This window comes from Halictus rubicundus, unplaced genomic scaffold (genome assembly GCF_050948215.1).
Source record: "Halictus rubicundus isolate RS-2024b unplaced genomic scaffold, iyHalRubi1_principal scaffold0061, whole genome shotgun sequence".
Taxonomy (NCBI): domain Eukaryota; kingdom Metazoa; phylum Arthropoda; class Insecta; order Hymenoptera; family Halictidae; genus Halictus; species Halictus rubicundus.
In genome coordinates, this window is record NW_027488602.1 from 303,280 (window position 1) to 375,368 (window position 72,089).

Consider the following 72,089-nt stretch of genomic DNA (forward strand, 5'->3'; position numbering starts at 1 on the left):
GAGGATACGATAGGATAGAGGATAGGATAGGATAGAGAATAGGATAGGATAGATGATATTATAGGAAAGGGAATAGGATATGATAGAGGATACGATATTATAGAGGATAGGATAGGATAGAGGATCGGTTAGGATAGAGGATAGGATAGGATAGAGGATAGGATAGGATAGAGGATAGGATAGGATATAGGATAGGATAGGATAGAGGATAGGATAGGATATAGGATACTATATAGGATTGGATAGGATAGAGAATAGGATACGATAGAGGATAGGATAGGATTGGATAGAGAATAGGATGCGATACAGGATAGGATAGGATAGAGTATAGGATAGGATAGAGAATAAGATAGGATACATGATATGATAGGAAAGAGGATAGGATATGATAGAGGATACGATATTATAGAGGATAGGATAGGATAGAGGATCGGATAGGATACAGGATAGGTTAGGATAGAGGATAGGATAGCATAGAGGATACGATATAGGATTGGATAGGATAGAGAATAGGATACGATTGAGGATAGGATAGGATTGGATAGAGAATAGGATGGGATAGAGGATAGGATAGTATAGAGGAAAGGATAGGATAGAGGATACAATAGGATAGAGGATAGGATAGGATAGAGGATAGGATAGGATAGAGGATAGGATAGGATAGAGGATAGGATAGGATAGAGGATAGGATAGGATAGAGGATAGGATAGGATAAGAGGATCGGATAGGATAGAGGATAGGATAGGATAGCGGAAAGGATAGGATAGAGGATAGGATAGGATAGAGGATAGGATAGGATAAAGGGTAGGATAGGATAGAGGATAGGATAGGATAGAGGATAGGATAGGATACAGGATAGGATAGGATAGAGAATACGATAGGATAGAGGATAGTATAGGGTTGGATAGAGAATAGGATCGGATAGAGGACAGGATAGGATAGGATAGGATAGAGGATAGGATAGGATACAGGATAGGATAGGATTGGATAGAGAATAGGGTGGGATAGAGGATAGGATATGATATAGGATACGATATTATAGAGGATAGGATAGGATAGAGGATCGGTTAGGATACAGGATAGGATAGGATAGAGGATAGGATAGGATAGAGGATAGGATAGGATATAGGATAGGATAGGATAGAGGATAGGATAGGATAGAGGATACTATATAGGATTGGATAGGATAGAGGATCGGATAGGATACAGGATAGGTTAGGATAGAGGATAGGATAGCATAGAGGATACGATAGAGGATAGGATAGGATTGGATAGAGAATAGGATGGGATATAGGATTGGATAGGATAGAGAATAGGATACGATAGAGGATAGGATAGGATTGGATAGAGAATAGGATGGGATAGAGGATAGGATAGGGTAGAGGATAGGATAGGATAGGATAGATAATGGGATAGGATAGACGATATTATAGGAAAGAGAATAGGATATGATAGAGGATACGATATTATAGAGGATAGGATAGGATAGAGGATCGGCTAGGATAGAGGATAGGATAGGGTAGAGGATATGATAGGATAGAGGATAGGATAGGATAGAGGATAGGATAGGATAGAGTATAGGTTATAGGATTGGATAGGGTAGAGGATAGGATACGACAGAGGGTAGGGTAGGATTGAGGATAGGATAGGAATGAGGATAGGATAGGATAGAGGATAGGATAGGATAGAGGATAGGATAGGTTAGGGGATAGGATAGGATAGAGGATAGGATAGGATAGAGGATAGGAAAGGATAAGAGGATAGGATATACGATTGGATAGGATAGCGAATAGGATACGATAGAGAATAGGATACGATAGAGGATAGGATAGGATTGGATAGAGAATAGGATGCGATACAGGATAGGACAGGATAGAGTATAGGATAGGATAGAGAATAGGATAGGATAGATGATATTATAGGAAAGAGGATAGGATATGTTAGAGGATACGATATTATAGAGGATAGGATAGGATAGAGGATCGGATAGGATACAGGATAGGATACGATAGAGGGTACTATATAGGGTTGGATAGGATAGAGAATAGGATACGATAGAGGATAGGATAGGATTGGATAGAGAATAGGATGCGATACAGGATAGGATAGGATAGAGGATAGGATAGGATAGAGGATACGATATACGATTGGATAGGATAGAGAATAGGATACGATAGAGGATAGTATAGGGTTGGATAGAGAATAGGATGGGATAGAGGATACGATAGGATAGAGGATAGGATAGGATAGAGAATAGGATAGGATAGATGATATTATAGGAAAGAGAATAGGATATGATAGAGGATACGATATTATAGAGGATAGGATAGGATAGAGGATCGGTTAGGATAGAGGATAGGATAGGATAGAGGATAGGATAGGATATAGGATAGGATAGGATAGAGGATAGGATAGGATAGAGGATACTATATAGGATTGGATAGGATAGAGAATAGGATACGATAGAGGATAGGATAGGATTGGATAGAGAATAGGATGCGATACAGGATAGGATAGGATAGAGTATAGGATAGGATAGAGAATAGGATAGGATACATGATATTATAGGAAAGAGGATAGGATATGATAGAGGATACGATATTATAGAGGATAGGATAGGATAGAGGATCGGATAGGATACAGGATAGGTTAGGATAGAGGATAGGATAGCATAGAGGATACGATATAGGATTGGATAGGATAGAGAATAGGATACGATAGAGGATAGGATAGGATTGGATAGAGAATAGGATGGGATATAGGATTGGATAGGATAGAGAATAGGATACGATAGAGGATAGGATAGGATTGGATAGAGAATAGGATGGGATAGAGGATAGGATAGGGTAGAGGATAGGATAGGATAGGATAGAGAATGGGATAGGATAGATGATATTATAGGAAAGAGAATAGGATATGATAGAGGATACGATATTATAGAGGATAGGATAGGATAGAGGATCGGATAGGATAGAGGATAGGATAGGGTACAGGATAGGATAGGATAGAGGATAGGATAGGATAGAGGATAGGATAGGATAGAGTATAGGTTATAGGATTGGATAGGGTAGAGGATAGGATACGACAGAGGATAGGGTAGGATTGAGGATAGGATAGGAAAGAGGATAGGATAGGATAGAGGATAGGATAGGATAGAGGATAGTATAGGTTAGGGGATAGGATAGGATAGAGGATAGGATAGGATAGAGGATAGGATAGGATAAGAGGATCGGATAGGATAGAGGATAGGATAGGATAGCGGAAAGGATAGGATAGAGGATAGGATAGGATAGAGGATAGGATAGGATAAAGGGTAGGATAGGATAGAGGATAGGATAGGATAGAGGATAGGATAGGATACAAGATAGGATAGGATAGAGGATAGGATAGGATAGAGGATACGATATACGATTGGATAGGATAGAGAATAGGATACGATAGAGGATAGTATAGGGTTGGATAGAGAATAGGATCGGATAGAGGATAGGATAGGATAGAGGATAGGATAGGATAGAGGATAGGATAGGATAGGATAGAATAGAGGATAGGATAGGATACAGGATAGGATAGGATTGGATAGAGAATAGGATGGGATAGAGCAGAGGATAGGATAGAGGATAGGATAGGATAGAGAATAGGATAGGATAGATGATATTATAGGAAAGAGGATAGGATATGATAGAGGATACGATATTATAGAGGATAGGATAGGATAGAGGATCGGTTAGGATAGAGGATAGGATAGGATAGAGGATAGGATAGGATAGAGGATAGGATAGGATAGAGGATCGGATAGGATAGAAGATACGATATAGGATTGGATAGGATAGAGAATAGGATACGATAGAGGATAGGATAGGATTGGATAGAGAATAGGATGGGATAGAGGATAGGATAGGGTAGAGGATAGGATAGGATAGAGGATAGGATACGATAGATGATAGGATAGGATATATGATATTATAGGATAGAGCAAGGATAGGACAGAGGATACGATATTATAGATGATAGGATAGGATAGAGGATCGGATAGGATACAGGATAGGATAGGATAGAGGATAGGATAGCATAGAGGATACGATATAGGATTGGATAGGATAGAGAATCGGATACGATAGAGGATAGGATAGGATTGGATAGAGAATAGGATGGGATAGAGGATAGGATAGTATGGAGGAAAGGATAGGATAGAGGATAGGATAGGATAGGATAGAGGATAGGATAGGATAGAGGATAGGATAGGATAGAGGATAGGATAGGATAGAGGATAGGATACGATAGATGATAGGATAGGATATATGATATTATAGGATAGAGCAAGGATAGGACAGAGGATACGATATTATAGATGATAGGATAGGATAGAGGATCGGATAGGATACAGGATAGGATAGGATAGAGGATAGGATAGCATAGAGGATACGATATAGGATTGGATAGGATAGAGAATAGGATACGATAGAGGATAGGATAGGATAGGATAGAGTATAGAATAGGATAGAGGATAGGATAGTATAGAGGAAAGGATAGGATAGAGGATAGGATAGGATAGGATAGAGGATAGGATACGATAGAGGATAGGATAGGATAGAGGATCGGATAGGATACAGGATAGGATAGGATAGAGGATAGGATAGCATATAGGATACGATATAGGATTGGATAGGATAGAGGATCGGATAGGATAGAGGATAGGATAGGATAGAGGATAGGATAGGATAAGAGGATAGGATAGGATAGGGGATAGGATAGGATATAGGATAGGATCGGATAGAGGATAGGATAGGATAGAGGATAGGATATTATATAGGATAGGATAGGATACAGGAGGGGAAAGGATAGAGGATACGATATAGGATTGGATAGGATAGAGAATAGGATACGATAGTGGATAGGATAGGATTGGATAGAGAATAGGATGGGATAGAGGATAGCATAGGATAGAGTATAGGATAGGATAGAGAATAGGATAGGATAGATGATATTATAGGAAAGAGGATAGGATATGATAGAGGATACGATATTATAGATGATAGGATAGGATAGAGGATCGGATAGGATACAGGATAGGATAGGATAGAGGATAGGATAGCATAGAGGATACGATATAGGATTGGATAGGATAGAGAATAGGATACGATAGAGGATAGGATAGGGTAGGATAGACTATAGAATAGGATAGAGGATAGGATAGTATAGAGGAAAGGATAGGATAGAGGATAGGATAGGATAGAGGATAGGATAGGATAGAGGATAGGATAGGATAGAGGATCGGATAGGATATAGGATAGGATAGGATAGAGGATAGGATAGCATATAGGATACGATATAGGATTGGATAGGATAGAAGATCGGATAGGATAGAGGATAGGATAGGATAGAGGATAGGATAGGATAGAGCATAGGATAGGATAAGAGGATAGGATAGGATAGAGGATAGGATAGGATATAGGATAGGATCGGATAGAGGATAGGATAGGATAGAGGATAGGATATGATACAGGATAGGATAGGATACAGGATAGGATAGGATAGAGGATACGATATAGGATTGGATAGGATAGAGAATAGGATACGATAGTGGATAGGATAGGATTGGATAGAGAATAGGATGGGATAGAGGATAGCATAGGATAGAGTATAGGATAGGATAGAGAATAGGATAGGATAGATGATATTATAGGAAAGAGGATAGGATATGATAGAGGATACGATATTATAGAGGATCGGATAGGATAGAGGATCGGATAGGATAGAGGATAGGATAGGATAGAGGATAGGATAGGATAGAGGATAGGATAGGATAAGAGGATAGGATAGGATAGAGGATAGGATAGGATATAGGATAGGATCGGATAGAGGATAGGATAGGATAGAGGATAGGATAGGATAGCGGAAAGGATAGGATAGAGGATAGGATAGGATAGAGAATAGGATAGGATAGAGGATAGGATAGGATAGAGGATAGGATAGGATAGAGGATAGGATAGGATAGGGGATAGGCTAGGATAGAGGATAGGATAGCATATAGGATACGATATAGGATTGGATAGGATAGAAGATCGGATAGGATAGAGGATAGGATAGGATAGAGGATAGGATAGGATAGAGGATAGGATAGGATAGAGGATAGGATAGGATAGAGGATAGGCTAGAATAGAGGATAGGATAGGATAGAGGATAGGATAGGATAGAGGATAGGATAGGATAGAGGATAGGATAGGATAGAGGATAGGATAGGATATAGGATACGATATAGGATTGGATAGGATAGAGAATAGGATACGATAGAGAATAGGATAGGATTGGATAGAGAATAGGATGGGATAGAGGATAGGATAGGATAGAGGATAGGATAGGATAGAGGATGGGATAGGATAGAGGATAGGATAGGATAGAGGATAGGATAGGATAAAGGATAGGATAGGATAGAGGATAGGATAGGATAGAGGATAGGATAGGATACAGGATAGGATAGGATAGGATAGAGGATAGGCTAGGATAGATGATAGGATAGGATAGAGGATAGGATAGAGGATAGGATAGGGGATTGGATAGGATAGAAGATAGGAGACGATAGTGGATAGGATAGGATAGAGGATAGGACAGGATAGAGAATAGGATAGAGTATAGGTTATAGGATTGGATAGGGTAGAGGATAGGATACGACAGAGGATAGGGTAGGATTGAGGATAGGATAGGAAAGAGGATAGGATAGGATAGAGGATAGGATAGGATAGAGGATAGGATAGGTTAGGGGAAAGGATAGGATAGAGGACAGGATAGGATAGCGGAAAGGATAGGATAGAGGATAGGATAGGATAGAGGATAGGATAGGATAGAGGATAGGATAGGATAGAGGATCGGATAGGATAGAAGATACGATATAGGATTGGATAGGATAGAGAATAGGATACGATAGAGGATAGGATAGGATTGGATAGAGAATAGGATGGGATAGAGAATAGGATAGGGTAGAGGATAGGATAGGATAGAGAATGGTATAGGATAGATGATATTATAGAAAAGAGAATAGGATATGATAGAGGATACGATATTATAGAGGATAGGATAGGATAGAGGATCGGATAGGATAGAGGATAGGATAGGATAGAGGATAGGATAAGATACACGATAGGATAGGATAGAGGATAGGATAGGATAGAGGATACGATATAGGATTGGATAGGATAGAGAATACGATACGATAGAGGATAGTATAGGATTGGATAGACAGTAGGATCGGATAGAGGATAGGATAGGATAGAGGATAGGATAGGATAGAGGATAGGATAGGATAGAGGATAGGATAGGATAGAGGATAGGATAGGATAAGAGGATCGGATAGGATAGAGGATAGGATAGGATAGCGGAAAGGATAGGATAGAGGATAGGATAGGATAGAGGATAGGATAGGATAAAGGGTAGGATAGGATAGAGGATAGGATAGGATAGGATACAGGATAGGATAGGATAGAGGATAGGATAGGGGATTGGATAGGATAGAAGATAGGAGACGATAGTGGATAGGATAAGATAGAGGATAGGATAGAATAGAGAATAGGATAGGATAGAGTATAGGTTATAGGATTGGATAGGGTAGAGGATAGGATACGACAGAGGATAGGGTAGGATTGTGGATAGGATAGGAAAGAGGATAGGATAGGATAGAGGATAGGATAGGATAGAGGATAGGATAGGTTAGGGGATAGGATAGGATAGAGGATAGGATAGGATAGAGGATAGGATAGGATAAGAGGATCGGATAAGATAGAGGATAGGATAGGATAGCGGAAAGGATAGGATAGAGGATAGGATAGGATAGAGGATAGGATAGGATAAAGGGTAGGATAGGATAGAGGATAGGATAGGATAGGATACAGGATAGGATAGGATAGAGGATAGGATAGGATAGAGGATACGATATACGATTGGATAGGATAGAGAATAGGATACGATAGAGGATAGTATAGGGTTGGATAGAGAATAGGATCGGATAGAGGATAGGATAGGATAGGATAGGATAGAGGATAGGATAGGATACAGGATAGGATAGGATTGGATAGAGAATAGGGTGGGATAGAGGATAGGATATGATAGAGGATACGATATTATAGAGGATAGGATAGGATAGAGGATCGGTTAGGATACAGGATAGGATAGGATAGAGGATAGGATAGGATAGAGGATAGGATAGGATATAGGATAGGATAGGATAGAGGATACTATATAGGATTGGTTAGGATAGAGAATAGGATACGATAGAGAATAGGATACGATAGAGGATAGGATAGGATTGGATAGAGAATAGGATGCGATACAGGATAGGATAGGATAGAGTACAGAATAGGATAGAGAATAGGATAGGATAGATGATATTATAGGAAAGAGGATAGGATATGTTAGAGGATACGATATTATAGAGGATAGGATAGGATAGAGGATCGGATAGGATACAGGATAGGATAGGATAGAGGATACTATATAGGATTGGATAGGATAGAGAATAGGATACGATAGAGGATAGGATAGGATTGGATAGAGAATAGGATGCGATACAGGATAGGATAGGATAGAGGATATGATAGGATAGAGGATACGATATACGATTGGATAGGATAGAGAATAGGATACGATAGAGGATAGTATAGGTTTGGATAGAGAATAGGATGGGATAGAGGATACGATAGGATAGAGGATAGGATAGGATAGAGAATAGCATAGGATAGATGATATTATAGGAAAGAGAATAGGATATGATAGAGGATACGATATTATAGAGGATAGGATAGGATAGAGGATCGGTTAGGATAGAGGATAGGATAGGATAGAGGATAGGATAGGATAGAGGATAGGATAGGATATAGGATAGGATAGGATAGAGGATAGGATATTATAGAGGATACTATATAGGATTGGATAGGATAGAGAATAGGATACGATAGAGGATAGGATAGGATTGGATAGAGAATAGGATGCGATACAGGATAGGATAGGATAGAGTATAGGATAGGATAGAGAATAGGATAGGATACATGATATTATAGGAAAGAGGATAGGATATGATAGAGGATACGATATTATAGAGGATAGGATAGGATAGAGGATCGGATAGGATACAGGATAGGTTAGGATAGAGGATAGGATAGCATAGAGGATACGATATAGGATTGGATAGGATAGAGAATAGGATACGGTAGAGGATAGGATAGGATTGGATAGAGAATAGGATGGGATAGAGGATAGGATAGGATAGAGGTTAGGATAGGATAAGAGGATAGGATAGGATAGAGGATAGGATAGGGTAGAGGATAGGATAGGATAGAGGATCGGATAGGATAGAAGATACGATATAGGATTGGATAGGATAGAGAATAGGATACGATAGAGGATAGGATAGGATTGGATAGAGAATAGGATGGGATAGAGGATAGGATAGTGTAGAGGATAGGATAGGATAGAGAATGGGATAGGATAGATGATATTATAGGAAAGAGAATAGGATATGATAGAGGATACGATATTATAGAGGATAGGATAGGATAGAGGATCGGATAGGATAGAGGATAGGATAGGGTAGAGGATAGGATAGGATAGAGGATAGGATAGGATAGAGGATAGGATAGGTTAGGGGATAGGATAGGATAGAGGATAGGATAGGATAGAGGATAGGATAGGATAAGAGGATAGGATATACGATTGGATAGGATAGAGAATAGGATACGATAGAGGATAGTATAGGGTTGGATAGAGAATAGGATGGGATAGAGGATACGATAGGATAGAGGATAGGATAGGATAGAGAATAGGATAGGATAGATGATATTATAGGAAAGAGAATAGGATATGATAGAGGATACGATATTATAGAGGATAGGATAGGATAGAGGATCGGTTAGGATAGAGGATAGGATAGGATAGAGGATAGGATAGGATAGAGGATAGGATAGGATATAGGATAGGATAGGATAGAGGATAGGATAGCATAGAGGATACTATATAGGATTGGATAAGATAGAGAATAGGATAGGATAGAGGATAGGATAGGATAGAGGATAGGATAGGATAGCGGATAGGATAGGATAGAGGAGAGGATAGGATAGAGTATAGGATAGGATAAAGGATAGGATAGGATAGAGGATAGGATAGGATAGAGGATAGGATAGGATAGAGGATAGGATAGGATATAGGATAGGATAGGATAGAGGATAGGATAGCATAGAGGATACTATATAGGATTGGATAAGATAGAGAATAGGATAGGATAGAGGATAGGATAGGATAGAGGATAGGATAGGATAGCGGATAGGATAGGATAGGGGAGAGGATAGGATAGAGTATAGGATAGGATAAAGGATAGGATAGGATAGAGGATAGGATAGGATAGAGGTTTGGATAGGATACAGTATAGGATAGGATAGAGGATAGGATAGAGGATAGGATAGGATAGAGGATACGATATACGATTGGATAGGATAGAGAATAGGATACGATAGAGGATAGTATAGGGTTGGATAGAGAATAGGATGGGATAGAGGATACGATAGGATAGAGGATAGGATAGGATAGAGAATAGGATAGGATAGATGATATTATAGGAAAGAGAATAGGATATGATAGAGGATACGATATTATAGAGGATAGGATAGGATAGAGGATCGGATAGGATAGAGGATAGGATAGGATAGAGGATAGGATAGGATAGAGGATAGGATAGGGTAGAGGACAGGATAGAGGATAGGATAGGGGATTGGATAGGATAGAAGATAGGAGACGATAGTGGATAGGATAGGATAGAGGATAGGATAGGATAGAGAATAGGATAGGATAGAGTATAGGTTATAGGATTGGATAGGGTAGAGGATAGGATACGACAGAGGATAGGGTAGGATTGAGGATAGGATAGGAAAGAGGATAGGATAGGATAGAGGATAGGATAGGATAGAGGATAGGATAGGATAGAGGATACGATATAGGATTGGATAGGATAGAGAATAGGATACGATAGAGGATAGTATAGGATTGGATAGACAATAGGATCGGATAGAGGATAGGATAGGATAGCGGAGAGGATAGGATAGAGGATAGGATAGGATAGGATAGGATGGAGGAGAGGACAGGATAGAGTATAGGATAGGATAAAGGATAGGATAGGATAGAGGATAGGATAGGATAGAGGATTGGATAGGATACAGGATAGGATAGGATAGGATAGAGGATAGGATAGGATAGAGGATACGATATACGATTGGATAGGATAGAGAATAGGATACGATAGAGGATAGTATAGGGTTGGATAGAGAATAGGATGGGATAGAGGATAGGATAGGATAGAGGATAGGATAGGATAGAGAATAGGATAGGATAGATGATATTATAGGAAAGAGAATAGGATATGATAGAGGATACGATATTATAGAGGATAGGATAGGATAGAGGATCGGATAGGATAGAGGATAGGATAGGATAGAGGATAGGATAGGATAGAGGATAGGATAGGGTAGAGGACAGGATAGAGGATAGGATAGGGGATTGGATAGGATAGAAGATAGGAGACGATAGAGGATAGGATAGGATAGAGGATAGGATAGGATAGGTGATATTATAGGAAAGAGGATAGGATATGATAGAGGATACGATATTATAGAGGATAGGATAGGATAGAGGATCGGATAGGATACAGGATAGGATAGAGGATCGGATAGGATAGAGGATAGGATAGGATAGAGGATAGGATAGGATAGAGGATAGGATAGGGTAGAGGACAGGATAGAGGATAGGATAGGGGATTGGATAGGATAGAAGATAGGAGACGATAGTGGATAGGATAGGATAGAGGATAGGATAGGATAGAGAATAGGATAGGATAGAGTATAGGTTATAGGATTGGATAGGATAGAGGATAGGATAGGATAGAGGATCGGATAGGATAGAGGATAGGATAGGATAGAGGATAGGATAGGATAGAGGAGTGGATATTATAGAGGATAGGATAGGATAGAGTATAGGATAGGGGATTGGATTGTATTGAAGATAGCAGACGATAGAGGATAGGATAGGATACAGGATAGGATAGGATAGAGGATAGGATAGGATAGAGGATACGATATAGGATTGGATAGGATAGAGAATAGGATACGATAGAGGATAGTATAGGATTGGATAGACAATAGGATCGGATAGAGGATAGGATAGGATAGGATAGGATAGAGGATAGGATAGAGGATAGGATAGGATAGAGGATAGGATAGGAGATAGGATAGGATAGGATAGAGGATAGGATAGGATAGAGGATAGGATAGGATAGAGGTATAGGATAGGATACAGGATAGGATAGGATAGAGGATAGGATAGGATAGAGGATAGGATAGGATAGAGGAGTGGATAGGATAGAGGATAGGATAGGATAGAGGATAGGATAGGATAGAGGATAGGATAGGATAGAGAATAGGATAGGGTAAATTATATTATAGGTTAGGGGATACGATATTATAGAGGATAGGATAGGATAGAGGATCGGATAGGATAGAGGATAGGATAGGATAGAGGATAGGATAGGATAGAGGAAAGGATAGGATAGAGGAGAGGATAGGATAGAGTATAGGATAGGATAAAGGATAGGATAGGATAGAGGATAGGATAGGATAGAGGATTGGATAGGATACAGGATAGGATAGGATAGAGGATAGGATAGGATAGAGGATACGATATACGATTGGATAGGATAGAGAATAGGATACGATAGAGGATAATATAGTGTTGGATAGAGAATAGGATGGGATAGAGGATAGGATAGGATAGAGGATAGGATAGGATAGAGAATAGGATAGGATAGATGATATTATAGGAAAGAGAATAGGATATGATAGAGGATACGATATTATAGAGGATAGGATAGGATAGAGGATCGGATAGGATAGAGGATAGGATAGGATAGAGGATAGGATAGGATAGAGGATAGGATAGGGTAGAGGACAGGATAGAGGATAGGATAGGGGATTGGATAGGATAGAGGATAGGATAGGATAGAGGATAGGATAGGATAAGAGGATCGGATAGGATAGAGGATAGGATAGGATAGCGGAAAGGATAGGATAGAGGATAGGATAGGATAGAGGATAGGATAGTATAAAGGGTAGGATAGGATAGAGGATAGGATAGGATAGAGGATAGGATAGGATACAGGATAGGATAGGATAGAGGATAGGATAGGATAGAGGATACGATATACGATTGGATAGGATAGAGAATAGGATACGATAGAGGATAGTATAGGGTTGGATAGAGAATAGGATCGGATAGAGGATAGGATAGGATAGAGGATAGGATAGGATAGGATAGGATAGAGGATAGGATAGGATACAGGATAGGATAGGATTGGATAGAGAATAGGATGGGATAGAGGAGAGGATAGGATAGAGGATAGGATAGGATAGAGAATAGGATAGGATAGATGATATTATAGGAAAGAGGATAGGATATGATAGAGGATACGATATTATAGAGGATAGGATAGGATAGAGGATCGGTTAGGATAGAGGATAGGATAGGATAGAGGATAGGATAGGATAGAGGATAGGATAGGATAGAGGATAGGATAGGATAGAGGATCGGATAGGATAGAAGATACGATATAGGATTGGATAGGATAGAGAATAGGATACGATAGAGGATAGGATAGGATTGGATAGAGAATAGGATGGGATAGAGGATAGGATAGGGTAGAGGATAGGATAGGATAGAGAATGGGATAGGATAGATGATATTATAGAAAAGAGAATAGGATATGATAGAGGATACGATATTATAGAGGATAGGATAGGAAAGAGGATCGGTTAGGATAGAGGATAGGATAGGATAGAGGATAGGATAGGATAGAGGATAGGATAGGATAGAGGATAGGATAGGATAGAGGATAGGATAGGATAGAGTATAGGTTATAGGATTGGATAGGGTAGGATTGAGGATAGGATAGGAAAGAGGATAGGATAGGATAGAGGATAGGATAGGATAGAGGATAGGATAGGTTAGGGGATAGGATAGGATAGAGGATAGGATAGGATAGAGGATAGGATAGGATAAGAGGATAGGTTAGGATAGAGGATAGGATAGGATAGCGGAAAGGATAGGATAGAGGATAGGATAGGATAGAGGATAGGATAGGATAAAGGATAGGATAGGATAGAGGATAGGATAGGATACAGGATAGGATAGGATAGAGGATAGGATAGGATAGAGGATAGGATAGGATAGAGGATAGGATAGGATAGAGGATAGGATAGGATAGAGGATAGGATAGGATAGAGGATAGGATAGGATAGAGGATAGGATAGGATAGAGGATACGATATAGGATTGGATAGGATAGAGAATAGGATACGATAGAGGATAGTATAGGATTGGATAGACAATAGGATCGGATAGAGGATAGGATGGGATAGCGGAGAGGATAGGATAGAGGATAGGATAGGATAGGATAGGATGGAGGAGAGGACAGGATAGAGTATAGGATAGGATAAAGGATAGGATAGGATAGAGGATAGGATAGGATAGAGGATTGGATAGGATACAGGATAGGATAGGATAGGATAGAGGATAGGATAGGATAGAGGATACGATATACGATTGGATAGGATAGAGAATAGGATACGATAGAGGATAGTATAGGGTTGGATAGAGAATAGGATGGGATAGAGGATAGGATAGGATAGAGGATAGGATAGGATAGAGAATAGGATAGGATAGATGATATTATAGGAAAGAGAATAGGATATGATAGAGGATACGATATTATAGAGGATAGGATAGGATAGAGGATCGGATAGGATAGAGGATAGGATAGGATAGAGGATAGGATAGGATAGAGGATAGGATAGGGTAGAGGACAGGATAGAGGATAGGATAGGGGATTGGATAGGATAGAAGATAGGAGACGATAGAGGATAGGATAGGATAGAGGATAGGATAGGATAGATGATATTATAGGAAAGAGGATAGGATATGATAGAGGATACGATATTATAGAGGATAGGATAGGATAGAGGATCGGATAGGATACAGGATAGGATAGAGGATCGGATAGGATAGAGGATAGGATAGGATAGAGGATAGGATAGGATAGAGGATAGGATAGGGTAGAGGACAGGATAGAGGATAGGATAGGGGATTGGATAGGATAGAAGATAGGAGACGATAGTGGATAGGATAGGATAGAGGATAGGATAGGATAGAGAATAGGATAGGATAGAGTATAGGTTATAGGATTGGATAGGATAGAGGATAGGATAGGATAGAGGATCGGATAGGATAGAGGATAGGATAGGATAGAGGATAGGATAGGATAGAGGAGTGGATATTATAGAGGATAGGATAGGATAGAGTATAGGATAGGGGATTGGATTGTATTGAAGATAGCAGACGATAGAGGATAGGATAGGATACAGGATAGGATAGGATACAGGATAGGATAGGATACAGGATAGGATAGGATAGAGGATAGGATAGGATAGAGGATACGATATAGGATTGGATAGGATAGAGAATAGGATACGATAGAGGATAGTATAGGATTGGATAGACAATAGGATCGGATAGAGGATAGGATAGGATAGGATAGGATAGAGGATAGGATAGAGGATAGGATAGGATAGGATAGGATAGAGGATAGGAGAGGATAGAGGATAGGATCGGATAGAGGATAGGATAGGATAGAGGATAGGATAGGATAGAGGAGTGGATATTATAGAGGATAGGATATTATAGAGGATAGGATAGGGGATTGGATTGTATTGAAGATAGCAGACGATAGAGGATAGGATAGGATAGAGGATAGGATAGGATAGAGGATAGGATAGGATAGGATAGGATAGAGGATAGGATAGGACAGAGGATAGGATAGGATAGAGGATAGGATAGGATAGAGGATAGGATAGGATAGAGGATAGGATAAGATACAGGATAGGATAGGATAGAGGATAGGATAGGATAGAGGATACGATATAGGATTGGATAGGATATAGAATAGGATACGATAGAGGATAGTATAGGATTGGATAGACAATAGGATCGGATAGAGGATAGGATAGGATAGAGGATAGGATAGGATAGAGGATAGGATAGGATATAGGATAGGATAGGATAGAGGATAGGATAGGATAGAGGATAGGATAGGATAGATGTATAGGATAGGATACAGGATAGGATAGGATAGAGGATAGGATAGGATAGAGGATAGGATAGGATAGAGGAGTGGATAGGATAGAGGATAGGATAGGATAGAGGATAGGATAGGATAGAGGATAGGATAGGATAGAGAATAGGATAGGGTAAATTATATTATAGGTTAGGGGATACGATATTATAGAGGATAGGATAGGATAGAGGATCGGATAGGATAGAGGATAGGATAGGATAGAGGATAGGATAGGATAGAGGAAAGGATAGGATAGAGGAGAGGATAGGATAGAGTATAGGATAGGATAAAGGATAGGATAGGATAAAGGATAGGATAGGATAGAGGATTGGATAGGATACAGGATAGGATAGGATAGAGGATAGGATAGGATAGAGGATACGATATACGATTGGGTAGGATAGAGAATAGGATACGATAGAGGATAATATAGTGTTGGATAGAGAATAGGATGGGATAGAGGATAGGATAGGATAGAGGATAGGATAGGATAGAGAATAGGATAGGATAGATGATATTATAATAAAGAGAATAGGATATGATAGAGGATACGATATTATAGAGGATAGGATAGGATAGAGGATCGGATAGGATAGAGGATAGGATAGGATAGAGGATAGGATAGGATAGAGGATAGGATAGGGTAGAGGACAGGATAGAGGATAGGATAGGGGATTGGATAGGATAGAAGATAGGAGACGATAGTGGATAGGATAGGATAGAGGATAGGATAGGATAGAGAATGGGATAGGATAGAGTATAGGTTATAGGATTGGATAGGGTAGAGGATAGGATACGACAGAGGATAGGGTAGGATTGAGGATAGGATAGGAAAGAGGATAGGATAGGATAGAGGATAGGATAGGATAGAGGATAGGATAGGTTAGGGGATAGGATAGGATAGAGGATAGGATAGGATAGAGGATAGGATAGGATAAGAGGATCGGATAGGATAGAGGATAGGATAGGATAGCGGAAAGGATAGGATAGAGGATAGGATAGGATAGAGGATAGGATAGGATAAAGGGTAGGATAGGATAGAGGATAGGATAGGATAGAGGATAGGATAGGATACAGGATAGGATAGGATAGAGGATAGGATAGGATAGAGGATACGATATACGATTGGATAGGATAGAGAATAGGATACGATAGAGGATAGTATAGGGTTGGATAGAGAATAGGATCGGATAGAGGATAGGATAGGATAGAGGATAGGATAGGATAGAGGATAGGATAGGATAGGATAGGATAGAGGATAGGATAGGATACAGGATAGGATAGGATTGGATAGAGAATAGGATGGGATAGAGGAGAGGATAGGATAGAGGATAGGATAGGATAGAGAATAGGATAGGATAGATGATATTATAGGAAAGAGGATAGGATATGATAGAGGATGCGATATTATAGAGGATAGGATAGGATAGAGGATCGGTTAGGATAGAGGATAGGATAGGATAGAGGATAGGATAGGATAGAGGATAGGATAGGATAGAGGATCGGATAGGATAGAAGATACGATATAGGATTGGATAGGATAGAGAATAGGATACGATAGAGGATAGGATAGGATTGGATAGAGAATAGGTTGGGATAGAGGATAGGATAGGGTAGAGGATAGGATAGGATAGAGAATGGGATAGGATAGATGATATTATAGAAAAGAGAATAGGATATGATAGAGGATACGATATTATAGAGGATAGGATAGGAAAGAGGATCGGATAGGATAGAGGATAGGATAGGATAGAGGATAGGATAGGATAGAGGATAGGATAGGATAGAGGATAGGATAGGATAGAGGATAGGATAGGATACAGGATAGGATAGGATAAAGGATACGATATTATAGAGGATAGGATAGGATAGAGGATAGGATAGGGTAGAGGACAGGATAGAGGATAGGATAGGGGATTGGATAGGATAGAAGATAGGAAACGATAGTGGATAGGATAGGATAGAGGATAGGATAGGATAGAGAATAGGATAGGATAAAGTATAGGTTATAGGATTGGATAGGGTAGAGGATAGGATACGACAGAGGATAGGGTAGGATTGAGGATAGGATAGGAAAGAGGATAGGATAGGATAGAGGATAGGATAGGATAGAGGATAGGATAGGTTAGGGGATAGGATAGGATAGAGGATAGGATAGGATAGAGGATAGGATAGGATAAGAGGATCGGATAGGATAGAGGATAGGATAGGATAGCGGAAAGGATGGGATAGAGGATAGGATAGGATAGAGTATAGGATAGGATAAAGGATAGGATAGGATAGAGGATAGGATAGGATAGAGGATTGGATAGGATACAGGATAGGATAGGATAGAGGATAGGATAGGATAGAGGATACGATATACGATTGGATAGGATAGAGAATAGGATACGATAGAGGATAATATAGTGTTGGATAGAGAATAGGATGGGATAGAGGATAGGATAGGATAGAGGATAGGATAGGATAGAGAATAGGATAGGATAGATGATATTATAGGAAAGAGAATAGGATATGATAGAGGATACGATATTATACAGGATAGGATAGGATAGAGGATCGGATAGGATAGAGGATAGGATAGGATAGAGGATAGGATAGGATAGAGGATAGGATAGGGTAGAGGACAGGATAGAGGATAGGATAGGGGATTGGATAGGATAGAAGATAGGAGACGATAGTGGATAGGATAGGATAGAGGATAGGATAGGATAGAGAATAGGATAGGATAGATGATATTATAGGAAAGAGAATAGGATATGATAGAGGATACGATATTATAGAGGATAGGATAGGATAGAGGATAGGATAGGGTAGAGGACAGGATAGAGGATAGGATAGGGGATTGGATAGGATAGAAGATAGGAAACGATAGTGGATAGGATAGGATAGAGGATAGGATAGGATAGAGAATAGGATAGGATAGAGTATAGGTTATAGGATTGGATAGGGTAGAGGATAGGATACGACAGAGGATAGGGTAGGATTGAGGATAGGATAGGAAAGAGGATAGGATAGGATAGAGGATAGGATAGGATAGAGGATAGGATAGGTTAGGGGATAGGATAGGATAGAGGATAGGATAGGATAGAGGATAGGATAGGATAAGAGGATCGGATAGGATAGAGGATAGGATAGGATAGCGGAAAGGATGGGATAGAGGATAGGATAGGATAGAGTATAGGATAGGATAAAGGATAGGATAGGATAGAGGATAGGATAGGATAGAGGATTGGATAGGATACAGGATAGGATAGGATAGAGGATAGGATAGGATAGAGGATACGATATACGATTGGATAGGATAGAGAATAGGATACGATAGAGGATAATATAGTGTTGGATAGAGAACAAGATGGGATAGAGGATAGGATAGGATAGAGGATAGGATAGGATAGAGAATAGGATAGGATAGATGATATTATAGGAAAGAGAATAGGATATGATAGAGGATACGATATTATACAGGATAGGATAGGATAGAGGATCGGATAGGATAGAGGATAGGATAGGATAGAGGATAGGATAGGATAGAGGATAGGATAGGGTAGAGGATAGAATAGGATAGAGGATAGGATAGGATAAGAGGATCGGATAGGATAGAGGATAGGATAGGATAGAGGATAGGATAGGATAGAGGAGAGGATAGGATAGAGTATAGGATAGGATAAAGGATAGGATAGGATAGAGGATAGGATAGGATAGAGGATTGGATAGGATACAGGATAGGATAGGATAGAGGATAGGATAGGATAGAGGATGCGATATACGATTGGATAGGATAGAGAATAGGATACGATAGAGGATAGTATAGGGTTGGATAGAGAATAGGATGGGATAGAGGATAGGATAGGATAGAGGATAGGATAGGATAGAGAATAGGATAGGATAGATGATATTATAGGAAAGAGAATAGGATATGATAGAGGATACGATATTATAGAGGATAGGATAGGATAGAGGATCGGATAGGATAGAGGATAGGATAGGATAGAGGATAGGATAGGATAGAGGATAGGATAGGGTAGAGGACAGGATAGAGGATATGATAGGGGATTGGATAGGATAGAAGATAGGAGACGATAGTGGATAGGATAGGATAGAGGATAGGATAGGATAGAGGATAGGATAGGATAGAGGATAGGATAGGATAGAGGATAGGATAGGATAGAGAATAGGATAGGATAGATGATATTATAGGAAAGAGAATAGGATATGATAGAGGATACGATATTATACAGGATAGGATAGGATAGAGGATCGGATAGGATAGAGGATAGGATAGGATAGAGGATAGGAGAGGATAGAGGATAGGATAGGGTAGAGGATAGAATAGGATAGAGGATAGGATAGGATAAGAGGATCGGATAGGATAGAGGATAGGATAGGATAGAGGATAGGATAGGATAGAGGAGAGGATAGGATAGAGTATAGGATAGGATAAAGGATAGGATAGGATAGAGGATAGGATAGGATAGAGGATTGGATAGGATACAGGATAGGATAGGATAGAGGATAGGATAGGATACAGGATAGGATAGGATAGAGGATAGGATAGGATAGAGGATGCGATATACGATTGGATAGGATAGAGAATAGGATACGATAGAGGATAGTATAGGGTTGGATAGAGAATAGGATGGGATAGAGGATAGGATAGGATAGAGGATAGGATAGGATAGAGAATAGGATAGGATAGATGATATTGTAGGAAAGAGAATAGGATATGATAGAGGATACGATATTATAGAGGATAGGATAGGATAGAGGATCGGATAGGATAGAGGATAGGATAGGATAGAGGATAGGATAGGATAGAGGATAGGATAGGGTAGAGGACAGGATAGAGGATATGATAGGGGATTGGATAGGATAGAAGATAGGAGACGATAGTGGATAGGATAGGATAGAGGATAGGATAGGATAGAGGATAGGATAGGATAGAGGATAGGATAGGATAGAGGATAGGATAGGATAGAGGATAGGATAGGATAGAGTATAGGTTATAGGATTGTATAGGGTAGGATTGAGGATAGGATAGGAAAGAGGATAGGATAGGATAGAGGATAGGATAGGATAGAGGATAGGATAGGTTAGGGGATAGGATAGGATAGAGGATAGGATAGGATAGAGGATACGATAGGATAAGAGGATAGGTTAGGATAGAGGATAGGATAGGATACAGGATAGGATAGGATAGAGGATAGGATAGGATAGAGGATAGGATAGCATAGAGGATAGGATAGGATAGAGGAGAGGATAGGATAGAGTATAGGATAGGATAATGGATAGGATAGGATAGAGGATAGGATAGGATAGAGGATTGGATAGGATACAGGATAGGATAGGATAGAGGATAGGATAGGATAGAGGATATAATAGGATAGAGGATAGGATAGGGTAGAGGACAGGATAGAGGATATGATAGGGGATTGGATAGGATAGAAGATAGGAGACGATAGTGGATATGATAGGATAGAGGATAGGATAGGATAGAGGATAGGATAGGATAGAGGATAGGATAGGATAGAGGATAGGATAGGATAGAGGATAGGATAGGATAGAGTATAGGTTATAGGATTGTATAGGGTAGGATTGAGGATAGGATAGGAAAGAGGATAGGATAGGATAGAGGATAGGATAGGATAGAGGATAGGATAGGTTAGGGGATAGGATAGGATAGAGGATAGGATAGGATAGAGGATACGATAGGATAAGAGGATAGGTTAGGATAGAGGATAGGATAGGATACAGGATAGGATAGGATAGAGGATAGGATAGGATAGAGGATAGGATAGGATAGAGGATAGGATAGGATAGAGGAGAGGATAGGATAGAGGATAGGATAGGATATAGGATAGGATAGGATAGAGGATAGGATAGGATAGAGGATACTATATAGGATTGGATAGGATAGAGGATCCGATAGGATACAGGATAGGTTAGGATAGAGGATAGGATAGCATAGAGGATACGATAGAGGATAGGATAGGATTGGATAGAGAATAGGATGGGATATAGGATTGGATAGGATAGAGAATAGGATACGATAGAGGATAGGATAGGATTGGATAGAGAATAGGATGGGATAGAGGATAGGATAGGGTAGAGGATAGGATAGGATAGGATAGATAATGGGATAGGATAGACGATATTATAGGAAAGAGAATAGGATATGATAGAGGATACGATATTATAGAGGATAGGATAGGATAGAGGATCGGCTAGGATAGAGGATAGGATAGGGTAGAGGATATGATAGGATAGAGGATAGGATAGGATAGAGGATAGGATAGGATAGAGTATAGGTTATAGGATTGGATAGGGTAGAGGATAGGATACGACAGAGGATAGGGTAGGATTGAGGATAGGATAGGAAAGAGGATAGGATAGGATAGAGGATAGGATAGGATAGAGGATAGGATAGGTTAGGGGATAGGATAGGATAGAGGATAGGATAGGATAGAGGATAGGAAAGGATAAGAGGATAGGATATACGATTGGATAGGATAGCGAATAGGATACGATAGAGAATAGGATACGATAGAGGATAGGATAGGATTGGATAGAGAATAGGATGCGATACAGGATAGGATAGGATAGAGTATAGGATAGGATAGAGAATAGGATAGGATAGATGATATTATAGGAAAGAGGATAGGATATGTTAGAGGATACGATATTATAGAGGATAGGATAGGATAGAGGATCGGATAGGATACAGGATATGATACGATAGAGGGTACTATATAGGGTTGGATAGGATAGAGAATAGGATACGATAGAGGATAGGATAGGATTGGATAGAGAATAGGATGCGATACAGGATAGGATAGGATAGAGGATAGGATAGGATAGAGGATACGATATACGATTGGATAGGATAGAGAATAGGATACGATAGAGGATAGTATAGGGTTGGATAGAGAATAGGATGGGATAGAGGATACGATAGGATAGAGGATAGGATAGGATAGAGAATAGGATAGGATAGATGATATTATAGGAAAGAGAATAGGATATGATAGAGGATACGATATTATAGAGGATAGGATAGGATAGAGGATCGGTTAGGATAGAGGATAGGATAGGATAGAGGATAGGATAGGATATAGGATAGGATAGGATAGAGGATAGGATAGGATAGAGGATACTATATAGGATTGGATAGGATAGAGAATAGGATACGATAGAGGATAGGATAGGATTGGATAGAGAATAGGATGCGATACAGGATAGGATAGGATAGAGTATAGGATAGGATAGAGAATAGGATAGGATACATGATATTATAGGAAAGAGGATAGGATATGATAGAGGATACGATATTATAGAGGATAGGATAGGATAGAGGATCGGATAGGATACAGGATAGGTTAGGATAGAGGATAGGATAGCATAGAGGATACGATATAGGATTGGATAGGATAGAGAATAGGATACGATAGAGGATAGGATAGGATTGGATAGAGAATAGGATGGGATATAGGATTGGATAGGATAGAGAATAGGATACGATAGAGGATAGGATAGGATTGGATAGAGAATAGGATGGGATAGAGGATAGGATAGGGTAGAGGATAGGATAGGATAGGATAGAGAATGGGATAGGATAGATGATATTATAGGAAAGAGAATAGGATATGATAGAGGATACGATATTATAGAGGATAGGATAGGATAGAGGATCGGATAGGATAGAGGATAGGATAGGGTACAGGATAGGATAGGATAGAGGATAGGATAGGATAGAGGATAGGATAGGATAGAGTATAGGTTATAGGATTGGATAGGGTAGAGGATAGGATACGACAGAGGATAGGGTAGGATTGAGGATAGGATAGGAAAGAGGATAGGATAGGATAGAGGATAGGATAGGATAGAGGATAGTATAGGTTAGGGGATAGGATAGGATAGAGGATAGGATAGGATAGAGGATAGGATAGGATAAGAGGATCGGATAGGATAGAGGATAGGATAGGATAGCGGAAAGGATAGGATAGAGGATAGGATAGGATAGAGGATAGGATAGGATAAAGGGTAGGATAGGATAGAGGATAGGATAGGATAGAGGATAGGATAGGATACAAGATAGGATAGGATAGAGGATAGGATAGGATAGAGGATACGATATACGATTGGATAGGATAGAGAATAGGATACGATAGAGGATAGTATAGGGTTGGATAGAGAATAGGATCGGATAGAGGATAGGATAGGATAGAGGATAGGATAGGATAGAGGATAGGATAGGATAGGATAGAATAGAGGATAGGATAGGATACAGGATAGGATAGGATAGCGGAAAGGATGGGATAGAGGATAGGATAGGATAGAGTATAGGATAGGATAAAGGATAGGATAGGATAGAGGATAGGATAGGATAGAGGATTGGATAGGATACAGGATAGGATAGGATAGAGGATAGGATAGGATAGAGGATACGATATACGATTGGATAGGATAGAGAATAGGATACGATAGAGGATAATATAGTGTTGGATAGAGAACAAGATGGGATAGAGGATAGGATAGGATAGAGGATAGGATAGGATAGAGAATAGGATAGGATAGATGATATTATAGGAAAGAGAATAGGATATGATAGAGGATACGATATTATACAGGATAGGATAGGATAGAGGATCGGATAGGATAGAGGATAGGATAGGATAGAGGATAGGATAGGATAGAGGATAGGATAGGGTAGAGGATAGAATAGGATAGAGGATAGGATAGGATAAGAGGATCGGATAGGATAGAGGATAGGATAGGATAGAGGATAGGATAGGATAGAGGAGAGGATAGGATAGAGTATAGGATAGGATAAAGGATAGGATAGGATAGAGGATAGGATAGGATAGAGGATTGGATAGGATACAGGATAGGATAGGATAGAGGATAGGATAGGATAGAGGATGCGATATACGATTGGATAGGATAGAGAATAGGATACGATAGAGGATAGTATAGGGTTGGATAGAGAATAGGATGGGATAGAGGATAGGATAGGATAGAGGATAGGATAGGATAGAGAATAGGATAGGATAGATGATATTATAGGAAAGAGAATAGGATATGATAGAGGATACGATATTATAGAGGATAGGATAGGATAGAGGATCGGATAGGATAGAGGATAGGATAGGATAGAGGATAGGATAGGATAGAGGATAGGATAGGGTAGAGGACAGGATAGAGGATATGATAGGGGATTGGATAGGATAGAAGATAGGAGACGATAGTGGATAGGATAGGATAGAGGATAGGATAGGATAGAGGATAGGATAGGATAGAGGATAGGATAGGATAGAGGATAGGATAGGATAGAGAATAGGATAGGATAGATGATATTATAGGAAAGAGAATAGGATATGATAGAGGATACGATATTATACAGGATAGGATAGGATAGAGGATCGGATAGGATAGAGGATAGGATAGGATAGAGGATAGGAGAGGATAGAGGATAGGATAGGGTAGAGGATAGAATAGGATAGAGGATAGGATAGGATAAGAGGATCGGATAGGATAGAGGATAGGATAGGATAGAGGATAGGATAGGATAGAGGAGAGGATAGGATAGAGTATAGGATAGGATAAAGGATAGGATAGGATAGAGGATAGGATAGGATAGAGGATTGGATAGGATACAGGATAGGATAGGATAGAGGATAGGATAGGATACAGGATAGGATAGGATAGAGGATAGGATAGGATAGAGGATGCGATATACGATTGGATAGGATAGAGAATAGGATACGATAGAGGATAGTATAGGGTTGGATAGAGAATAGGATGGGATAGAGGATAGGATAGGATAGAGGATAGGATAGGATAGAGAATAGGATAGGATAGATGATATTGTAGGAAAGAGAATAGGATATGATAGAGGATACGATATTATAGAGGATAGGATAGGATAGAGGATCGGATAGGATAGAGGATAGGATAGGATAGAGGATAGGATAGGATAGAGGATAGGATAGGGTAGAGGACAGGATAGAGGATATGATAGGGGATTGGATAGGATAGAAGATAGGAGACGATAGTGGATAGGATAGGATAGAGGATAGGATAGGATAGAGGATAGGATAGGATAGAGGATAGGATAGGATAGAGGATAGGATAGGATAGAGGATAGGATAGGATAGAGGATAGGATAGGATAGAGTATAGGTTATAGGATTGTATAGGGTAGGATTGAGGATAGGATAGGAAAGAGGATAGGATAGGATAGAGGATAGGATAGGATAGAGGATAGGATAGGTTAGGGGATAGGATAGGATAGAGGATAGGATAGGATAGAGGATACGATAGGATAAGAGGATAGGTTAGGATAGAGGATAGGATAGGATACAGGATAGGATAGGATAGAGGATAGGATAGGATAGAGGATAGGATAGCATAGAGGATAGGATAGGATAGAGGAGAGGATAGGATAGAGTATAGGATAGGATAATGGATAGGATAGGATAGAGGATAGGATAGGATAGAGGATTGGATAGGATACAGGATAGGATAGGATAGAGGATAGGATAGGATAGAGGATATAATAGGATAGAGGATAGGATAGGGTAGAGGACAGGATAGAGGATATGATAGGGGATTGGATAGGATAGAAGATAGGAGACGATAGTGGATATGATAGGATAGAGGATAGGATAGGATAGAGGATAGGATAGGATAGAGGATAGGATAGGATAGAGGATAGGATAGGATAGAGGATAGGATAGGATAGAGTATAGGTTATAGGATTGTATAGGGTAGGATTGAGGATAGGATAGGAAAGAGGATAGGATAGGATAGAGGATAGGATAGGATAGAGGATAGGATAGGTTAGGGGATAGGATAGGATAGAGGATAGGATAGGATAGAGGATACGATAGGATAAGAGGATAGGTTAGGATAGAGGATAGGATAGGATACAGGATAGGATAGGATAGAGGATAGGATAGGATAGAGGATAGGATAGGATAGAGGATAGGATAGGATAGAGGAGAGGATAGGATAGAGGATAGGATAGGATATAGGATAGGATAGGATAGAGGATAGGATAGGATAGAGGATACTATATAGGATTGGATAGGATAGAGGATCGGATAGGATACAGGATAGGTTAGGATAGAGGATAGGATAGCATAGAGGATACGATAGAGGATAGGATAGGATTGGATAGAGAATAGGATGGGATATAGGATTGGATAGGATAGAGAATAGGATACGATAGAGGATAGGATAGGATTGGATAGAGAATAGGATGGGATAGAGGATAGGATAGGGTAGAGGATAGGATAGGATAGGATAGATAATGGGATAGGATAGACGATATTATAGGAAAGAGAATAGGATATGATAGAGGATACGATATTATAGAGGATAGGATAGGATAGAGGATCGGCTAGGATAGAGGATAGGATAGGGTAGAGGATATGATAGGATAGAGGATAGGATAGGATAGAGGATAGGATAGGATAGAGTATAGGTTATAGGATTGGATAGGGTAGAGGATAGGATACGACAGAGGATAGGGTAGGATTGAGGATAGGATAGGAAAGAGGATAGGATAGGATAGAGGATAGGATAGGATAGAGGATAGGATAGGTTAGGGGATAGGATAGGATAGAGGATAGGATAGGATAGAGGATAGGAAAGGATAAGAGGATAGGATATACGATTGGATAGGATAGCGAATAGGATACGATAGAGAATAGGATACGATAGAGGATAGGATAGGATTGGATAGAGAATAGGATGCGATACAGGATAGGATAGGATAGAGTATAGGATAGGATAGAGAATAGGATAGGATAGATGATATTATAGGAAAGAGGATAGGATATGTTAGAGGATACGATATTATAGAGGATAGGATAGGATAGAGGATCGGATAGGATACAGGATATGATACGATAGAGGGTACTATATAGGGTTGGATAGGATAGAGAATAGGATACGATAGAGGATAGGATAGGATTGGATAGAGAATAGGATGCGATACAGGATAGGATAGGATAGAGGATAGGATAGGATAGAGGATACGATATACGATTGGATAGGATAGAGAATAGGATACGATAGAGGATAGTATAGGGTTGGATAGAGAATAGGATGGGATAGAGGATACGATAGGATAGAGGATAGGATAGGATAGAGAATAGGATAGGATAGATGATATTATAGGAAAGAGAATAGGATATGATAGAGGATACGATATTATAGAGGATAGGATAGGATAGAGGATCGGTTAGGATAGAGGATAGGATAGGATAGAGGATAGGATAGGATATAGGATAGGATAGGATAGAGGATAGGATAGGATAGAGGATACTATATAGGATTGGATAGGATAGAGAATAGGATACGATAGAGGATAGGATAGGATTGGATAGAGAATAGGATGCGATACAGGATAGGATAGGATAGAGTATAGGATAGGATAGAGAATAGGATAGGATACATGATATTATAGGAAAGAGGATAGGATATGATAGAGGATACGATATTATAGAGGATAGGATAGGATAGAGGATCGGATAGGATACAGGATAGGTTAGGATAGAGGATAGGATAGCATAGAGGATACGATATAGGATTGGATAGGATAGAGAATAGGATACGATAGAGGATAGGATAGGATTGGATAGAGAATAGGATGGGATATAGGATTGGATAGGATAGAGAATAGGATACGATAGAGGATAGGATAGGATTGGATAGAGAATAGGATGGGATAGAGGATAGGATAGGGTAGAGGATAGGATAGGATAGGATAGAGAATGGGATAGGATAGATGATATTATAGGAAAGAGAATAGGATATGATAGAGGATACGATATTATAGAGGATAGGATAGGATAGAGGATCGGATAGGATAGAGGATAGGATAGGGTACAGGATAGGATAGGATAGAGGATAGGATAGGATAGAGGATAGGATAGGATAGAGTATAGGTTATAGGATTGGATAGGGTAGAGGATAGGATACGACAGAGGATAGGGTAGGATTGAGGATAGGATAGGAAAGAGGATAGGATAGGATAGAGGATAGGATAGGATAGAGGATAGTATAGGTTAGGGGATAGGATAGGATAGAGGATAGGATAGGATAGAGGATAGGATAGGATAAGAGGATCGGATAGGATAGAGGATAGGATAGGATAGCGGAAAGGATAGGATAGAGGATAGGATAGGATAGAGGATAGGATAGGATAAAGGGTAGGATAGGATAGAGGATAGGATAGGATAGAGGATAGGATAGGATACAAGATAGGATAGGATAGAGGATAGGATAGGATAGAGGATACGATATACGATTGGATAGGATAGAGAATAGGATACGATAGAGGATAGTATAGGGTTGGATAGAGAATAGGATCGGATAGAGGATAGGATAGGATAGAGGATAGGATAGGATAGAGGATAGGATAGGATAGGATAGAATAGAGGATAGGATAGGATACAGGATAGGATAGGATTGGATAGAGAATAGGATGGGATAGAGCAGAGGATAGGATAGAGGATAGGATAGGATAGAGAATAGGATAGGATAGATGATATTATAGGAAAGAGGATAGGATATGATAGAGGATACGATATTATAGAGGATAGGATAGGATAGAGGATCGGTTAGGATAGAGGATAGGATAGGATAGAGGATAGGATAGGATAGAGGATAGGATAGGATAGAGGATCGGATAGGATAGAAGATACGATATAGGATTGGATAGGATAGAGAATAGGATACGATAGAGGATAGGATAGGATTGGATAGAGAATAGGATGGGATAGAGGATAGGATAGGGTAGAGGATAGGATAGGATAGAGGATAGGATACGATAGATGATAGGATAGGATATATGATATTATAGGATAGAGCAAGGATAGGACAGAGGATACGATATTATAGATGATAGGATAGGATAGAGGATCGGATAGGATACAGGATAGGATAGGATAGAGGATAGGATAGCATAGAGGATACTATATAGGATTGGATAGGATAGAGAATAGGATACGATGGAGGATAGGATAGGATTGGATAGAGAATAGGATGATGATAGAGGATAGGATAGTATAGAGGAAAGGATAGGATAGAGGATAGGATAGGATAGGATAGAGGATAGGATAGGATAGAGGATAGGATAGGATAGAGGATAGGATAGGATAGAGGATAGGATACGATAGATGATAGGATAGGATATATGATATTATAGGATAGAGCAAGGATAGGACAGAGGATACGATATTATAGATGATAGGATAGGATAGAGGATCGGATAGGATACAGGATAGGATAGGATAGAGGATAGGATAGCATAGAGGATACGATATAGGATTGGATAGGATAGAGAATAGGATACGATAGAGGATAGGATAGGATAGGATAGAGTTTAGAATAGGATAGAGGATAGGATAGTATAGAGGAAAGGATAGGATAGAGGATAGGATAGGATAGGATAGAGGATAGGATACGATAGAGGATAGGATAGGATAGAGGATCGGATAGGATACAGGATAGGATAGGATAGAGGATAGGATAGCATATAGGATACGATATAGGATTGGATAGGATAGAGGATCGGATAGGATAGAGGATAGGATAGGATAGAGGATAGGATAGGATAAGAGGATAGGATAGGATAGGGGATAGGATAGGATATAGGATAGGATCGGATAGAGGATAGGATAGGATAGAGGATAGGATATTATACAGGATAGGATAGGATACAGGAGGGGAAAGGATAGAGGATACGATATAGGATTGGATAGGATAGAGAATAGGATACGATAGTGGATAGGATAGGATTGGATAGAGAATAGGATGGGATAGAGGATAGCATAGGATAGAGTATAGGATAGGATAGAGAATAGGATAGGATAGATGATATTATAGGAAAGAGGATAGGATATGATAGAGGATACGATATTATAGATGATAGGATAGGATAGAGGATCGGATAGGATACAGGATAGGATAGGATAGAGGATAGGATAGCATAGAGGATACGATATAGGATTGGATAGGATAGAGAATAGGATACGATAGAGGATAGGATAGGGTAGGATAGACTATAGAATAGGATAGAGGATAGGATAGTATAGAGGAAAGGATAGGATAGAGGATAGGATAGGATAGAGGATAGGATAGGATAGAGGATCGGATAGGATATAGGATAGGATAGGATAGAGGATAGGATAGCATATAGGATACGATATAGGATTGGATAGGATAGAAGATCGGATAGGATAGAGGATAGGATAGGATAGAGGATAGGATAGGATAGAGCATAGGATAGGATAAGAGGATAGGATAGGATAGAGGATAGGATAGGATATAGGATAGGATCGGATAGAGGATAGGATAGGATAGAGGATAGGATATGATACAGGATAGGATAGGATACAGGATAGGATAGGATAGAGGATACGATATAGGATTGGATAGGATAGAGAATAGGATACGATAGTGGATAGGATAGGATTGGATAGAGAATAGGATGGGATAGAGGATAGCATAGGATAGAGTATAGGATAGGATAGAGAATAGGATAGGATAGATGATATTATAGGAAAGAGGATAGGATATGATAGAGGATACGATATTATAGAGGATCGGATAGGATAGAGGATCGGATAGGATAGAGGATAGGATAGGATAGAGGATAGGATAGGATAGAGGATAGGATAGGATAAGAGGATAGGATAGGATAGAGGATAGGATAGGATATAGGATAGGATCGGATAGAGGATAGGATAGGATAGAGGATAGGATAGGATAGCGGAAAGGATAGGATAGAGGATAGGATAGGATAGAGAATAGGATAGGATAGAGGATAGGATAGGATAGAGGATAGGATAGGATAGAGGATAGGATAGGATAGGGGATAGGCTAGGATAGAGGATAGGATAGCATATAGGATACGATATAGGATTGGATAGGATAGAAGATCGGATAGGATAGAGGATAGGATAGGATAGAGGATAGGATAGGATAGAGGATAGGATAGGATAGAGGATAGGATAGGATAGAGGATAGGCTAGAATAGAGGATAGGATAGGATAGAGGATAGGATAGGATAGAGGATAGGATAGGATAGAGGATAGGATAGGATAGAGGATAGGATAGGATATAGGATACGATATAGGATTGGATAGGATAGAGAATAGGATACGATAGAGAATAGGATAGGATTGGATAGAGAATAGGATGGGATAGAGGATAGGATAGGATAGAGGATAGGATAAGATAGAGGATGGGATAGGATAGAGGATAGGATAGGATAGAGGATAGGATAGGATAGAGGATAGGATAGGATAGAGGATAGGATAGGATAGAGGATAGGATAGGATACAGGATAGGATAGGATAGGATAGAGGATAGGCTAGGATAGATGATAGGATAGGATAGAGGATAGGATAGAGGATAGGACAGGATAGAGAATAGGATAGAGTATAGGTTATAGGATTGGATAGGGTAGATGATAGGATACGACAGAGGATAGGGTAGGATTGAGGATAGGATAGGAAAGAGGATAGGATAGGATAGAGGATAGGATAGGATAGAGGATAGGATAGGTTAGGGGAAAGGATAGGATAGAGGATAGGATAGGATAGAGGACAGGATAGGATAGCGGAAAGGATAGGATAGAGGATAGGATAGGATAGAGGATAGGATAGGATAGAGGATAGGATAGGATAGAGGATCGGATAGGATAGAAGATACGATATAGGATTGGATAGGATAGAGAATAGGATACGATAGAGGATAGGATAGGATTGGATAGAGAATAGGATGGGATAGAGGATAGGATAGGGTAGAGGATAGGATAGGATAGAGAATGGTATAGGATAGATGATATTATAGAAAAGAGAATAGGATATGATAGAGGATACGATATTATAGAGGATAGGATAGGATAGAGGATCGGATAGGATAGAGGATAGGATAGGATAGAGGATAGGATAGGATAGAGGATAGGATAGGATAGAGGATAGGATAAGATACACGATAGGATAGGATAGAGGATAGGATAGGATAGAGGATACGATATAGGATTGGATAGGATAGAGAATACGATACGATAGAGGATAGTATAGGATTGGATAGACAGTAGGATCGGATAGAGGATAGGATAGGATAGAGGATAGGATAGGATAGAGGATAGGATAGGATAGAGGATAGGATAGGATAGAGGATAGGATAGGATAAGAGGATCGGATAGGATAGAGGATAGGATAGGATAGCGGAAAGGATAGGATAGAGGATAGGATAGGATAGAGGATAGGATAGGATAAAGGGTAGGATAGGATAGAGGATAGGATAGGATAGGATACAGGATAGGATAGGATAGAGGATAGGATAGGGGATTGGATAGGATAGAAGATAGGAGACGATAGTGGATAGGATAAGATAGAGGATAGGATAGAATAGAGAATAGGATAGGATAGAGTATAGGTTATAGGATTGGATAGGGTAGAGGATAGGATACGACAGAGGATAGGGTAGGATTGTGGATAGGATAGGAAAGAGGATAGGATAGGATAGAGGATAGGATAGGATAGAGGATAGGATAGGTTAGGGGATAGGATAGGATAGAGGATAGGATAGGATAGAGGATAGGATAGGATAAGAGGATCGGATAAGATAGAGGATAGGATAGGATAGCGGAAAGGATAGGATAGAGGATAGGATAGGGTAGAGGATAGGATAGGATAAAGGGTAGGATAGGATAGAGGATAGGATAGGATAGGATACAGGATAGGATAGGATAGAGGATAGGATAGGATAGAGGATACGATATACGATTGGATAGGATAGAGAATAGGATACGATAGAGGATAGTATAGGGTTGGATAGAGAATAGGATCGGATAGAGGATAGGATAGGATAGGATAGGATAGAGGATAGGATAGGATACAGGATAGGATAGGATTGGATAGAGAATAGGGTGGGATAGAGGATAGGATATGATAGAGGATACGATATTGTAGAGGATAGGATAGTGTAGAGGATAGGATAGGATAGAGAATGGGATAGGATAGATGATATTATAGGAAAGAGAATAGGATATGATAGAGGATACGATATTATAGAGGATAGGATAGGATAGAGGATCGGATAGGATAGAGGATAGGATAGGGTAGAGGATAGGATAGGATAGAGGATAGGATAGGATAGAGGATAGGATAGGATAGAGTATAGGTTATAGGATTGGATAGGGTAGAGGATAGGATACGACAGAGGATAGGGTAGGATTGAGGATAGGATAGGAAAGAGGATAGGATAGGATAGAGGATAGACTAGGATAGAGGATAGGATAGGTTAGGGGATAGGATAGGATAGAGGATAGGATAGGATAGAGGATAGGATAGGATAAGAGGATAGGATATACGATTGGATAGGATAGAGAATAGGATACGATAGAGGATAGTATAGGGTTGGATAGAGAATAGGATGGGATAGAGGATACGATAGGATAGAGGATAGGATAGGATAGAGAATAGGATAGGATAGATGATATTATAGGAAAGAGAATAGGATATGATAGAGGATACGATATTATAGAGGATAGGATAGGATAGAGGATCGGTTAGGATAGAGGATAGGATAGGATAGAGGATAGGATAGGATAGAGGATAGGATAGGATATAGGATAGGATAGGATAGAGGATAGGATAGCATAGAGGGTACTATATAGGATTGGATAAGATAGAGAATAGGATAGGATAGAGGATAGGATAGGATAGAGGATAGGATAGGATAGCGGATAGGATAGGATAGAGGAGAGGATAGGATAGAGTATAGGATAGGATAAAGGATAGGATAGGATAGAGGATAGGATAGGATAGAGGATAGGATAGGATAGAGGATAGGATAGGATATAGGATAGGATAGGATAGAGGATAGGATAGAATAGAAGATACTATATAGGATTGGATAAGATAGAGAATAGGATAGGATAGAGGATAGGATAGGATAGAGGATAGGATAGGATAGCGGATAGGATAGGATAGGGGAGAGGATAGGATAGAGTATAGGATAGGATAAAGGATAGGATAGGATAGAGGATAGGATAGGATAGAGGTTTGGATAGGATACAGTATAGGATAGGATAGAGGATAGGATAGGATAGAGGATACGATATACGATTGGATAGGATAGAGAATAGGATACGATAGAGGATAGTATAGGGTTGGATAGAGAATAGGATGGGATAGAGGATACGATAGGATAGAGGATAGGATAGGATAGAGAATAGGATAGGATAGATGATATTATAGGAAAGAGAATAGGATATGATAGAGGATACGATATTATAGAGGATAGGATAGGATAGAGGATCGGATAGGATAGAGGATAGGATAGGATAGAGGATAGGATAGGATAGAGGATAGGATAGGGTAGAGGACAGGATAGAGGATAGGATAGGGGATTGGATAGGATAGAAGATAGGAGACGATAGTGGATAGGATAGGATAGAGGATAGGATAGGATAGAGAATAGGATAGGATAGAGTATAGGTTATAGGATTGGATAGGGTAGAGGATAGGATACGACAGAGGATAGGGTAGGATTGAGGATAGGATAGGAAAGAGGATAGGATAGGATAGAGGATAGGATAGGATAGAGGATAGGATAGGATAGAGGATACGATATAGGATTGGATAGGATAGAGAATAGGATACGATAGAGGATAGTATAGGATTGGATAGACAATAGGATCGGATAGAGGATAGGATAGGATAGCGGAGAGGATAGGATAGAGGATAGGATAGGATAGGATAGGATGGAGGAGAGGACAGGATAGAGTATAGGATAGGATAAAGGATAGGATAGGATAGAGGATAGGATAGGATAGAGGATTGGATAGGATACAGGATAGGATAGGATAGGATAGAGGATAGGATAGGATAGAGGATACGATATACGATTGGATAGGATAGAGAATAGGATACGATAGAGGATAGTATAGGGTTGGATAGAGAATAGGATGGGATAGAGGATAGGATAGGATAGAGGATAGGATAGGATAGAGAATAGGATAGGATAGATGATATTATAGGAAAGAGAATAGGATATGATAGAGGATACGATATTATAGAGGATAGGATAGGATAGAGGATCGGATAGGATAGAGGATAGGATAGGATAGAGGATAGGATAGGATAGAGGATAGGATAGGGTAGAGGACAGGATAGAGGATAGGATAGGGGATTGGATAGGATAGAACATAGGAGACGATAGAGGATAGGATAGGATACAGGATAGGATAGGATAGGTGATATTATAGGAAAGAGGATAGGATATGATAGAGGATACGATATTATAGAGGATAGGATAGGATAGAGGATCGGATAGGATACAGGATAGGATAGAGGATCGGATAGGATAGAGGATAGGATAGGATAGAGGATAGGATAGGATAGAGGATAGGATAGGGTAGAGGACAGGATAGAGGATAGGATAGGGGATTGGATAGGATAGAAGATAGGAGACGATAGTGGATAGGATAGGATAGAGGATAGGATAGGATAGAGAATAGGATAGGATAGAGTATAGGTTATAGGATTGGATAGGATAGAGGATAGGATAGGATAGAGGATCGGATAGGATAGAGGATAGGATAGGATAGAGGATAGGATAGGATAGAGGAGTGGATATTATAGAGGATAGGATAGGATAGAGTATAGGATAGGGGATTGGATTGTATTGAAGATAGCAGACGATAGAGGATAGGATAGGATACAGGATAGGATAGGATAGAGGATAGGATAGGATAGAGGATACGATATAGGATTGGATAGGATAGAGAATAGGATACGATAGAGGCTAGTATAGGATTGGATAGACAATAGGATCGGATAGAGGATAGGATAGGATAGGATAGGATAGAGGATAGGATAGAGGATAGGATAGGATAGGATAGGATAGAGGATAGGAGAGGATAGAGGATAGGATCGGATAGAGGATAGGATAGGATAGAGGATAGGATAGGATACAGGATAGGATAGGATACAGGATAGGATAGGATAGAGGATAGGATAGGATAGAGGAGTGGATATTATAGAGGATAGGATATTATAGAGGATAGGATAGGGGATTGGATTGTATTGAAGATAGCAGACGATAGAGGATAGGATAGGATAGAGGATAGGATAGGATAGGATAGGATAGAGGATAGGATAGGACAGAGGATAGGATAGGATAGAGGATAGGATAGGATAGAGGATAGGATAGGATAGAGGATAGGATAAGATACAGGATAGGATAGGATAGAGGATAGGATAGGATAGAGGATACGATATAGGATTGGATAGGATATAGAATAGGATACGATAGAGGATAGTATAGGATTGGATAGACAATAGGATCGGATAGAGTATAGGATAGGATAGAGGATAGGATAGGATAGAGGATAGGATAGGATATAGGATAGGATAGGATAGAGGATAGGATAGGATAGAGGATAGGATAGGATAGAGGTATAGGATAGGATACAGGATAGGATAGGATAGAGGATAGGATAGGATAGAGGATAGGATAGGTTAGGGGATAGGATAGGATAGAGGATAGGATAGGATAGAGGATAGGATAGGATAAGAGGATCGGATAGGATAGAGGATAGGATAGGATAGCGGAAAGGATAGGATAGAGGATAGGATAGGATAGAGGATAGGATAGGATAAAGGGTAGGATAGGATAGAGGATAGGATAGGATAGAGGATAGGATAGGATACAGGATAGGATAGGATAGAGGATAGGATAGGATAGAGGATACGATATACGATTGGATAGGATAGAGAATAGGATACGATAGAGGATAGTATAGGGTTGGATAGAGAATAGGATCGGATAGAGGATAGGATAGGATAGAGGATAGGATAGGATAGAGGATAGGATAGGATAGGATAGGATAGAGGATAGGATAGGATACAGGATAGGATAGGATTGGATAGAGAATAGGATGGGATAGAGGAGAGGATAGGATAGAGGATAGGATAGGATAGAGAATAGGATAGGATAGATGATATTATAGGAAAGAGGATAGGATATGATAGAGGATACGATATTATAGAGGATAGGATAGGATAGAGGATCGGTTAGGATAGAGGATAGGATAGGATAGAGGATAGGATAGGATAGAGGATAGGATAGGATAGAGGATCGGATAGGATAGAAGATACGATATAGGATTGGATAGGATAGAGAATAGGATACGATAGAGGATAGGATAGGATTGGATAGAGAATAGGATGGGATAGAGGATAGGATAGGGTAGAGGATAGGATAGGATAGAGAATGGGATAGGATAGATGATATTATAGAAAAGAGAATAGGATATGATAGAGGATACGATATTATAGAGGATAGGATAGGAAAGAGGATCGGTTAGGATAGAGGATAGGATAGGATAGAGGATAGGATAGGATAGAGGATAGGATAGGATAGAGGATAGGATAGGATAGAGGATAGGATAGGATAGAGGATAGGATAGGATAGAGTATAGGTTATAGGATTGGATAGGGTAGGATTGAGGATAGGATAGGAAAGAGGATAGGATAGGATAGAGGATAGGATAGGATAGAGGATAGGATAGGTTAGGGGATAGGATAGGATAGAGGATAGGATAGGATAGAGGATAGGATAGGATAAGAGGATAGGTTAGGATAGAGGATAGGATAGGATAGCGGAAAGGATAGGATAGAGGATAGGATAGGATAGAGGATAGGATAGGATAAAGGATAGGATAGGATAGAGGATAGGATAGGATACAGGATAGGATAGGATAGAGGATAGGATAGGATAGAGGATAGGATAGGATAGAGGATAGGATAGGTTAGGGGATAGGATAGGATAGAGGATAGGATAGGATAGAGGATAGGATAGGATAAGAGGATCGGATAGGATAGAGGATAGGATAGGATAGCGGAAAGGATAGGATAGAGGATAGGATAGGATAGAGGATAGGATAGGATAAAGGGTAGGATAGGATAGAGGATAGGATAGGATAGAGGATAGGATAGGATACAGGATAGGATAGGATAGAGGATAGGATAGGATAGAGGATACGATATACGATTGGATAGGATAGAGAATAGGATACGATAGAGGATAGTATAGGGTTGGATAGAGAATAGGATCGGATAGAGGATAGGATAGGATAGAGGATAGGATAGGATAGAGGATAGGATAGGATAGGATAGGATAGAGGATAGGATAGGATACAGGATAGGATAGGATTGGATAGAGAATAGGATGGGATAGAGGAGAGGATAGGATAGAGGATAGGATAGGATAGAGAATAGGATAGGATAGATGATATTATAGGAAAGAGGATAGGATATGATAGAGGATACGATATTATAGAGGATAGGATAGGATAGAGGATCGGTTAGGATAGAGGATAGGATAGGATAGAGGATAGGATAGGATAGAGGATAGGATAGGATAGAGGATCGGATAGGATAGAAGATACGATATAGGATTGGATAGGATAGAGAATAGGATACGATAGAGGATAGGATAGGATTGGATAGAGAATAGGATGGGATAGAGGATAGGATAGGGTAGAGGATAGGATAGGATAGAGAATGGGATAGGATAGATGATATTATAGAAAAGAGAATAGGATATGATAGAGGATACGATATTATAGAGGATAGGATAGGAAAGAGGATCGGTTAGGATAGAGGATAGGATAGGATAGAGGATAGGATAGGATAGAGGATAGGATAGGATAGAGGATAGGATAGGATAGAGGATAGGATAGGATAGAGGATAGGATAGGATAGAGGATAGGATAGGATAGAGTATAGGTTATAGGATTGGATAGGGTAGGATTGAGGATAGGATAGGAAAGAGGATAGGATAGGATAGAGGATAGGATAGGATAGAGGATAGGATAGGTTAGGGGATAGGATAGGATAGAGGATAGGATAGGATAGAGGATAGGATAGGATAAGAGGATAGGTTAGGATAGAGGATAGGATAGGATAGCGGAAAGGATAGGATAGAGGATAGGATAGGATAGAGGATAGGATAGGATAAAGGATAGGATAGGATAGAGGATAGGATAGGATACAGGATAGGATAGGATAGAGGATAGGATAGGATAGAGGATAGGATAGGATAGAGGATAGGATAGGATAGAGGATAGGATAGGATAGAGGATAGGATAGGATAGAGGATAGGATAGGATAGAGGATACGATATAGGATTGGATAGGATAGAGAATAGGATACGATAGAGGATAGTATAGGATTGGATAGACAATAGGATCGGATAGAGGATAGGATGGGATAGCGGAGAGGATAGGATAGAGGATAGGATAGGATAGGATAGGATGGAGGAGAGGACAGGATAGAGTATAGGATAGGATAAAGGATAGGATAGGATAGAGGATAGGATAGGATAGAGGATTGGATAGGATACAGGATAGGATAGGATAGGATAGAGGATAGGATAGGATAGAGGATACGATATACGATTGGATAGGATAGAGAATAGGATACGATAGAGGATAGTATAGGGTTGGATAGAGAATAGGATGGGATAGAGGATAGGATAGGATAGAGGATAGGATAGGATAGAGAATAGGATAGGATAGATGATATTATAGGAAAGAGAATAGGATATGATAGAGGATACGATATTATAGAGGATAGGATAGGATAGAGGATCGGATAGGATAGAGGATAGGATAGGATAGAGGATAGGATAGGATAGAGGATAGGATAGGGTAGAGGACAGGATAGAGGATAGGATAGGGGATTGGATAGGATAGAAGATAGGAGACGATAGAGGATAGGATAGGATAGAGGATAGGATAGGATAGAGGATAGGATAGGATAGATGATATTATAGGAAAGAGGATAGGATATGATAGAGGATACGATATTATAGAGGATAGGATAGGATAGAGGATCGGATAGGATACAGGATAGGATAGAGGATCGGATAGGATAGAGGATAGGATAGGATAGAGGATAGGATAGGATAGAGGATAGGATAGGGTAGAGGACAGGATAGAGGATAGGATAGGGGATTGGATAGGATAGAAGATAGGAGACGATAGTGGATAGGATAGGATAGAGGATAGGATAGGATAGAGAATAGGATAGGATAGAGTATAGGTTATAGGATTGGATAGGATAGAGGATAGGATAGGATAGAGGATCGGATAGGATAGAGGATAGGATAGGATAGAGGATAGGATAGGATAGAGGAGTGGATATTATAGAGGATAGGATAGGATAGAGTATAGGATAGGGGATTGGATTGTATTGAAGATAGCAGACGATAGAGGATAGGATAGGATACAGGATAGGATAGGATACAGGATAGGATAGGATAGAGGATAGGATAGGATAGAGGATACGATATAGGATTGGATAGGATAGAGAATAGGATACGATAGAGGATAGTATAGGATTGGATAGACAATAGGATCGGATAGAGGATAGGATAGGATAGGATAGGATAGAGGATAGGATAGAGGATAGGATAGGATAGGATAGGATAGAGGATAGGAGAGGATAGAGGATAGGATCGGATAGAGGATAGGATAGGATAGAGGATAGGATAGGATACAGGATAGGATAGGATACAGGATAGGATAGGATAGAGGATAGGATAGGATAGAGGAGTGGATATTATAGAGGATAGGATATTATAGAGGATAGGATAGGGGATTGGATTGTATTGAAGATAGCAGACGATAGAGGATAGGATAGGATAGAGGATAGGATAGGATAGAGGATAGGATAGGATAGAGGATAGGATAGGATAGGATAGGATAGAGGATAGGATAGGACAGAGGATAGGATAGGATAGAGGATAGGATAGGATAGAGGATAGGATAGGATAGAGGATAGGATAAGATACAGGATAGGATAGGATAGAGGATAGGATAGGATAGAGGATACGATATAGGATTGGATAGGATATAGAATAGGATACGATAGAGGATAGTATAGGATTGGATAGACAATAGGATCGGATAGAGGATAGGATAGGATAGAGGATAGGATAGGATAGAGGATAGGATAGGATATAGGATAGGATAGGATAGAGGATAGGATAGGATAGAGGATAGGATAGGATAGAGGTATAGGATAGGATACAGGATAGGATAGGATAGAGGATAGGATAGGATAGAGGATAGGATAGGATAGAGGAGTGGATAGGATAGAGGATAGGATAGGATAGAGGATAGGATAGGATAGAGGATAGGATAGGATAGAGAATAGGATAGGGTAAATTATATTATAGGTTAGGGGATACGATATTATAGAGGATAGGATAGGATAGAGGATCGGATAGGATAGAGGATAGGATAGGATAGAGGATAGGATAGGATAGAGGAAAGGATAGGATAGAGGAGAGGATAGGATAGAGTATAGGATAGGATAAAGGATAGGATAGGATAGAGGATAGGATAGGATAGAGGATTGGATAGGATACAGGATAGGATAGGATAGAGGATAGGATAGGATAGAGGATACGATATACGATTGGATAGGATAGAGAATAGGATACGATAGAGGATAATATAGTGTTGGATAGAGAATAGGATGGGATAGAGGATAGGATAGGATAGAGGATAGGATAGGATAGAGAATAGGATAGGATAGATGATATTATAGGAAAGAGAATAGGATATGATAGAGGATACGATATTATAGAGGATAGGATAGGATAGAGGATCGGATAGGATAGAGGATAGGATAGGATAGAGGATAGGATAGGGTAGAGGACAGGATAGAGGATAGGATAGGGGATTGGATAGGATAGAAGATAGGAGACGATAGTGGATAGGATAGGATAGAGGATAGGATAGGATAGAGAATGGGATAGGATAGAGTATAGGTTATAGGATTGGATAGGGTAGAGGATAGGATACGACAGAGGATAGGGTAGGATTGAGGATAGGATAGGAAAGAGGATAGGATAGGATAGAGGATAGGATAGGATAGAGAATAGGATAGGTTAGGGGATAGGATAGGATAGAGGATAGGATAGGATAGAGGATAGGATAGGATAAGAGGATCGGATAGGATAGAGGATAGGATAGGATAGCGGAAAGGATAGGATAGAGGATAGGATAGGATAGAGGATAGGATAGGATAAAGGGTAGGATAGGATAGAGGATAGGATAGGATAGAGGATAGGATAGGATACAGGATAGGATAGGATAGAGGATAGGATAGGATAGAGGATACGATATACGATTGGATAGGATAGAGAATAGGATACGATAGAGGATAGTATAGGGTTGGATAGAGAATAGGATCGGATAGAGGATAGGATAGGATAGAGGATAGGATAGGATAGAGGATAGGATAGGATAGGATAGGATAGAGGATAGGATAGGATACAGGATAGGATAGGATTGGATAGAGAATAGGATGGGATAGAGGATAGGATAGGATAGAGAATAGGATAGGATAGATGATATTATAGGAAAGAGGATAGGATATGATAGAGGATGCGATATTATAGAGGATAGGATAGGATAGAGGATCGGTTAGGATAGAGGATAGGATAGGATAGAGGATAGGATAGGATAGAGGATAGGATAGGATAGAGGATCGGATAGGATAGAAGATACGATATAGGATTGGATAGGATAGAGAATAGGATACGATAGAGGATAGGATAGCATTGGATAGAGAATAGGTTGGGATAGAGGATAGGATAGGGTAGAGGATAGGATAGGATAGAGAATGGGATAGGATAGATGATAGGATAGGATAGAGAATGGGATAGGATAGAGTATAGGTTATAGGATTGGATAGGGTAGAGGATAGGATACGACAGAGGATAGGGTAGGATTGAGGATAGGATAGGAAAGAGGATAGGATAGGATAGAGGATAGGATAGGATAGAGGATAGGATAGGTTAGGGGATAGGATAGGATAGAGGATAGGATAGGATAGAGGATAGGATAGGATAAGAGGATCGGATAGGATAGAGGATAGGATAGGATAGCGGAAAGGATAGGATAGAGGATAGGATAGGATAGAGGATAGGATAGGATAAAGGGTAGGATAGGATAGAGGATAGGATAGGATAGAGGATAGGATAGGATACAGGATAGGATAGGATAGAGGATAGGATAGGATAGAGGATACGATATACGATTGGATAGGATAGAGAATAGGATACGATAGAGGATAGTATAGGGTTGGATAGAGAATAGGATCGGATAGAGGATAGGATAGGATAGAGGATAGGATAGGATAGAGGATAGGATAGGATAGGATAGGATAGAGGATAGGATAGGATACAGGATAGGATAGGATTGGATAGAGAATAGGATGGGATAGAGGATAGGATAGGATAGAGGATAGGATAGGATAGAGGATCGGATAGGATAGAAGATACGATATAGGATTGGATAGGATAGAGAATAGGATACGATAGAGGATAGGATAGCATTGGATAGAGAATAGGTTGGGATAGAGGATAGGATAGGGTAGAGGATAGGATAGGATAGAGAATGGGATAGGATAGATGATATTATAGAAAAGAGAATAGGATATGATAGAGGATACGATATTATAGAGGATAGGATAGGAAAGAGGATCGGATAGGATAGAGGATAGGATAGGATAGAGGATAGGATAGGATAGAGGATAGGATAGGATAGAGGATAGGATAGGATAGAGGATAGGATAGGATACAGGATAGGATAGGATAAAGGATACGATATTATAGAGGATAGGATAGGATAGAGGATAGGATAGGGTACAGGACAGGATAGAGGATAGGATAGGGGATTGGATAGGATAGAAGATAGGAAACGATAGTGGATAGGATAGGATAGAGGATAGGATAGGATAGAGAATAGGATAGGATAGAGTATAGGTTATAGGATTGGATAGGGTAGAGGATAGGATACGACAGAGGATAGGGTAGGATTGAGGATAGGATAGGAAAGAGGATAGGATAGGATAGAGGATAGGATAGGATAGAGGATAGGATAGGTTAGGGGATAGGATAGGATAGAGGATAGGATAGGATAGTGGATAGGATAGGATAAGAGGATCGGATAGGATAGAGGATAGGATAGGATAGCGGAAAGGATGGGATAGAGGATAGGATAGGATAGAGTATAGGATAGGATAAAGGATAGGATAGGATAGAGGATAGGATAGGATAGAGGATTGGATAGGATACAGGATAGGATAGGATAGAGGATAGGATAGGATAGAGGATACGATATACGATTGGATAGGATAGAGAATAGGATACGATAGAGGATAATATAGTGTTGGATAGAGAATAGGATGGGATAGAGGATAGGATAGGATAGAGGATAGGATAGGATAGAGAATAGGATAGGATAGATGATATTATAGGAAAGAGAATAGGATATGATAGAGGATACGATATTATACAGGATAGGATAGGATAGAGGATCGGATAGGATAGAGGATAGGATAGGATAGAGGATAGGATAGGATAGAGGATAGGATAGGGTAGAGGATAGGATAGGATAGAGGATAGGATAGGATAAGAGGATCGGATAGGATAGAGGATAGGATAGGATAGAGGATAGGATAGGATAGAGGAGAGGATAGGATAGAGTATAGGATAGGATAAAGGATAGGATAGGATAGAGGATAGGATAGGATAGAGGATTGGATAGGATACAGGATAGGATAGGATAGAGGATAGGATAGGATAGAGGATGCGATATACGATTGGATAGGATAGAGAATAGGATACGATAGAGGATAGTATAGGGTTGGATAGAGAATAGGATGGGATAGAGGATAGGATAGGATAGAGGATAGGATAGGATAGAGAATAGGATAGGATAGATGATATTATAGGAAAGAGAATAGGATATGATAGAGGATACGATATTATAGAGGATAGGATAGGATAGAGGATCGGATAGGATAGAGGATAGGATAGGATAGAGGATAGGATAGGATAGAGGATAGGATAGGGTAGAGGACAGGATAGAGGATATGATAGGGGATTGGATAGGATAGAAGATAGGAGACGATAGTGGATAGGATAGGATAGAGGATAGGATAGGATAGAGGATAGGATAGGATAGAGGATAGGATAGGATAGAGTATAGGTTATAGGATTGTATAGGGTAGGATTGAGGATAGGATAGGATAAGAGGATCGGATAGGATAGAGGATAGGATAGGATAGCGGAAAGGATAGGATAGAGGATAGGATAGGATAGAGGATAGGATAGGATAAAGGGTAGGATAGGATAGAGGATAGGATAGGATAGAGGATAGGATAGGATACAGGATAGGATAGGATAGAGGATAGGATAGGATAGAGGATAGGATAGGATAGAGGATAGGATAGGATAGAGGAGAGGATAGGATAGAGTATAGGATAGGATAAAGGATAGGATAGGATAGAGGATAGGATAGGATAGAGGATTGGATAGGATACAGGATAGGATAGGATAGAGGATAGGATAGGATAGAGGATAGGATAGGATAGAGGATAGGATAGGGTAGAGGACAGGATAGAGGATATGATAGGGGATTGGATAGGATAGAAGATAGGAGACGATAGTGGATAGGATAGGATAGAGGATAGGATAGGATAGAGGATAGGATAGGATAGAGGATAGGATAGGATAGAGGATAGGATAGGATAGAGGATAGGATAGGATAGAGTATAGGTTATAGGATTGTATAGGGTAGGATTGAGGATAGGATAGGAAAGAGGATAGGATAGGATAGAGGATAGGATAGGATAGAGGATAGGATAGGTTAGGGGATAGGATAGGATAGAGGATAGGATAGGATAGAGGACACGATAGGATAAGAGGATAGGTTAGGATAGAGGATAGGATAGGATACAGGATAGGATAGGATAGAGGATAGGATAGGATAGAGGATAGGATAGGATAGAGGATAGGATAGGATAGAGGAGAGGATAGGATAGAGTATAGGATAGGATAAAGGATAGGATAGGATAGAGGATAGGATAGGATAGAGGATTGGATAGGATACAGGATAGGATAGGATAGAGGATAGGATAGGATAGAGGATGCGATATACGATTGGATAGGATAGAGAATAGGATACGATAGAGGATAGTATAGGGTTGGATAGAGAATAGGATGGGATAGAGGATAGGATAGGATAGAGGATAGGATAGGATAGAGAATAGGATAGGATAGATGATATTATAGGAAAGAGAATAGGATATGATAGAGGATACGATATTATAGAGGATAGGATAGGATAGAGGATCGGATAGGATAGAGGATAGGATAGGATAGAGGATAGGATAGGATAGAGGATAGGATAGGGTAGAGGACAGGATAGAGGATAGGATAGGGGATTGGATAGGATAGAAGATAGGAGACGATAGTGGATAGGATAGGATAGAGGATAGGATAGGATAGAGAATAGGATAGGATAGATGATATTATAGGAAAGAGAATAGGATATGATAGAGGATACGATATTATAGAGGATAGGATAGGATAGAGGATAGGATAGGGTAGAGGACAGGATAGAGGATAGGATAGGGGATTGGATAGGATAGAAGATAGGAAACGATAGTGGATAGGATAGGATAGAGGATAGGATAGGATAGAGAATAGGATAGGATAGAGTATAGGTTATAGGATTGGATAGGGTAGAGGATAGGATACGACAGAGGATAGGGTAGGATTGAGGATAGGATAGGAAAGAGGATAGGATAGGATAGAGGATAGGATAGGATAGAGGATAGGATAGGTTAGGGGATAGGATAGGATAGAGGATAGGATAGGATAGAGGATAGGATAGGATAAGAGGATCGGATAGGATAGAGGATAGGATAGGATAGCGGAAAGGATGGGATAGAGGATAGGATAGGATAGAGTATAGGATAGGATAAAGGATAGGATAGGATAGAGGATAGGATAGGATAGAGGATTGGATAGGATACAGGATAGGATAGGATAGAGGATAGGATAGGATAGAGGATACGATATACGATTGGATAGGATAGAGAATAGGATACGATAGAGGATAATATAGTGTTGGATAGAGAACAGGATGGGATAGAGGATAGGATAGGATAGAGGATAGGATAGGATAGAGAATAGGATAGGATAGATGATATTATAGGAAAGAGAATAGGATATGATAGAGGATACGATATTATACAGGATAGGATAGGATAGAGGATCGGATAGGATAGAGGATAGGATAGGATAGAGGATAGGATAGGATAGAGGATAGGATAGGGTAGAGGATAGAATAGGATAGAGGATAGGATAGGATAAGAGGATCGGATAGGATAGAGGATAGGATAGGATAGAGGATAGGATAGGATAGAGGAGAGGATAGGATAGAGTATAGGATAGGATAAAGGATAGGATAGGATAGAGGATAGGATAGGATAGAGGATTGGATAGGATACAGGATAGGATAGGATAGAGGATAGGATAGGATAGAGGATGCGATATACGATTGGATAGGATAGAGAATAGGATACGATAGAGAATAGTATAGGGTTGGATAGAGAATAGGATGAGATAGAGGATAGGATAGGATAGAGGATAGGATAGGATAGAGAATAGGATAGGATAGATGATATTATAGGAAAGAGAATAGGATATGATAGAGGATACGATATTATAGAGGATAGGATAGGATAGAGGATCGGATAGGATAGAGGATAGGATAGGATAGAGGATAGGATAGGATAGAGGATAGGATAGGGTAGAGGACAGGATAGAGGATATGATAGGGGATTGGATAGGATAGAAGATAGGAGACGATAGTGGATAGGATAGGATAGAGGATAGGATAGGATAGAGGATAGGATAGGATAGAGGATAGGATAGGATAGAGGATAGGATAGGATAGAGAATAGGATAGGATAGATGATATTATAGGAAAGAGAATAGGATATGATAGAGGATACGATATTATACAGGATAGGATAGGATAGAGGATCGGATAGGATAGAGGATAGGATAGGATAGAGGATAGGATAGGATAGAGGATAGGATAGGGTAGAGGATAGAATAGGATAGAGGATAGGATAGGATAAGAGGATCGGATAGGATAGAGGATAGGATAGGATAGAGGATAGGATAGGATAGAGGAGAGGATAGGATAGAGTATAGGATAGGATAAAGGATAGGATAGGATAGAGGATAGGATAGGATAGAGGATTGGATAGGATACAGGATAGGATAGGATAGAGGATAGGATAGGATAGAGGATGCGATATACGATTGGATAGGATAGAGAATAGGATACGATAGAGGATAGTATAGGGTTGGATAGAGAATAGGATGGGATAGAGGATAGGATAGGATAGAGGATAGGATAGGATAGAGAATAGGATAGGATAGATGATATTATAGGAAAGAGAATAGGATATGATAGAGGATACGATATTATAGAGGATAGGATAGGATAGAGGATCGGATAGGATAGAGGATAGGATAGGATAGAGGATACGATAGGATAAGAGGATAGGTTAGGATAGAGGATAGGATAGGATACAGGATAGGATAGGATAGAGGATAGGATAGGATAGAGGATAGGATAGGATAGAGGATAGGATAGGATAGAGGAGAGGATAGGATAGAGTATAGGATAGGATAATGGATAGGATAGGATAGAGGATAGGATAGGATAGAGGATTGGATAGGATACAGGATAGGATAGGATAGAGGATAGGATAGGATAGAGGATAGGATAGGATAGAGGATAGGATAGGGTAGAGGACAGGATAGAGGATATGATAGGGGATTGGATAGGATAGAAGATAGGAGACGATAGTGGATAGGATAGGATAGAGGATAGGATAGGATAGAGGATAGGATAGGATAGAGGATAGGATAGGATAGAGGATAGGATAGGATAGAGGATAGGATAGGATAGAGTATAGGTTATAGGATTGTATAGGGTAGGATTGAGGATAGGATAGGAAAGAGGATAGGATAGGATAGAGGATAGGATAGGATAGAGGATAGGATAGGTTAGGGGATAGGATAGGATAGAGGATAGGATAGGATAGAGGATACGATAGGATAAGAGGATAGGTTAGGATAGAGGATAGGATAGGATACAGGATAGGATAGGATAGAGGATAGGATAGGATAGAGGATAGGATAGGATAGAGGATAGGATAGGATAGAGGAGAGAATAGGATAGAGTATAGGATAGGATAAAGGATAGGATAGGATAGAGGATAGGATAGGATAGAGGATTGGATAGGATACAGGATAGGATAGGATAGAGGATAGGATAGGATAGAGGATGCGATATACGATTGGATAGGATAGAGAATAGGATACGATAGAGGATAGTATAGGGTTGGATAGAGAATAGGATGGGATAGAGGATAGGATAGGATAGAGGATAGGATAGGATAGAGAATAGGATAGGATAGATGATATTATAGGAAAGAGAATAGGATATGATAGAGGATACGATATTATAGAGGATAGGATAGGATAGAGGATCGGATAGGATAGAGGATAGGTTAGGATAGAGGATAGGATAGGATAGAAGATAGGATAGGTTAGAGGACAGGATAGAGGATAGGATAGGGGATTGGATAGGATAGAAGATAGGAGACGATAGTGGATAGGATAGGATAGAGGATAGGATAGGATAGAGAATAGGATAGGATAGAGTATAGGTTATAGGATTGGATAGGGTAGAGGATAGGATACGACAGAGGATAGGGTAGGATTGAGGATAGGATAGGAAAGAGGATAGGATAGGATAGAGGATAGGATAGGATAGAGGATAGGATAGGTTAGGGGATAGGATAGGATAGAGGATAGGATAGGATAGAGGATAGGATAGGATAAGAGGATCGGATAGGATAGAGGATAGGATAGGATAGAGGATAGGATAGGATAGGGTAGGATAGAGGATAGGATAGGAAACAGGATAGGATAGGATTGGATAGAGAATAGGATGGGATAGAGGAGAGGATAGGATAGAGGATAGGATAGGATAGAGAATAGGATAGGATAGATTATATGATAGGAAAGAGGATAGGATATGATACAGGATACGATATTATAGAGGATAGGATAGGATAGAGGATCGGTTAGGATAGAGGATAGGATAGGATAGAGGATTGGATAGGATACAGGATAGGATAGGATAGAGGATAGGATATTATAGAGGATAGGATAGGATAGAGGATCGGATAGGATAGAGGATAGGATAGGATAGAGGATAGGATAGGATAGAGGATAGGATAGGGTAGAGGACAGGATAGAGGATAGGATAGGGGATTGGATAGGATAGAAGATAGGAGACGATAGTGGATAGGATAGGATAGAGGATAGGATAGGATAGAGAATAGGATAGGATAGAGTATAGGTTATAGGATTGGATAGGGTAGAGGATAGGATACGACAGAGGATAGGGTAGGATTGAGGATAGGATAGGAAAGAGGATAGGATAGGATAGAGGATAGCATAGGATACAGGATAGGATACAGGATATGATAGGATACAGGATAGGATAGGATAGAGGATACGATATAGGATTGGATAGGATAGAGAATAGGATACGATAGTGGATAGGATAGGATTGGATAGAGAATAGGATGGGATAGAGGATAGCATAGGATAGAGTATAGGATAGGATAGAGAATAGGATAGGATAGATGATATGATAGGAAAGAGGATAGGATATGATAGAGGATACGATGTTATAGAGGATCGGATAGGATAGAGGATCGGATAGGATAGAGGATAGGATAGGATAGAGGATAGGATAGGATAGAGGATAGGATATAATAGAGGATAGGATAGGATAAGAGGATAGGATAGGATAGAGGATAGGATAGGATATAGGATAGGATCGGATAGAGGATAGGATAGGATAGGATAGAGGATAGGATAGGATACAGGATAGGATAGGATAGAGGATAGGATAGGATAGAGGATAGGATAGGATAGAGGATAGGATAGGATACAGGATACGATAGGATAGAGGATAGGATAGCATAGAGGTTACGATAGAGGATAGGATAGGATAGTGGATAGAATAGGATTGGATAGAGAATAGGATAGAGTATAGGTTATAGGATTGGATAGGGTAGAGGATAGGATACGACAGAGGATAGGGTAGGATTGAGGATAGGATAGGAAAGAGGATAGGATAGGATAGAGGATAGGATAGGATAGAGGATAGGATAGGTTAGGGGATAGGATAGGATAGAGGATAGGATAGGATAAAGGATAGGATAGGATAGAGGATAGGATAGGATACAGGATAGGATAGGATAGAGGATAGGATAGGATACAGGATAGGATAGGATAGAGGATAGGATAGGATAGAGGATACGATATCGGATTGGATAGTATAGAGAATAGGATACGATAGAGGATAGTATAGGATTGGATAGAGAATAGGATCGGATAGAGGATAGGATAGGATAGAGGATAGGATAGGATAGAGGATAGGATAGGATAGGATAGGATAGAGGATAGGATAGGATACAGGATAGGATAGGGTTGGATAGAGAATAGGTTGGGATAGAGGATAGGATAGGATAGAGGATAGGATAGGATAGAGGATAGGATAGGATAAGAGGATAGGATAGGATAGAGGATAGGATAGGATATAGGATAGGATCGGATAGAGGATAGGATAGGATAGGATAGGATAGAGGATAGGATAGGATACAGGATAGGATAGGATAGAGGATAGGATAGGATAGAGGATAGGATAGGATAGAGGATAGGATAGGATAGATGATATGATAGGAAAGAGGATAGGATATGATAGAGGATACGATATTATAGCCGATCGGATAGGATAGAGGTTCGGATAGGATAGAGGATTGGATAGGATAGAGGATAGGATAGGATAGAGGATAGGATAGGATAAGAGGATAGGATAGGATAGAGGATAGGATAGGATATAGGATAGGATCGGATAGAGGATAGGATAGGATAGGATAGGATAGAGGATAGGATAGGATACAGGATAGGATAGGATAGAGGATAGGATAGGATAGAGGATAGGATAGGATAGAGGATAGGATAGGATATAGGATAGGATAGGATAGAGGATAGGATAGGATAGAGGATACTATATAGGATTGGATAGGATAGAGAATAGGATGGGATAGAGGATAGGATAGTATAGAGGAAAGGATAGGATAGAGGATAGGATAGGATAGGATAGAGGATAGGACAGGATAGAGGATAGGATAGGATAGAGGATAGGATCGGATAGAGAATAGGATAGGATAGATGATATTATAGGAAAGAGGATAGGATATGATAGAGGATACGATATTATAGAGGATAGGATAGGATAGAGGATCGGTTAGGATAGAGGATAGGATAGGATAGAGGATAGGATAGGATAGAGGATAGGATAGGATATAGGATACTATATAGGATTGGATAGGATAGAGAATAGGCTGGGATAGAGGATAGGATAGTATCGAGGAAAGGATAGGATAGAGGATGGGATAGGATAGGATAGAGGATAGGACAGGATCGAGGATAGGATAGGATAGAGGATAGGATAGGATAGAGGATACGATATACGATTGGATAGGATAGAGAATAGGATACGATAGAGGATAGTATAGGTTTGGATAGAGAATAGGATCGGATAGAGGATAGGATAGGATAGAGGATAGGATAGGATAGAGGATAGGATCGGATAGAGAATAGGATAGGATAGATGATATTATAGGAAAGAGAATAGGATATGATAGAGGATACGATATTATAGAGGATAGGATAGGATAGAGGATCGGATAGGATAGAGGATAGGATAGGATAGAGGATAGGATAGGATAGAGGATAGGATAGGATAGAGGATAGGATAGGATAGAGAATAGGATAGAGTATAGGTTATAGGATTGGATAGGGTAGAGGATAGGATACGACAGAGGATAGGGTAGGATTGAGGATAGGATAGGAAAGAGGATAGGATAGGATAGAGGATAGGATAGGATAGAGGATAGGATAGGTTAGGGGATAGGATAGAGGATAGAGGATAGGATAGGATAGACGATAGGATTGGATAAGAGGATAGGATAGGATAAAGGATAGGATAGGATAGCGGAAAGGATAGGATAGAGGATAGGATAGGATAGAGGATAGGATAGGATAGGATAGAGGATAGGATAGGATACAGGATAGGATAGGATAGAGGATAGGATAGGATAGAGGATAGGATAGGATAGAGGATAGGATAGGATACAGGATACGATAGGATAGAGGATAGGATAGCATAGAGGTTACGATAGAGGATAGGATAGGATAGTGGATAGAATAGGATTGGATAGAGAATAGGATGGGATAGAGAATAGGATAGTATAGAGGATAAGATATGATAGAGGATAGGATAGGATAGAGGATAGGATAGGATAGAGGATAGGATAGGATAGAGGATAGGATAGGATACAGGATAGCATAGGATAGAGGATAGGATAGGATAGAGGATAGGATAGGATAGAGGATAGGATAGGATAGAGGATAGGATAGGATACAGGATAGGATACAGGATAGGATAGGATACAGGATAGGATACAGGATAGGATAGGATAGAGGATACGATATAGGATTGGATAGGATAGAGAATACGATACGATAGTGGATAGGATAGGATTGGATAGAGAACAGGATGGGATAGAGGATAGCATAGGATAGAGTATAGGATAGGATAGAGAATAGGATAGGATAGATGATATGATAGGAAAGAGGATAGGATATGATAGAGGATACGATATTATAGCCGATCGGATGGGATAGAGGATCGGATAGGATAGAGGATTGGATAGGATAGAGGATAGGATAGGATAGAGGATAGGATAGGATAAGAGGATAGGATAGGATAGAGGATAGGATAGGATATAGGATAGGATCGGATAGAGGATAGGATAGGATAAAGGATAGGATAGGATAGAGGATAGGATAGGATACAGGATAGGATAGGATAGAGGATAGGATAGGATACAGCATAGGATAGGATAGAGGATAGGATAGGATAGAGGATACGATATCGGATTGGATAGTATAGAGAATAGGATACGATAGAGGATAGTATAGGATTGGATAGAGAATAGGATCGGATAGAGGATAGGATAGGATAGAGGATAGGATAGGATAGAGGATAGGATAGGATAGGATAGGATAGAGGATAGGATAGGATACAGGATAGGATAGGATTGGATAGAGAATAGGTTGGGATAGAGGATAGGATAGGATAGAGGATAGGATAGGATAGAGGATAGGATAGGATAAGAGGATAGGATAGGATAGAGGATAGGATAGGATATAGGATAGGATCGGATAGAGGATAGGATAGGATAGGATAGGATAGAGGATAGGATAGGATACAGGATAGGATAGGATAGAGGATAGGATAGGATAGAGGATAGGATAGGATAGAGGATAGGATAGGATAGATGATATGATAGGAAAGAGGATAGGATATGATAGAGGATACGATATTATAGCCGATCGGATAGGATAGAGGATCGGATAGGATAGAGGATTGGATAGGATAGAGGATAGGATAGGATAGAGGATAGGATAGGATAAGAGGATAGGATAGGATAGAGGATAGGATAGGATATAGGATAGGATCGGATAGAGGATAGGATAGGATAGGATAGGATAGAGGATAGGATAGGATACAGGATAGGATAGGATAGAGGATAGGATAGGATAGAGGATAGGATAGGATAGAGGATAGGATAGGATATAGGATAGGATAGGATAGAGGATAGGATAGGATAGAGGATACTATATAGGATTGGATAGGATAGAGAATAGGATGGGATAGAGGATAGGATAGTATAGAGAAAGGATAGGATAGAGGATAGGATAGGATAGGATAGAGGATAGGACAGGATAGAGGATAGGATAGGATAGAGGATAGGATCGGATAGAGAATAGGATAGGATAGATGATATTATAGGAAAGAGGATAGGATATGATAGAGGATACGATATTATAGAGGATAGGATAGGATAGAGGATCGGTTAGGATAGAGGATAGGATAGGATAGAGGATAGGATAGGATAGAGGATAGGATAGGATATAGGATACTATATAGGATTGGATAGGATAGAGAATAGGCTGGGATAGAGGATAGGATAGTATCGAGGAAAGGATAGGATAGAGGATGGGATAGGATAGGATAGAGGATAGGACAGGATCGAGGATAGGATAGGATAGAGGATAGGATAGGATAGAGGATACGATATACGATTGGATAGGATAGAGAATAGGATACGATAGAGGATAGTATAGCTTTGGATAGAGAATAGGATCGGATAGAGGATAGGATAGGATAGAGGATAGGATAGGATAGAGGATAGGATCGGATAGAGAATAGGATAGGATAGATGATATTATAGGAAAGAGAATAGGATATGATAGAGGATACGATATTATAGAGGATAGGATAGGATAGAGGATCGGATAGGATAGAGGATAGGATAGGATAGAGGATAGGATAGGATAGAGGATAGGATAGGATAGAGGATAGGATAGGATAGAGAATAGGATAGAGTATAGGTTATAGGATTGGATAGGGTAGAGGATAGGATACGACAGAGGATAGGGTAGGATTGAGGATAGGATAGGAAAGAGGATAGGATAGGATAGAGGATAGGATAGGATAGAGGATAGGATAGGTTAGGGGATAGGATAGGATAGAGGATAGGATAGGATAGACGATAGGATTGGATAAGAGGATAGGATAGGATAAAGGATAGGATAGGATAGCGGAAAGGATAGGATAGAGGATAGGATAGGATAGAGGATAGGATAGGATACAGGATAGGATAGGATAGAGAATAGGATAGGATACAGGATAGGATAGGATAGAGGATAGGATAGGATAGAGGATACGATATCGGATTGGATAGTATAGAGAATAGGATACGATAGAGGATAGTATAGGATTGGATAGAGAATAGGATCGGATAGAGGATAGGATAGGATAGAGGATCGGATAGGATAGAGGATAGGATAGGATAGAGGATAGGATAGAGGATAGGATAGGATAGAGGATAGGATAGAGGATAGGATAGGATAAGAGGATAGGATAGGATAGAGGATAGGATAGGATATAGGATAGGATCGGATAGAGGATAGGATAGGATAGGATAGAGGATAGGATAGGATACAGGATAGGATAGGATAGAGGATTTGATAGGATAGAGGATAGGATAGGGTAGAGGACAGGATAGAGGATAGGATAGGTAATTGGATAGGATAGAACATAGGAGCCGATGGTGGATAGGATAGGATAGAGGATAGGATAGGATAGAGAATAGGATAGGATACAGGATAGGATAGGATAGAGGATAGGATAGGATAGAGGATAGGATAGGATAGAGGATAGGATAGGATACAGGATAGCATAGGATACAGGATAGGATACAGGATAGGATACAGGATAGGATAGGATACAGGATAGGATAGGATACAGGATAGGATAGGATACAGGATAGGTTAGGATACAGGATAGGATAGGATAGAGGATACGATATAGGATTGGATAGGATAGAGAATAGGATACGATAGTGGATAGGATAGGATTGGATTGAGAATAGGATGGGATAGAGGATAGCATAGGATAGAGTATAGGATAGGATAGAGAATAGGATAGGATAGATGATATGATAGGAAAGAGGATAGGATATGATAGAGGATACGATATTATAGAGGATCGGATAGGATAGAGGATAGGATAGGATAGAGGATAGGATAGGATAGAGGATGGGATAGGATAGAGGATAGGATAGGATAGAGGATAGGATAGGATAGAGGATAGGATAGGATACAACATAGGATAGGATACAACATAGGATAGGATACAGGATAGGATAGGATAGAGGATAGGATCGGATAGAGGATAGGATAGGATAGAGGATAGGATATGATAGAGTATAATACATAGGATTGGATAGGATAGAGGATAGGATACGATAGAGTATAGGATAGTATAGAGGAAAGGATAGGATAGAGGATAGGATAGGATAGAGAATAGGATAGGATACAGGATAGGATAGGATAGAGGATAGGATAGGATAGAGGATACGATATCGGATTGGATAGTATAGAGAATAGGATACGATAGAGGATAGTATAGGATTGGATAGAGAATAGGATCGGATAGAGGATAGGATAGGATAGAGGATCGGATAGGATAGAGGATAGGATAGGATAGAGGATAGGATAGAGGATAGGATAGGATAGAGGATAGGATAGAGGATAGGATAGGATAAGAGGATAGGATAGGATAGAGGATAGGATAGGATATAGGATAGGATCGGATAGAGGATAGGATAGGATAGGATAGAGGATAGGATAGGATACAGGATAGGATAGGATAGAGGATTTGATAGGATAGAGGATAGGATAGGGTAGAGGACAGGATAGAGGATAGGATAGGTAATTGGATAGGATAGAACATAGGAGCCGATGGTGGATAGGATAGGATAGAGGATAGGATAGGATAGAGAATAGGATAGGATACAGGATAGGATAGGATAGAGGATAGGATAGGATAGAGGATAGGATAGGATAGAGGATAGGATAGGATACAGGATAGCATAGGATACAGGATAGGATACAGGATAGAATACAGGATAGGATAGGATACAGGATAGGATAGGATACAGGATAGGATAGGATACAGGATAGGTTAGGATACAGGATAGGATAGGATAGAGGATACGATATAGGATTGGATAGGATAGAGAATAGGATACGATAGTGGATAGGATAGGATTGGATAGAGAATAGGATGGGATAGAGGATAGCATAGGATAGAGTATAGGATAGGATAGAGAATAGGATAGGATAGATGATATGATAGGAAAGAGGATAGGATATGATAGAGGATACGATATTATAGAGGATCGGATAGGATAGAGGATAGGATAGGATAGAGGATAGGATAGGATAGAGGATGGGATAGGATAGAGGATAGGATAGGATAGAGGATAGGATAGGATAGAGGATAGGATAGGATACAACATAGGATAGGATACAACATAGGATAGGATACAGGATAGGATAGGATAGAGGATAGGATCGGATAGAGGATAGGATAGGATAGAGGATAGGATATGATAGAGTATAATACATAGGATTGGATAGGATAGAGGATAGGATAGGATAGAGGATAGGATAGGATAGGATAGAGGATAGGATAGGATAAGAGGATAGGATAGGATAGGATAGAGGACAGGATAGGATAGAGGATATGATAGGATAGAGGATAGGATAGGGTGGAGTATAGGATAGGATAGAGCATAAGATAGGATAGTGGAAAGGATAGGACAGAGAATATTATAGGATAGAGGATAGGATAAGATAGAGTATAGAATAGGATAGATGATATTATAGGTAAGAGGATAGGATATGATAGAGGATACGATATTATAGAGGATAGGATAGGATAGAGGATCGGATAGGATAGATGATAGGATAGGATAGAGGATAGGATAGGGTAGAGGATAGGATAGGATAGAGGATAGGATAGGATAGAGTATAGAATGGGATAGATGATAGGATAGGATAGGATAGAGGATAGAATAGGATAGAGGATAGGATAGGATAGAGGATAGGATAGGATAGAGGATAGCATAGGATACAGGATAGGATAGGATAGTGGATAGGATAGGATAGAGGATACGATATAGGATTGGATAGGATAGAGAATAGGATACGATAGAGGATAGGATAGGATTGGATAGAGAATAGGATGGGATAGAGGATATAATAGGATAGAGGATAGGATAGGATAGAGGATGGGATAGGATAGAGGATAGGATAGGATAGAGGATAGGATAGGATAGAGGATAGGATAGGATACAACATAGGATAGGATACAGGATAGGAGAGGATAGAGGATAGGATCGGATAGAGGATAGGATAGGATAGAGGATAGGATATGATAGAGTATAGGATATAGGATTGGATAGGATAGATGATAGGATAGGATAGGATAGGATAGAGGATAGGATAGGATAGGATAGAGGATAGGATAGGATAAAAGGATAGGATAGGATAGGATAGAGGATAGGATAGGATAGAGGATAGGATAGGATAGAGGATAGGATAGGATAGAGGATAGGATAGGATGGAGTATAGGATAGGATAGAGCATAAGATAGGATAGTGGAAAGGATAGGACAGAGAATAGGATAGGATAGAGGATAGGATAAGATAGAGTATAGAATAGGATAGATGATATTATAGGTAAGAGGATAGGATATGATAGAGGATACGATATTATAGAGGATAAGATAGGATAGAGGATCGGATAGGATAGATGATAGGATAGGATAGAGGATAGGGTAGGGTAGAGGATAGGATAGGATAGAGGATAGGATAGGATAGAGTATAGAATAGGATAGATGATAGGATAGGATAGGATAGAGAATAGGATAGGATATATGATATTATAGGATAGAGCAAGGATAGGACAGAGGATGCGATATTATAGAGAATAGGATAGGATACCGGAAAGGATAGGATAGAGGATAGGATAGGATAGAGGATAGGATAAGATAGAGTATAGAATAGGATAGATGATATTATAGGTAAGAGGATAGGATATGATAGAGGATACGATATTATAGAGGATAGGATAGGATAGAGGATAGGATAGGATAAAGGATAGGATAGGATAGAGGATAGGATAGGATAGAGGATAGGATAGGATAGAGGATAGGATAGGATAGAGGATAGCATAGGATACAGGATAGGATAGGATAGTGGATAGGATAGGATAGAGGATACGATATAGGATTGGATAGGATAGAGAATAGGATACGATAGAGAATAGGATAGGATTGGATAGAGAATAGGATCGGATAGAGGATAGGATAGGATAGAGGATAGGATAGGATAGAGGATAGGATAGGATGGAGTATAGGATAGGATAGAGCATAAGATAGGATAGTGGAAAGGATAGGACAGAGAATAGGATAGGATAGAGGATAGGATAAGATCGAGTATAGAATAGGATAGATGATATTATAGGTAAGAGGATAGGATATGATACAGGATACGATATTATAGAGGATAGGATAGGATAGAGGATAGGCTAGGATAGAGGATAGGATAGGATAGAGGATAGGATAGGATAGAGGATGGGATAGGATAGAGGATAGGATAGGATAGAGGATAGGATAGGATAGAGGATAGGATAGGATACAACATAGGATAGGATACAACATAGGATAGGATACAGGATAGGATAGGATAGAGGATAGGATCGGATAGAGGATAGGATAGGATAGAGGATAGGATATGATAGAGTATAATATATAGGATTGGATAGGATAGAGGATAGGATACGATAGAGTATAGGATAGTATAGAGGAAAGGATAGGATAGAGGATAGGATAGGATAGAGGATAGGATAGGATAGGATAGAGGATAGGATAGGATAAGAGGATAGGATAGGATAGGATAGAGGATAGGATAGGATAGAGGATAGGATAGGATAGAGGATAGGATAGGATGGAGTATAGGATAGGATAGAGCATAAGATAGGATAGTGGAAAGGATAGGACAGAGAATATTATAGGATAGAGGATAGGATAAGATAGAGTATAGAATAGGATAGATGATATTATAGGTAAGAGGATAGGATATGATAGAGGATACGATATTATAGAGGATAGGATAGGATGGAGGAAAGGATAGGATAGAGGATAGGATAGGATAGAGGATAGGATAGGATAAAGGATAGGATAGGATAGAGGATAGGATAGGATAGAGGATAGGATAGGATAGAGGATAGGATAGGATAGAGGATAGCATAGGATACAGGATAGGATAGGATAGTGGATAGGATAGGATAGAGGATACGATATAGGATTGGATAGGATAGAGAATAGGATACGATAGAGGATAGGATAGGATTGGATAGAGAATAGGATGGGATAGAGGATAGGATAGGATAGAGGATAGGATAGGATAGAGGATGGGATAGTATAGAGGATAGGATAGGATAGAGGATAGAATAGGATAGAGGATAGGATAGGATAGAGGATAGGATAGGATAGAGGATAGAATAGGATAGAGGATAGGATAGGATAGAGGATAGGATAGGATATAGTATACGATATAGGATTGGATAGGATAGAGAATAGGATACGATAGAGAATAGGATAGGATTGGATAGAGAATAGGATGGGATAGAGGATAGGATAGGATGGAGGATAGGATAGGATAGAGGATGGTATAGGATAGAGGATAGGATAGGATAGGGGATAAGATAGGATAGAGGATAGGATAGGATAGCGGATAGGATAGGATAGAGGATAGGATAGGATAGAGGATAGGATAGGATAGAGGATAGGATGGGATACAGGATAGGATAGGATAGAGGATAGGCTAGGATAGAGGATAGGATAGGATAGAGGATGGGATAGGATAGAGGATAGGATAGGATAGAGGATAGGATAGGATAGAGGATAGGATAGGATAGATGATAGGATAGGATAGCGGATAGGATAGGATAGAGGATAGGATAGGATAGAGGATAGCATAGGATAGAGGATAGGATGGGATAGGGGATAGGCTAGGATAGAGGATAGGATAGGATAGAGGATAGGATAGGATAGAGGATAGGATAGGATAGAGGATAGGATAGGATAGAGGATAGGATAGGATAGAGGATAGGATAGGATACAAGATAGGATAGGATACAGGATAGGATAGGATAGAGGATAGGCTAGGATAGAGGATAGGATAGGATAGAGGATAGGATAGGATAGAGGATGGGATAGGATAGAGGATAGGATAGGATAGAGGATAGGATAGGATACAACATAGGATAGGATACAACATAGGATAGGATACAGGATAGGATAGGATAGAGGATAGAATCGGATAGAGGATAGGATAGGATAGAGGATAGGATATGATAGAGTATAGGATATAGGATGGATAGGATAGAGGATAGGATACGATAGAGTATAGGATAGTATAGAGGAAAGGATAGGATAGAGGATAGGATAGGATAGAGGATAGGATAGGATAGGATTGAGGATAGGATAGGATAAGAGGATAGGATAGGATAGGATAGAGGATAGGATGGGATAGAGGATAGGATAGGATAGAGGATAGGATAGGATGGAGTATAGGATAGGATAGAGCATAAGATAGGATAGTGGAAAGGATAGGACAGAGAATATTATAGGATAGAGGATAGGATAAGATAGAGTATAGAATAGGATAGATGATATTATAGGTAAGAGGATAGGATATGATAGAGGATACGATATTATAGAGGATAGGATAGGATGGAGGATAGGATAGGATAGAGGATAGGATAGGATAGAGGATAGGATAGGATATAGGATACGATATAGGATTGGATAGGATAGAGAATAGGATACGATAGAGAATAGGATAGGATTGGATAGAGAATAGGATGGGATAGAGGATAGGATAGGATAGAGGATAGGATAGGATAGAGGATGGGATACGATAGAGGATAGGATAGGATAGAGGATAGGATAGGATAGAGGACAGGATAGGATAGAGGATAGGATAGGATAGAGGATATAATAGGGTAGAGGATAGGATAGGATACAGGATAGGATAGGATAGAGGATAGGCTAGGATAGAGGATAGGATAGGATAGAGGATAGGATAGGATAGAGGATGGGATAGGATAGAGGATAGGATAGGATAGAGGATAGGCTAGGATAGAGGATAGGATAGGATAGAGGATGGGATAGGATAGAGGATGGGATAGGATAGGGGATAGGATAGGATAGAGGATAGGATAGGATAGAGGATAGGATAGGATACAACATAGGATAGGATACAGGATAGGATAGGATAGAGGATAGGATCGGATAGAGGATAGGATAGGATAGAGGATAGGATATGATATAGTATAGGATATAGGATTGGATAGGATAGAGGATAGGATACGATAGAGTATAGGATAGTATAGAGGAAAGGATAGGATAGAGGATAGGATAGGATAGAGGATAGGATAGGATAGGATAGGATAGAGGATAGGATAGGATAAGAGGATAGGATAGGATAGGATAGAGGATACGATAGGATAGAGGATAGGATAGGATAGAGGATAGGATAGGATACAGGATAGGATAGGATAGAGGATAGGATAGGATAGAGTATAGATTATAGGATTGGCTAGGATAGAGGATAGGATAAGATAGAGTATAGAATAGGATAGATGATATTATAGGTAAGAGGATAGGATATGATAGAGGATAGGATAGTATAGAGGATAGGATAGGATAGAGGATAGGATAGGGTAGAGGACAGGATAGAGGATAGGATAGGGGATTGGTTAGGATAGAAGATAGGAGACGATAGTGGATAGGATAGGATAGAGGATAGGATAGGATAGAGAATAGGATAGAGTATAGGTTATAGGATTGGATAGGGTAGAGGATAGGATACGACAGAGGATAGGGTAGGATTGAGGATAGGATAGGAAAGAGGATAGGATAGGATAGAGGATAGGATAGGATAGAGCATAGGATAGGTTAGGGGATAGGATAGGATAGGATAGAGGATAGGATAGGATAGAGGATAGGATAGGATAAGAGGATAGGATAGGATAGAGGATAGGATAGGATAGCGGAAAGGATTTGATAGAGGATAGGATAGGATAGAGGATAGGATAGGATAAAGGATACGATAGGATAGAGGATAGGATAGGATAGAGGATAGGATAGGATACAGGATAGGATAGGATAGAGGATAGGATAGTATAGAGGATACGATATACGATTGGATAGGGTAGAGAATAGGATACGATAGAGGATAGTATAGGATTGGATAGAGAATAGGATCGGATAGAGGATAGGATAGGATAGAGGATAGGATAGGATAGAGGATAGGATAGAGGATCGGTTAGGATAGAGGATAGGATAGGATAGAGGATAGGATAGGATAGAGGATAGGATAGGATATAGGATAGGATAGGATAGAGGATAGGATAGGATAGAGGATACTATATAGGATTGGATAGGATAGAGAATAGGATACGATGGAGGATAGGATAGGATTGGATAGAGAATAGGATGATGATAGAGGATAGGATAGGATAGAGGAAAGGATAGGATAGAGGATAGGATAGAGGATAGGATAGAGGATAGGATAGGATAGAGGATAGGATAGGATAGAGGATAGGATAGGATAGAGGATAGGATAGGATAGAGGATAGGATAGGATAAGAGGATAGGATAGGATAGAGGATAGGATAGGATAGAAGATAGGATATAGGATTGGATAGGATAGGATAGAGGATAGGATAGGATAGAGGATGGGATAGGATAGAGGATAGGATAGGATAGAGGATAGGATAGGATAGAGGATAGGATAGGATAGAGGATAGGATAGGATACAACATAGGATAGGATACAGGATAGGATAGGATAGAGGATAGGATCGGATAGAGGATAGGATAGGATAGAGGATAGGATATGATATAGTATAGGATATAGGATTGGATAGGATAGAGGATAGGATACGATAGAGTATAGGATAGTATAGAGGAAAGGATAGGATAGAGGATAGGATAGGATAGAGGAGAGGATAGGATAGAGGATAGGATAGGATACAGGATAGGATAGGATAGAGGATAGGATAGGATAGAGTATAGGTTATAGGATTGGCTAGGATAGAGGATAGGATAAGATAGAGTATAGAATAGGATAGATGATATTATAGGTAAGAGGATAGGATATGATAGAGGATAGGATAGTATAGAGGATAGGATAGGATAGAGGATAGGATAGGGTAGAGGACAGGATAGAGGATAGGATAGGGGATTGGATAGGATAGAAGATAGGAGACGATAGTGGATAGGATAGGATAGAGGATAGGATAGGATAGAGAATAGGATAGAGTATAGGTTATAGGATTGGATAGGGTAGAGGATAGGATACGACAGAGGATAGGGTAGGATAGGATAGGATAGAGGATAGGATAGGATAGAGGATAGGATAGGATACAGGATAGGATAGGATAGAGGATCGGTTAGGATAGAGGATAGGATAGGATAGAGGATAGGATAGGATAGAGGATAGGATAGGATATAGGATAGGATAGGATAGAGGATAGGATAGGATAGAGGATACTATATAGGATTGGATAGGATAGAGAATAGGATACGATGGAGGATAGGATAGGATTGGATAGAGAATAGGATGATGATAGAGGATAGGATAGGATAGAGGAAAGGATAGGATAGAGGATAGGATAGAGGATAGGATAGAGGATAGGATAGGATAGAGGATAGGATAGGATAGAGGATAGGATAGGATAGAGGATAGGATAGGATAGAGGATAGGATAGGATAAGAGGATAGGATAGGATAGAGGATAGGATAGGATAGAAGATAGGATATAGGATTGGATAGGATAGAGGATAGGATACGATAGAGGATAAGATAGGATAGGATAGAGAATAGGATAGGATATATGATATTATAGGATAGAGCAAGGATAGGACAGAGTATACGATATTATAGAGGATAGGATAGGATAGAGGATCGGATAGGATAGATGATAGGATAGGATAGAGGATAGGATAGGGTAGAGGATAGGATAGGATATAGTATAGGATATAGGATTGGATAGGATAGAGGATAGGATACGATAGAGTGTAGGATAGTATAGAGGAAAGGATAGGATAGAGGATAGGATAGGATAGAGGATAGGATAGGATAGGATAGAGGATAGGATAGGATAAGAGGATAGGATAGGATAGGATAGAGGATAGGATAGGATAGAGGATAGGATAGGATAGAGGATAGGATAGGATACAGGATAGGATAGGATAGAGGATAGGATAGGATAGAGTATAGGTTATAGGATTGGCTAGGATAGAGGATAGGATAAGATAGAGTATAGAATAGGATAGATGATATTATAGGTAAGAGGATAGGATATGATAGAGGATAGGATAGTATAGAGGATAGGATAGGATAGAGGATAGGATAGGGTAGAGGACAGGATAGAGGATAGGATAGGGGATTGGATAGGATAGAAGATAGGAGACGATAGTGGATAGGATAGGATAGAGGATAGGATAGGATAGAGAATAGGATAGAGTATAGGTTATAGGATTGGATAGGGTAGAGGATAGGATACGACAGAGGATAGGGTAGGATTGAGGATAGGATAGGAAAGAGGATAGGATAGGATAGAGGATAGGATAGGATACAGGATAGGATAGGATAGAGGATAGGATAGTATAGAGGATACGATATACGATTGGATAGGGTAGAGAATAGGATACGATAGAGGATAGTATAGGATTGGATAGAGAATAGGATCGGATAGAGGATAGGATAGGATAGAGGATAGGATAGGATAGAGGATAGGATAGGATAGGATAGGATAGAGGATAGGATAGGATACAGGATAGGATAGGATTGGATAGAGAATAGGAAGGGATAAAGGATAGGATAGGATAGAGGATAGGATAGGATAGAGAATAGGATAGGATAGATGATATTATAGGAAAGAGGATAGGATATGATAGAGGATAGGATAGGATAGAGGATCGGTTAGGATAGAGGATAGGATAGGATAGAGGATAGGATAGGATAGGGGATAGGATAGGATATAGGATAGGATAGGATAGAGGATAGGATAGGATAGAGGATACTATATAGGATTGGATAGGATAGAGAATAGGATACGATGGAGGATAGGATAGGATTGGATAGAGAATAGGATGATGATAGAGGATAGGATAGGATAGAGGAAAGGATAGGATAGAGGATAGGATAGAGGATAGGATAGAGGATAGGATAGGATAGAGGATAGGATAGGATAGAGGATAGGATAGGATAGAGGATAGGATAGGATAGAGGATAGGATAGGATAGAGGATAGCATAGGATACAGGATAGGATAGGATAGTGGATAGGATAGGATAGAGGATACGATATAGGATTGGATAGGATAGAGAATAGGATACGATAGAGGATAGGATAGGATTGGATAGAGAATAGGATGGGATAGAGGATAGGATAGGATAGAGGAAAGGATAGGATAGAGGATAGGATGGGATAGGGGATAGGCTAGGATAGAGGATAGGATAGGATAGAGGATAGGATAGGATAGAGGATAGGATAGGATAGAGGATAGGATAGTATAGAGGATAGGATAGGATAGAGGATGGGATAGGATAGAGGATAGGATAGGATAGAGGATAGGATAGGATAGAGGATAGGATAGGATACAACGTAGGATAGGATACAACATAGGATAGGATACAGGATAGGATAGGATATAGGATAGAATCGGATAGAGGATAGGATAGGATAGAGGATAGGATATGATAGAGTATAGGATATAGGATTGGATAGGATAGAGGATAGGATACGATAGAGTATAGGATAGTATAGAGGAAAGGATAGGATAGAGGATAGGATAGGATAGAGGATAGGATAGGATAGGATTGAGGATAGGATAGGATAAGAGGATAGGATAGGATAGGATAGAGGATAGGATAGGATATATGATATTATAGGATAGAGCAAGGATAGGACAGAGGATGCGATATTATAGAGAATAGGATAGGATAGCGGAAAGAATAGGATAGAGGATAGGATAGGATAGAGGATAGGATAGGATAGAGGATAGGATAGGATAAAGGATAGGATAGGATAGAGGATAGGATAGGATAGAGGATAGGATAGGATAGAGGATAGGATAGGATAGAGGATAGCATAGGATACAGGATAGGATAGGATAGTGGATAGGATAGGATAGAGGATACGATATAGGATTGGATAGGATAGAGAATAGGATACGATAGAGGATAGGATAGGATTGGATAGAGAATAGGATGGGATAGAGGATAGGATAGGATAGAGGATAGGATAGGATAGAGGATAGGATGGGATAGGGGATAGGCTAGGATAGAGGATAGGATAGGATAGAGGATAGGATAGGATAGAGGATAGGATAGGATAGAGGATAGGATAGTATAGAGGATAGGATAGGATAGAGGATGGGATAGGATAGAGGATAGGATAGGATAGAGGATAGGATAGGATAGAGGATAGGATAGGATACAACGTAGGATAGGATACAACATAGGATAGGATACAGGATAGGATAGGATATAGGATAGAATCGGATAGAGGATAGGATAGGATAGAGGATAGGATATGATAGAGTATAGGATATAGGATTGGATAGGATAGAGGATAGGATACGATAGAGTATAGGATAGTATAGAGGAAAGGATAGGATAGAGGATAGGATAGGATAGAGGATAGGATAGGATAGGATTGAGGATAGGATAGGATAAGAGGATAGGATAGGATAGGATAGAGGATATGATAGGATAGAGGATAGGATAGGATAGAGGATAGGATAGGATGGAGTATAGGATAGGATAGAGCATAAGATAGGATAGTGGAAAGGATAGGACAGAGAATATTATAGGATAGAGGATAGGATAAGATAGAGTATAGAATAGGATAGATGATATTATAGGTAAGAGGATAGGATATGATAGAGGATAGGATAGTATAGAGGATAGGATAGGATAGAGGATAGGATAGGGTAGAGGACAGGATAGAGGATAGGATAGGGGATTGGATAGGATAGAAGATAGGAGACGATAGTGGATAGGATAGGATAGAGGATAGGATAGGATAGAGAATAGGATAGAGTATAGGTTATAGGATTGGATAGGGTAGAGGATAGGATACGACAGAGGATAGGGTAGGATTGAGGATAGGATAGGAAAGAGGATAGGATAGGATAGAGGATAGGATAGGATACAGGATAGGATAGGATAGAGGATAGGATAGTATAGAGGATACGATACACGATTGGATAGGGTAGAGAATAGGATACAATAGAGGATAGTATAGGATTGGATAGAGAATAGGATCGGATAGAGGATAGGATAGGATAGAGGATAGGATAGGATAGAGGATAGGATAGGATAGGATAGGATAGAGGATAGGATAGGATACAGGATAGGATAGGATTGGATAGAGAATAGGATGGTATAAAGGATAGGATAGGATAGAGGATAGGATAGGATAGAGAATAGGATAGGATAGATGATATTATAGGAAAGAGGATAGGATATGATAGAGGATAGGATAGGATAGAGGATCGGTTAGGATAGAGGATAGGATAGGATAGAGGATAGGATAGGATAGAGGATAGGATAGGATATAGGATAGGATAGGATAGAGGATAGGATAGGATAGAGGATACTATATAGGATTGGATAGGATAGAGAATAGGATACGATGGAGGATAGGATAGGATTGGATAGAGAATAGGATGATGATAGAGGATAGGATAGGATAGAGGAAAGGATAGGATAGAGGATAGGATAGAGGATAGGATAGAGGATAGGATAGGATAGAGGATAGGATAGGATAGAGGATAGGATAGGATAGAGGATAGGATAGGATAGAGGATAGGATAGGATAAGAGGATAGGATATGATAGAGGATAGGATAGGATAGAAGATAGGATATAGGATTGGATAGGATAGAGGATAGGATACGATAGAGGATAAGATAGGATAGGATAGAGAATAGGATAGGATATATGATATTATAGGATAGAGCAAGGATAGGACAGAGGATACGATATTATAGAAGATAGGATAGGATAGAGGATCGGATAGGATAGATGATAGGATAGGATAGAGGATAGGATAGGGTAGAGGATAGGATGGGATAGGGGATAGGCTAGGATAGAGGATAGGATAGGATAGAGGATAGGATAGGATAGAGGATAGGATAGGATAGAGGATAGGATAGGATATAGGATACGATAGAGAATAGGATAGGATAGGATAGAGGATATTATAGGATAGAGGATGGGATAGGATAGAGGATAGGATAGGATAGAGGATAGGATAGGATAGAGGATAGGATAGGATAGGATAGAGGATAGGATAGGATAGAAGATAGGATAGGATACAGGATAGGATAGGATAGAGGATAGGCTAGGATAGAGGATAGGATAGTATAGAGGATAGGATAGGATAGAGGATGGGATAGGATAGAGGATAGGATAGGATAGAGGATAGGATAGGATAGAGGATAGGATAGGATACAACGTAGGATAGGATACAACATAGGATAGGATACAGGATAGGATAGGATATAGGATAGAATCGGATAGAGGATAGGATAGGATAGAGGATAGGATATGATAGAGTATAGGATATAGGATTGGATAGGATAGAGGATAGGATACGATAGAGTATAGGATAGTATAGAGGAAAGGATAGGATAGAGGATAGGATAGGATAGAGGATAGGATAGGATAGGATTGAGGATAGGATAGGATAAGAGGATAGGATAGGATAGGATAGAGGATATGATAGGATAGAGGATAGGATAGGATAGAGGATAGGATAGGATGGAGTATAGGATAGGATAGAGCATAAGATAGGATAGTGGAAAGGATAGGACAGAGAATATTATAGGATAGAGGATAGGATAAGATAGAGTACAGAATAGGATAGATGATATTATAGGTAAGAGGATAGGATATGATAGAGGATACGATATTATAGAGGATAGGATAGGATAGAGGATCGGATAGGATAGATGATAGGATAGGATAGAGGATAGGATAGGGTAGAGGATAGTATAGGATAGAGGATAGGATAGGATAGAGTATAGAATAGGATAGATGATAGGATAGGATAGGATAGAGAATAGGATAGGATATATGATATTATAGGATAGAGCAAGGATAGGGCAGAGGATGCGATATTATAGAGAATAGGATAGGATAGCGGAAAGGATAGGATAGAGGATAGGATAGGATAGAGGATAGGATAGGATAAAGGATAGGATAGGATAGAGGATAGGATAGGATAGAGGATAGGATAGGATAGAGGATAGGATAGGATAGAGGATAGCATAG